At 41.3% G+C, this 72,089-nt stretch overlaps 1 protein-coding gene and 1 long non-coding RNA gene across 3 annotated transcripts; one reads left to right on the top strand and one right to left on the bottom strand.

Moving 5' to 3' along the window:
• The first annotated feature begins 30,303 nt into the window (after positions 1 to 30,303).
• LOC308627068 lies at positions 30,304 to 48,631 on the top strand. The gene is made up of 3 exons (XR_014017346.1): positions 30,304 to 30,430; positions 48,252 to 48,403; positions 48,527 to 48,631. It is a non-coding gene; the product is annotated as an uncharacterized lncRNA (long non-coding RNA).
• HRH4 (histamine receptor H4) lies at positions 44,318 to 59,194 on the bottom strand (the record flags this gene model as incomplete). 2 transcript variants are annotated; one of them, XM_081252771.1, is made up of 3 exons in its annotated part: positions 58,929 to 59,194; positions 49,773 to 49,936; positions 44,318 to 45,124 (listed from the first exon to the last, which is right to left on the bottom strand). In XM_081252771.1, exons 1-3 carry the CDS (start codon positions 59,119 to 59,121, stop codon positions 44,318 to 44,320), a joined length of 1,164 nt encoding a protein of 387 aa, XP_081108897.1. In that variant the 5' UTR covers positions 59,122 to 59,194. The 2 variants fall into 2 exon arrangements, with proteins under 2 accessions (XP_081108897.1, XP_081108898.1); XM_081252772.1 differs by lacking the exon at positions 49,773 to 49,936 and having other exon boundaries at positions 44,318 to 45,024.
• Between the last annotated feature and the right edge of the window lie 12,895 nt (positions 59,195 to 72,089).

The raw sequence follows: 72,089 nt of genomic DNA, 5'->3' as shown, positions 1-72,089 counted from the left end.
CTCTGTGTCTCCATTGGGATGCAAGAGATCCACCATGGAATGTTGCCGTGGGGATTAAATGAGATAATTCACATAGGACATAGGATGCCTACCTCACAGTGGCTGGCACACAGTCAATCCTTAAGAAATATTAGATATTTTGCACAAGAGAAATTTGCTTTTCAAGATTGTGACTTCAAAGCATGAAAATAAGCTCTCCTAGTAACACCCAAGTCTCTATTAGCTTATCTGCTTTGTTTCCCAACAGTCTGAGGTTCTGTCACGTGGCTTGAGGTTTTCTTTCCTACCCTCTCTGCATTAATTCCACATTGACTCTGCTGCGTTTAAATCCCACATCAGCAGGAAGCCTCAAAGACTATTAAGACTTTAGTGCTGATGCCCTAGGGCAACTGTCTGTCCTAGGAAAGAGGAAATGAGTTGGAGGAGGTGAAAGTCAGAGGGAGCCCATGACCAACAGGCCTCCAGAAAATCTTTATACACCCCTGAAATGCCAGAGTTATATGGTCAGAATTCTTCATGCAGAGCAAGAATTTAAGATTTCTCATTGTCCAGAGTAGATCGAGTTCATGGCTAAACTCGAAAGAAAGTTTGGAAACAAGATCTTGATTTCCAAGCACTATTCTCCACTGAAAAGGAACCAAGGGCTCCTTGAAGGAAAGTCTGTTTCCAGGACTGGGGCAGGAAAAGCAGAAGACGCTCCTAGAATATTCTGTTGTGCCAGAAACCAAGGAAGTACTCAAAGAACAATGTGGACATGTCAAAGGAACACAGAAGCCAACTTGAAGGGGCTCCCACTGGCCAGATACGGGACAATTCGAGCATCAAAATAAATAATGATAGGCTCCCCCAGGCAGCTGACTCGAACCTGGTCTTCTCAGAACCCGCTGGGGCTTTGGCTTCTGGAACACATGGGGCTGAGTCAATTATGACAGCGTGGGGGCTTCGGGACAACACAGGGTCGAGCCAAGTCTCCTCAGGAGCTGCTGAGGCTTCGGCTTTGGGACGTTGTGGAGTCCTGTTCACGCTGACAGGAGCCCCGTCTCCTTAGGACCGGCCGGGAGCGATGCAGCTGACGGAAAAGAAGGTTGCCGTTTCAGCATTTCAAGGTCCTTTAGCCTGTTGGTGTTGTGGGAAGAGGTGAAGGAGCTGTGCTGACGGCACTGAAGGCATATTTTCAAGATCCCAATGTGATTCCTCAACATCATATCGATAAGAAAACGACCCAGAGCAGGAGGAAGGAGAGGAGGAAATGGCAGCTTCTCAGCCTCCACAACAGCCAATGCTCATCCAGGCATCCAAGAGGAAATCTGTCCTGGAAATGGATCGCCCGATTAGCTCACTGATCGGGAATGATGACCTGAAATCCACCTGGTCCTCAGGGCGTCCTGTCAAGAGAAGTTTGGTCCAGGACTCCATAAGCAGCATCCAGGCACCAGGCAAGAGATCAGCTCAGATCTCCACCCTGGCTTGTCTGAACCCACCAAAGAAACCCAGACTGAGTCCCATCCAATTTCCCAAGAAGAGCACCCTGAGACCAGATCCGGGGGTTTTCCAGAATCTGCAGCCTCCACCCAGTACCACCAGACCTGGGCCAACCATGGCACCCCAAGTGACCAGGAAGACACCTGCCCAGGTGCAAAGCATTAACCTCCAGCCTCCACGCAACACATCTTACCTGAATACTCTCCAGGCCTACACCAGAGTCCAGCCTCCACCCATCAAACATGTTCCAGGCCAGCCTCTCAGGATGATATTCAGGAGAGTAGGCAAAGCCTGGTGGAGCTGCACATACATGACATCTCCCTCTTTGTCTCCTGCTGAGAAGCCAACCCCTCCTGCTCAGAGCCCACCCATGGGCAAGAAGTCTGAGCAGCACTGTGCCCCAGGCCCCTGGAGTGTCCTCTATGATGAGCTTCAGATTTCTTCTTCCTCTGAAGAGAGTGAGTGAGAGGGAGACACCAATGACCACTAAGACATGTCCTTCAGCCCCAGGTACCCTGGAGGTGACTGTGGAACAGTGGAGGGGAAGTCCCAAGGAGTGGCCTGTCCCTGGTGAATCAGTGATTCTTCACCTCTGGGGGGGTGGGGGGGTGAAACAATAGTGGAAACCCAGGTTTTGCTTAGGGACACACATGTGGAAAGCACTGCATTTTCTCCTGATGGAATCAGAGTCAACATGGAAATGGTGTTTATCAAACTGGAATGTCAATTCTTTTGCAAACTCAATCCTTTGTAGACAACTTTGAGACAATTCCACGAGAAAGTTTTAACTGTGGTATAAATAGAAAGCTGTGGTGAGAATCTGCAATTGGTGGCAAATGTCTGAAAGTATTGCAGCTGGCTAAAGGGGCTAACTCTGCTTTACAGAATGACAGCAGGGCCCTGAGTTAAGATGAGATTTGTGGATTCTGTGAACTTCTTTCCATGTAAATCATATAGGGGACTGCTCCTGTGGCTTTGTTTATTATTATTATTTTTTCTTAGTAAACATTATTCTAAAGCTTTGTTTAAAATTTTTCTTTCAACACCAATAAAATTCTAGGCAAAACAAACAAACAAAAATAATGATAATAATGAATGATAATCTATTAAATAAAATAAAATTCCAAAAATACATACTGATGGAAGGAAGGAAGGAAAGGAGGAAAAAGAAAAGGCTCTTCCTCATAGAAGAAGGCCAACTAATAAATACAGAAGGAAGAATAGAGTTAGAAAAGTATCAATGATGCAAAAAACAGCAGGTCATAGTTTGAGGTCATTTATATGATCTCAAAATATCTCCCAACAAATTTCTTATTAATACTAAAGAGAAAAGAGTGAATAAGCTTAGAGTGAAAAAACCTTAACCAAGTTATCAAGGCCATCACTACTGAGTCAGTATATACCAAGTTATCAAACTCATTATTAATCATGAGACATCCTGATATGATATGATGGTACTTCTGCCAAATATGCATAACCTGAATATAATCATGAGGAAACATAAACATCAAACAAACCCAAATTGAAGAACACTCTACAAAGTAACTGACCTGTAGTCTCCAAAAATATCAAAGTGAAGAAAGGATAAGGAAGTGATCCAAATTAGAGACAACTAAAGAGACATAATGATTAAATGTAATGTGTGATACTGGATTAGATCCTGGACCCGGAATAATAACGCCAATTTTGAGATACTTTATTGGAACAATTTACGAAATTTGAATATGAATAGTGAATTAGACAACAATAGTATATCAGTGTTAAAGTTCCTCATTTTGATAATTCTGCTAGTGTAAGAAAATGTCCTTGGCCACAAGAAGTACCCACTGAGGTATTTCAGAGTAAAGGGGCATGATGTCTCCAATTTACTCTCAAAGTTCAGAAAATTTTCTGCAAGTCAAAGTTTTATCAAAATAAAAAAGGTTAAAGTAAAGCAAACCTGGGAGAGTCATGGCACGTTAAAGACAAATGAGGTTTATTGAATGCTCTCTGCCTTTCCCAACTCCATGCAGCGTGGACACACACACACACACACACAGTAGCTAAATTCCTTCCAGCCTCTGCATGGAAAATTGTGCTGTCCATTTACTTCCCAGTCATTCCAGGACAGGGAAGAAATAAAACCTTATCAATGGAAGAACACTTTCACCTTGAGGTGCTTTGAGAAAAAAACTGATTACCTGGGGGCTTAAACACAAGTTAAGCGCTCACATCTCATCCCTTCCCTTAACAAAGGCAGAAAAAGAAACTTCGTTGAGAATTTTAAAATCCTCCCCCAAAAAAGGTAGCCATAGCGGCCAGAAGTGCAGTGCCCAGTTAGAGAGGACCCGACACAGTAGACTAGGGAGGGGGCAGGGCATGGGGGTGTTAGCAAGGGGTTAGGTGAAAATCCTGCCCAGAGAATTTCAGGAGGGGACTTCGGCCCATGGTGGGGAGAGCAGAGTGTAGCAACAGCAGCCCATCTCCCAGCCCCTGTGAGCACAGCCCGGAGATGAGGGGTAGCCAGCAAAAAAATAGGAGACCACACAGTCATCATCCTGAGCTGATGTGTTGTAACCCACATTGGATATGAGATTATTTTGCTCACTGGAAGATAATTCTGTATCAGGAGGATTGGTTTCTGGTACTAAGGAAACCAGAACCTTCCTGCACACTCTTTTTTTGTTTTAATTGTGGTAAAAAACATATATAAAATTCACCATTTTCGCCATTTTAAGGTATACAATTCAGTGGCATTAATTACAGTCATACTGGTGTGCAACCATCACCACCATCTATCTCCAGAACATTTTTCATCTTTCAAAACTTAAACTTTTTACCCATTAAATACTAACTCACAATTCCCCCTCCCCTAGCCCCTGGCAATCAAGAGTCTACTTTCTATCTTTATGAATTTGTCTACTCTAGGTAACAGATATAAGTGGAATCATACAGTACTTGTCTTTTGGGGACTGGCTTATTTCACTTAGCATAATGTTTTCAGGGTTAATCCATGTTGTGGCATATGTCAGGTGGAATAATATTCAACAGTACCATATTTTATTCATTCAAATGTTAATGGACATTTGTGTTGTTCCCACCTTCTGGCTATTGTGCATAATGCTGCTATCTCCATGAGTGTACAAATGTCCATTCAAGGCCTTGCTTTCAGTTCCTCTGGTTATATATACTCAGAAGTAGAACTGCTAAATTACGTGGTAGTTCTATTTTTAATTTTTTAAGGAACCTTCATACTGTTTTCCATCATGTCTGCACCATTTTACATTCCTAACAGCAGCGTATAAAGGTTCTATTTTCTCCACATCCTTACAGACACTGGCTATTTTCTGTGTCTTTTTTCTTTTGATAATAGTCAACCTAATGGGTGTGAGGTGGTATCTCATTATGGTTTTGATGTGCATTCCCCTAATGATCAGTGAAATTGAGTTATCTTTTTGTGTGCTTTCTGGCCATTTGTATATCTTCTTTGGGGACTATTCAAGTCTTTTGTTGTTTGATTTCTTTTTTTTTTTTTTTTTTTTTTTGGCTACCCCACACGGCTTGCAGGATCTTAGTTCCCTGACCAGGGATTGAACCCAGGCCCCCAGAAGTAGAAGCGCAGAGTCCTAACCACTGGACCTCCAGAGAATTCCCGGGGTTGTTTGTTTTCTTGTTGTTGAGTTGTAGGGGTTCTTTATACATTCTGGATATGAACCCCTTATCAGGTATATGATTTGCAAATATTTTCTCTCAGTCTGTGGGTTGTCTTTTCAATCTGTCGATAGAGTCTTTTGATGCACAAAAGTTTTTAATTTTGATGTAGTCTAATTTATTTTTTCTTTATTGCCTATGCTTTTCATGTCATATCCCATACACTCTTTTTTTTTTTTTTTTTTTTTTTTCTTTTTGCGGTATGCGGGCCTCTCACTGTTGTGGCCTCTCCCGTTGCGGAGCACAGGCTCCGGACGCGCAGGCCCAGAGGCCATGGCTCACGGGCCCAGCCACTCCGCGGCATATGGGATCCTCCCAGACCGGGGCACGAACCCGTATCCCCTGCATCGGCAGGCGGACTCTCAACCACTGCGCCACCAGGGAGGCCCTCCCATACACTCTTAACTTGTATCACAATTCAGAGTCAAATAATGGGCAGTTATTTGACTTAGTTGCTGACGTTCTTGCCCTGTCACTTACTCTTCAACTACAGGCAATGATATGGAACTCCTCAGCAAGGGCAGGATCTCCGCTAAATGGCGAAAAAGGGTGAGGAATGACCCCACAAATTACCAGTTTTTAAATACAAACGTATCTGGGAAAAACAGGCTAAAATTTTTTTAATCAATGATTCACATCCTCATGAGATCCTGTCATCAACCAATAACCAGCTAAGCTCAGGGACACTCATCCTTATCCTACATCGGTCTATGCTAGGGAAGGGAAACCCTAAATGCAGCCTGATAGCCTGGTCACATAGAACAGAAAAATAGTTTGAACTCTGTTTTTTAGGCAGCATAAAATACTGTGATGTGTTGATGAAAAATAAAAAGAAGCAAAGCACAGTCTTCTGAATGGCTGGCAGATAACTCTGAGCATCATAATGATATCAAGCTTCAGATAAACTAGACGCATATCTAGCAGTATTTACAGATAAAATGATGAGCCCTCGGGCTTCCCTGGTGGCACAGTGGTTGAGAGTCCACCTGCCGATGCAGGGGACACGGGTTCGTGCCCCGGTCCAGGAGGATCCCACATTCCGTGGAGCGGCTGGGGCCGTGAGCCATGGCTGCTGAGCCTGCGCATCTGGAGCCTGTGCTCCACAGCGGGAGAGGCCACAACAGTGAGAAGCCCACATACCGCAGAAAAAAAAAAAAAAATGATGAGCCCTCAACCTCCCCACCTAATGCGCATTTTCTAGCGCCTTCTCCCTGTGTCCAATAATAAAAGCCAAAGCATTATTTCATACATTAGTTACCTCCTCTATAACGCATAGATAATAATAAAAACAAGTGCTTATATACACTTACTATGTGCTAGATACTGTTTTAATGCACAAATTAACACATTTAACCCTCCCAAACAACTCTATGAGGCAGATACTGTTATTGTCATCCCTATTTCATAGAAGAGAAAACTAAGGCACAGAGAAGGTTTGGTAACTTATCCCAGGTCACAAGGCTCAGAGAGCAGAGCTAGCATTTGAATGTGAACTGTCCAGTTCCAGAACAGTGATCTTAATCGTGACAATCTACTCTCTGGATTTACAATTACCTGTATATTTTTAAATATCTTTATCTATAATCACCAAAAAAACCTCTCTTTCAAGACAATTTTAGTAGGTGAAACAGTAAAAAAATTGGCAGGTCACCTGCCATCCTTTATGGTTTGAGCGATATGTACCTATCCTTTTAAATTCCAGAACACAGATTCAAACAGTTGATGTCAGAATGGGCAACATCTCTTCCAGACTAGCTGGGATCTAAACCTTTGGTTCAATGAATAAAGTTTCTATTGTGGAATTTCAGGCAGACTCAAGTATGTAGTAAAATCTAAAGGTGGGGAAGCCTCCAGTCAAGGCAGCTTTGCTGGTTCCCCTGGCCAGGCAGCTATCTCTGCTCTGGATGCATTATGCTGACCTCACCTGAGATCTACCACCACGCAAAGCACCCCTTCCAGTTATTTTCATGGGTCTTTTGGTTCTCAATTCCACATGTGTCTCTTTATGCCTCGATTCCCTTACCTGTAAAATGGGCTAAAATACCTATATCATAGGATCTTTGTGAGAATTAAATAACACATGTAAAGCTCTCAGAAGGCTGGTATAGGGAAAGTGATAAGCTGTTACTGTATTATCAACCCTACTGAAGATGCATCTTCTCCCTTGTTTTGCATTTTATGTGATGGTCATTTCCTTCTTGTCGACTGTTCCACCCATCTCATGACACTGTCATAGACAACTTTGGTTACTGATTGTTGTGGATTGAATTGTGCCCCCCAAAAAGATATCAAGATATCTAACCCCTAGAACCTGTGGATGTGGACTTATTTGGAAATAGGGTCTTTACAGATGTAACCAAGTTAAGATGAGGTAACACTGGATGAAGATAGACCCTAATCCAATACAACTGATATCCTTATGAGAAACACACACACACACACACACACACACACTCAGACGATGGAGGCAGAGATTGGAGTGAAGCATCCACAAAGCAAAGAGTGCCAAGGATCGCCAGCAACCAGAAGCTAGGAAGAAGCAAGGAGGGATCCTCCCCTAGAGCCTTCAGAGAGAGTATGGCCCTGTAGACTCCTTGATTTCAGACGTCTAGCCTCCAGAACTATGAAAGAACAAATTTCTGATGTTTTAAGCCACTTAGTTTATGACAATTTGTCACATCAGCCCTAGTAAACTAATACATGGATCTGGACTTTTCACATTCACTCTCTGGGTTTTCCTTCTCTAATTTCCCACCCCAAACCATGCCTCTTGTAGAATTCCCATTCATGTTTTTGTGCATGAGCTTCCCCTCATCTATGCAATATCTGAGGAAATGTTTAGTCACAGTGGTATCAGAAACTGTTGTTTTAATTTGTTATACATTAATTCTTTCCCTACCACGAAATATGATCATGCAACAAGAGGATATGACACAGAACACTGAATTTCTTTTCTTTAACTCTGTCAGTGTCAGGGAGAAATCTGTTCTCATTGGAAGCAGACACCACTCTTGTCCTTTTGGGTTATCGTGAATCCTCATTTGGCTCCGGCCATTCATAACCTTGATGTCCTAATATTCTTTCAACCGGGAGATTACAAAGAAACCACTGTCATTTCACCAACTGATTATTCAATTCCATATTCCTAAATCTCATTTTTTCCAGCTTCTGAGTTAAACATTACATTGTATTTCAGCTAAATCACCCCTGTAATAGGCTGAATCTTATTCTGTTGGAGATTTTGATGACTTCTCCATAGATGGAACATAAAACAGTGTCTAGCATATATACATTTTTACAGTTTAATTCTAGGCTCCCAAAAGATAAATCGTGAACCAAATGGGGAAAGAGACATGAATAAATAATACCAGCTGAACAGACTAAAATATGTAGGAAAAGTTAAGCCCCTCTCAGTAAATGTCAAGTATGAAATTGTTTTATATAATTTTATTCATTGGACCTAACCTACTCCCACAAGATTTCACTTGATTTTCAGAGATTGATACCATTATGTTCTGCATTCCAAGTATAAGATCAAAACATTTCCAGGGCCAGACTACAGTTTCCTGCCCTGTGATGCAGAACTAGCTCTAACAATGGAAAAGAGTGAGGTCTACGGTTCAGCTAGACCCTACGCAACACTAGTCACTGTGGACCAGTATGTGTGGGTAATCACTGAGAGAGGACCAGGGCTGCAGAAGGAGTCTCCACTACAGCAGCAGATCAGAGCAAGGAAGTTTAGTGCAACAGCAGAGGAATCACTTCTAATTTTCAATGGCCACTGCCCCAACTGGGGCTGACTGGAGACAGCACAGCAGCCAAGCTAACCACACATGTAGGCAGATGTGGCAGAGATCATTCACCAAATCATTTGTCTTTTCCTCCTAGACACACAGCTAGACTACATATCCCAGCCTCGCTGTGATGAGATATGGCCAGGTGGCTGGGCTCTGGACATCGGTATGTGGATCAAAGCGGTATACTCCACCTTCAGGAAAAGGCTGCAGAACCACCCCATGCAATTCTTCCTATTCTCTCCTGTCCTTCATCTGCCAGCCAAACTTAGAGAATCCATGGGGAAACTCCAAGGCCCTGGGGCAGAAGCCAGCAAACTTTTCTATAAAAGGCCAGAGAGTAAAGAGTTTAGGCTTTTGGGGGTGTAGTCTCTGTCAGGACTACTCAACTCTGCCACTGTAGCAGGACAGCAGCCATTAACAATATGTGAAGGAATGAATGCCTGTGTTCCAATAATACTTTATTTATACAAACAGGTTGGATTTGGCCCATAGGCCATAGTTTTCCAAACCCTGCCCCAGGAGAACCACTAAGTGGGAAGACCTTGTGTTCCTGAATAACTGTGTGGACTGGACCATCCCATCCCATGTGTTGACCTCATTGGCTAGGACATGAATAATGGCTTGGCATGGGATTCTGCTCATGGTAGCCACTCAGGGATCCAGGCCAACAGAGGCATCATCTTAGCTGGCACTTTCACAACCGCCCTACTGCTGAAAGGGAGTACTTGAAATTGCCCCCTTCTTAAAGCTTCCTCCTATAAGTGATGTGTGTCATTCACATTCACATGTTATTAACCAAGTCAAGGCATATGACTACTTCTAACTTCCAAAGGAGGACAAAAAAGGAAAAGATGGAGAGATGACCCAACCACATGCCCAAGAGGAGGCAAGAATCCAATTATTTGTGAATGGCACTACTGATAGTACAGAATGCTAAACAAAGTTACCAGTCATTCACATCTTAAGGGCAAGAAAAGCTTAATCAGACTGCTAACCTCCTAAGAAGTGAAATGTGATGTTAGAACTCAGGCCTCTATGATGGAGCAGGCTTGGATCAGATGACTGAGTCAGGGTTGTCAGAAAGCAGCATTATGACACAGAGTAAATGCAAACTTGGAGGAGCTCTGGATAGAGAAAGGGAAGACTAGGGGATGTAAATTAGCATCCTACATACAGTGTTGCTTCCAATCCATCCTGTTCTCTTCCCTTACAGATATGACAGAATTAAACTAGCCCATTTACAAATGATTCTTGCTTAGGTTGAGCCATAAGAGATCACCAATACTTGACCATTTTTTTTACCTACAAAAACACCTTCGTATGATCAAACCTAATATATTTTAAATGTCACTAATATGCACTTTGAAAATAGAATAGCATAAAACAGTTACATTATGTTCATAGAGTGGGAGGTTCCTATCCAAAAATGTGCTCAGCATATATATGGAATCTAAAAAAAAAAAAAAAAAAGGGTCTGAAGAACCCAGGGGCAGAACAGGAATAAAGATGCAGATGTAGAGAATGGACTTGAGGACACGGCAAGTGGGAAGGGTAAGCTGGGACGAAGGGAGAGAGTAGCCTTGACATATGTACACTACCAAATGTAAAACAGATAGCTAGTGGGAAGCAGCCGCATAGCTCAGGGAGATCAGCTTGGTGCTCTGTGACCACCTAGAGGGGTGGGATAGGGAGGGTGGGAGGAAGATGCAAGAGGGAGGAGATATGGGGACATATGTATACGTATAGGTGATTCACTTTGTTATAAAAGCAGAGACGAACACACCATTGTAAAGCAATTATACCCCAATAAAGATGTTAAAAACAACAACAAAAATGTGCTCAGAAAATAAAATATTCCCTAGACTGTATACCCAGAACTAGTCCTCAAACATACTCATAGAAGGAGCAAGAATGACTATATTCTTGTCTTGACACCTCACTTCTAAACCTAAGGAAGAGAGAACTGATATATTTTGAGCTCCAACTATGTGAAGGGCCTAGAGCCAAGGTCATAGTTGAGCTGAAATGCTGATTAAGTGTCTGGCTAACCCCCAAGCAGCCCTAAGGATCTTTTTGTCTAGAGGAATGGAGCTTGTAGAGGTGGAGAGAAACTGAAATAGATATGGCAGTATAGGGTCAGCTCTGAGCCCAGCCTGCAGGACTAGGTCTGAGCCCTACACTAAGAGGCTATAGGCAGAAGCTGGAGGGGCTGTTTCCTTGAGGGCTTTTGTGAGATATAAGACTTAAGTGGTGAGTCTTCAGAGCTATCAGGATTTTGTGCCTTCTGGGTAGTGGGAACAGGCAAGAGCACCTGCAGTAGGGGGTCTGTGTGCCAGACAGCAACAAGTAGAGGGCTGTGAGAACCCAGGTGAGATAACCCCCTCAGGAAGCTCAGAAAAGAAAAAAAACAGAGGAAAACTGAGAAAAGAGGGGAGGGCTGATGTCCTAGAACTGTGCAGATGGGGGCACCTGGCCATAGAATGTGGGCATTTCTTACAAAGTGTGTTAGTTAGGGTTCTCCAGAGAAACAGAACCAGTGGGGTGTGTGTGAGTATGTGTGTATGTTTGTGTAAAGAGATTTTATTATAAGGAATTGCCTCATGCAGTTATGGAGGCAAGTTCCAAGATATGTTAGATGAGTCAGCAAGCTGGAGACCCAGGAAGGTCATGGTATAGTTCCAGTCTGAAGACAGGCAGGCTTGAGATGAGGAAGAGCCAACTTTCAGTTCAAGTCCAAAGGCAGCTAAAAACCAATGTCCCAGTTTGAAGGCCATCAGGCAGGAAGAGTTTTCTATCAAGGGAAGGTCAGCCTTTTTGTTCTATTTAGGCCTTCAACTGATTGGACATGGCCCACCCACATAAAGAAAGGCAATCTACTCTACTCAGACTACAGATTTTTTTTAAAACAGCTTTATTGGAGTAAATTACTTTACAATGGTGTGTTAGTTTCTGCTTTATAAAAAAGTGAATCAGCTATACATATACATATATCCCCATATCCCCTCCCTCTTGCGTCGCCCTCCCACCCCTCTAGGTGGTCACAAAGCACCGAGCTGATCTCCCTGTGCTATGTGGCTGCAGTCTACATATTTAAATGTTAATCTCATCCAGAAATACCCTCGCAGAAACACCCAGAATAATGTTTGACCAAATATCTGGGCACCCTGTGGCCTAATCAAGTTGATATAAAATAAGGTCATTTATTCACACAGTGATGACTTGCCACTTCACAGGATCTTCCCAATACCTTCTGAGTTAAATATACTGAGGCAAGTCAAGAAGTTAAGTGGATTATCTGAGGTCCCAGCTAGTGGAGGAGCCAGGACTTAAACCCATGACTTCATGCATCAGTTGTTTCTAACAGTTTCCAGCATAAAGGTTTCTATTTAATGGCAACAAACTACCATAATTTTGTTTATTATCTTGATTCAAGAAAGCAAACTATGAAGAAAAACATTTTAAACAACTGGGGAAGACTGAATATGATCTGGATTTTAGATGATATTAAGAAATTACTGTAAATACTTTTAGGAACAATATGACAAGGTTATGTAAGAATGTAAATCATAGACAGACCATTCATAATGGTATTTTTGTCTGAGATAATACATCATTAATAAAGCTTTCTTAAAAACTGTGAGTTCTCCCAGACAGAACTCCAGCACAGCATACCAAATGCTGTCCATGGCATACCCTTATCAAATATTCACTATTGACCCTGCCTCCATGCATTGACTTCACTCTGAGCCAGGCTCTCCCCACATGATGACAAGGTGGCTGCAGAAGCCCTAGCCCTCACATTCTCTCAGCTTTATGGTTAGCAGGGAAGAAAATGTTCAACTTCCTTACAGTATCTGCAAAGCCCTGGGCCTTGCTCTCACTGGACCTAACTAGGTTACTTGCCTTTATCTGAACCAATCAACTATAGCTAGAAGGTTTAACCTTGGAGCTAAAAAAATAGAGCCAACCCCATGCCACATGACATAGGCTAATATTGGGGAAGAGGTGTTTGCCCCAAACTTCTGTTAAGAAGTCAGAATAGGGCTTCCCAGGTGGCGCAGTGGTTGAGAGTCCGCCTGCTGATGCAGGGGACACGGGTTCGTGCCCCGGTCCGGGAAGATCCCACATGCTGCGGAGCAGCTGGGCCTGTGAGCCATGGCCGCTGAGCCTGTGCATCTGGAGCCTGTGCTCCACAATGGGAGAGGCCACAACAGTGAGAGGCCCGTGTACCACACACACACACAAAAAAGAAGTCAGAATAGATGATGAATAGCCAAAACCACCAATTTTACTGCCCACATCTTCCTAAATAGGATTGACTCTGGGTGTGCTATTCCTTAAGTTTTCAGGTAACAAGGAAATTTAGCCCTTCGAGGATGGAATGTTTTCTAAAGACATGAAAATCTTATAAGAAATTGGCTCAGGAGAGTAGTCCAATCTTATATTCCACTAGTCTCTTATTCTAGAGAAATTATTATTTTATAGGCCTGAGACTTTATGTCTTCACTTGCGTTAGGTCCCTCCACTTGAAATGCCCTCCCTCCCACCCTCTCTCATCTTGTAAAACTCCTGCTTATCTCTGATGTCCAGCTCAGGTGCCACTTTCTTCACATAGGTTCCTCTGAGCTCCTCCCCACCCAATCTGATCCAACCTCTTCTGAACCCCTATAACACAGCATACCTCTCTTAAGACACCTCTATTCTTCTCGTGAATTCATGTGATGCAAAGCTAATTGTGTTATCATCTTATTCTCCCTTCCAGATTATAAAACCTGTTTTAATTCATCTTTACATGCCCCAGTACCAACTCGTCAGCACTCAACATTTACTGAATTCCATTCCACTCAGCTTGCAGACATATGTCAATTCTCATAATGATTCCAACCACCATTAAAATAATTCAAAATGGGGACTTCCCTGGTGGTCCAGTGGTTAAGAATCCACCTTCCAATGCAGGGACTTGGGTTTGATCCCTGGTCAGGGAACTAAGATCCCACATACCGCAACTAAGACCCGATGCAGCCAAAAATATAAATAAATTAATTAAATTAAATTTAAAAATAAAATAAAATGTAACATGTATTTTAAAAAATAATAATAATTCAAAATGTTCTATCTCTTTACCTGGGTGGTAGGTTCAAGAGCATTATCATCATCATTATTACTTTTATTATTATTCACTCTTTAATATGTGGGATATATACAATTTTTTTAAAGCAAACAGGAAAAATAAAGCCTGCATTCTCATGGATTCTCCATCATCTACACATCACTTTCCTACATGATGAGCTGCTTAAATTGCAGAGGGCTCTAGGTGGACCAGGCCCCGGCTTTAATCCTGCTCTGGATCCCTCATATGCTTCTTAGAGTTCAATCACTGCTGCCTTAAGAAAAGCACTAGTTGAAACTTGATGCCTACAATTCTTAATTACAGTTGCATTGCTGGGTTTATGGGCATCTCCGCTCATTTAAACTCAATGCTGACTGACAAATTGTGCTCATCTGCCTATTCGACAGTAATTTAGTCAGGCAACCTGCAGCTTGCACCAGATTGATGAGCAGCTGTTTGATCTGTTTGGGAATGTATTGCTATTTTCTTGGTGTAGGCAGCTTTGTGCCGCTGCTGAATGGATGGATGGTTTCATCTCCTCTAGTGACACTGTGGACACTCTGGATGGCCTCACCTGTAACTCCGAATGCACATTTAAAAAAAAATCCATCAGCCTCCATCCCAGACATATTATCACACAGAACAGCAGGGCAACATGGCTCATGAGACTCAACTCAAACTCACGTTGCTGCTTTTCAGGCCAGTGACAGCTCAGGTTGACACCCAACAGGTGGCTACCCTTAAACGACAACCCAAAACCTACTAAATCCTGACTATGGTGACGTCTCTCTAAAGAAGTTCATGCTGGTAGCTTTCTCTCTAAAGCCTTTCAGTAGAATAACCCTACTCATAACAATACAAAATACAGTACAATACAAAATAGGATTCTGAGACACCCACTCTTCCTCTGTCATATCCCACGGCCTTCAGTCTCTTAAGCATGGCAAGTTTCTGAGTTAATTATCTGAATCTCTTCAAGCTGTGAAGAGATCTCCCTCCCCCATGACTCACACTTTATTATTTTTCCGTTCAGGTTTTTCATGGTCTCTGTGGCCTGAATGCAGAGTGAAGGAACAGTGTCCCTAAGGTATAAGCAACTACTTTATTGAGATATAATTCACATACCATGCAATTCACCCATTTTAAGTGTACAATTTAATGGTTTTGGGTACGATAAAATATTATGTTTTTAAGTTGTGGTGAAATATATATATATAATGTACAATTTGCCATTTTAACCATTTTCAAACATACCGTTCAGTAGCATTAAGTACATTTGCAATGTTATGCAACCATCATCACTATTTCCAAAACTTTTTCATCACCCCAACAGAAACTCTCTAACTTTTAAGCAATAACTCCCCATACCACTCCCTCCAGCTCCTGGTAACTACTATTCCACTTTTTGTCTCTATGAATTTGCCTATTCTAGGTACCTCGTATAAGTGGAATCATACAATATTTGTCCTTACATAAATGTCTTATTTCACTTAGCAATGTTTTCAAGGTTTATCCATGTTGTAGAATGTGTCAGAATTTCTAAAGCCGAGTAATATTCCATTGTATGTATATACCACATTTTATTTACCTATTAACCTGTTGGTGGACATTTGGGTTGTTTCCACTTTTTGGCTATTGTGAATAATGCTGCAATAAACATGAGTGCACAAGTACCTGTTTAAGTCCCTGCTTTTAATTCCTTTGTGTATATACCTAGGAGTGGAATTGCCAGGTCATATGGTAATTCTATGTTTAGCTTTTTGAGGAACTGAGCTGCCAAACTGTTTTCCGTAGCATCTGCACCATTTTTCATTCTCACTAGCAATGCATGAGGGTTCCAATTTTTCCACTTCCTCACCAACACTTGTTATTTTCCATTTTTTTATTTTATAGCCATCCTTGTAGGTGTGCCCAGCACCATTTTAACCCTTAGAGTCTGGGGTAGCAGTTTTCACAAGTAGTAGTAGAAAGAAAGAAGGAGATTCTCCAGCGTGGGTATGAAAATATACCACCACCCCATAAGGAACTTAATGTAGATCAGCATTAATTGCAGATATTTTCTGGTGGTCTCACTTTACGTCCTGTGACACTGAGGGAAGGCACTGCAGACCCTAAGGTCACACAGATCTGTACCACTTGCAAACATGCTAATTGCTTCCTATTAAGGGACAATATCAAGTGAACTGGCGAGTCACCCATGGGTGACAATAAAGCATAGGCACACAACAGTAATATATTTCGTATCCTGTGTGTGAGGAAGTCTCCAGAAGTTGAAGTCAAATATCAGGGGAAAAAAATCCAACCTCTGTAACTCAAGCTAGTAAAAATCAAATATATGCACTTTTTTCCAGACTCCCAAATTGCATACCAACTCGATATCATAACCAATAAGGTCAATTCCCCTTTCACTGAGAAAATAAAAGCAATTCATGTGAGCTCCTCAAATCTCTCCTCCCCATCAAAATGTGTCTTTATCTTCATCTACTATCTGTCTCCTTTCCTGTTGTCTCTTCTTCAAGACTATCTCCCCTCACTGCCTGCCTCTACCCCAACTCTGTTTTGCTTGAGTCTTTTCTTAAAATGCCCCATCAGCTTTGCTATCCTTTCTCTCTGCTCTTGTCCCTCTGAAGTCAGAAACATTTAAGTTTTCTTAACCTGCTTCTGTCCTCAACCTAGCATCCCGTATCCTCACCACACGAGCTCTTGACAAATTAGTTTAAATTCATCCATTCTAGTTGCTCATCTAATACGGACTCTGAAACTCTCACAGTCCTAGCTGCCCTCCTGAAGTGGTGAACATGGGTGAAAAGGGACTGCCCAGTGTTGCACACCCTCCAGACACCAAGGAAGATCAATGAAGCAGTAAATTCAGAGAGCACAGGCAGAGAGGTGATGGTGGAGTTGGAGGCAAAGATACAACAGAATGGAGAAGTAAATTTGGGCAGGTGTGTAGGAAACAGAACCCGGAGCCTTATTAACAATAGAACCAGGCCCCTTTTACGGGCCTCCTGTCATCTCACCCATATGTAAAAGAGGGGCTAAGAGAACTGAGCTCATTGGGACAAAGCAGCGAGTTCACTAATGACTTCCTTCTGTTCAAGCCGTTTTAGGGTTGTCAGAGTTAGCAAACAAAATTACAAGATGCCCAGTTCAATGTAATTCCAGATTAACAATTTTTATTTGTTATTCTATTTTGTAAGTATTTTATTCGTAAGTATGCCCAATGCAATACTTGGATATCCCCAACATAAGTATGTCCTAAACACTGCATGGGACATACTCATACTAAACATTTTTTCACTGTTTATCTGAAATTCAAATTTAACTGGGCACCCTGTATTTTACCTGGCAATCCTAGTCATACTTCCCTTCCGTGGAGGATTTTGACCAACCTCTTCCTAAATCTCGCTCCCCACTTGAGTACCAGAACACTGTTCCCTCCCAGTTTCTGGCAGTGGCTTCTCTTCCTCAACCTGATCCTTGAATTCAGAGATTCCTCAGGGTTTGAGCTGCCAGCCAGTTCCTGCCTCGCTCTGTGTCTCCCCACTAATTAATCTACTCCCCTTCTATTTCTTCCTCATACTGAATTTACGGCTGATGAGTCCCCAGTGTATGTGCCCAGCCCTCAGTCCTCAGAATTCTCTGATTTACTTCCATCTTTCTTTAAACATCCTCGCTTAGCATTTCCATCCCTTATCTCAAACCCAACACGTAAAACTGAACTGAAAAATCTACCTCCAAAACCTGTCCCCAGTTTCTCCATTTAATTAATGGTACCAAACAACCTCCTGATCATCCATTCAAGAAATGTCCGACCTAAATTCGATCCTTCCTGTTTTGTTGCTTACATCCAGTCACCGAATCCTTTCCATTCCATCTCCAAAGATGTCATCTCAGTCAATAGGGCCCCACCTTTTGTCATCTCTTGTTGAACAACTGTAACTCTTCTCCCAGATGCCCATCCCTCATCTTCTAGGTCTTTCTTCAAACCACTGCCACACAATATCCAGAAATACTTTCCAATCACATCACTCCCCTCCTCAAAGGTCTGAATGGTTTCTACTGCCTAAGACTAAACTTCATTTGGGCCTCACTTCTATTCCCAAAGGAGCGTCCTCTCCCGTTCTGAACCAATGTCAAGGGACAGTATGAGAGTCGGCCTTTGCCCAATTACAATATAGACATACCTTTCTTTTTTTTTTTTCCTGTGACTTGCAGACAATTCGAATATACAGAAGAGCATGAGAATAAAATTAAATCATATTTTTTAAAGAATTAAAAGGATGCTATTGAAAGTTTCAATGATCAGACCCAAATAATATCTGCAGGCCCATCTCACAGGGTATCCTTCCAAATACCTTCAAACTAAGCTTTGGGGTTTACTCTTTACTTCTCAAGGGCATCACCTTTCCCTCGAAAGTGCCTTCTTCCAGTTTAGAATTCCCTTTCCCCATCTAGTCCACCTTCAAAACTGCTCTTCTGTGAGGCCATCCCTCTTCTTTTCCCTTCCACCAATCAGAATTCATTTCTTCTAAATACAACGTTTTGCACCTTTATGTAGCACTGACTTTTCATCTTCCCACTAATTCCTAGCACACACGGGTGGATTGGGGCAGTGACTGTGAGGGGCACTGGGAGAGGCGGGGTCTGGTAAAGACAGCAAAGCAAAGGAAGCGTAGGGGGTTGCTGCTGGCTCAGAAAGCGAGCGGTGAAGTCAGGACACCTGGGCTCACGTGGGGCCCCCCACATGCTGACTGCCGGGTGCCCGACCCGCTCCCGTGTGGCCACCGTGTTGGCCCAGAGCCTGGAGGATGATGTCACCCACACCCACGGCCCCTCCCCCTTGGCCAGTGACCAATTCTGGGGCTCCTTGGCCCCAGTGGGACAACTTCTCCAGAGGACCTGTCCCCAGCCCTCCCCCCTCCGCAGGCCAGGACTGGGTTGACCTGAGACCACACTTTGCTCAACTCCTTCCCTCCCTCCCCTGCCGCCCTCTCTCCCCCCGGTTTTCCTAAAGAGCCCGCTATAAACCACACGCACCTGAAGCCCCGGCTCATCCCCTGGCCTTGCACCAGGTTTGTCGGCGCTGGGACGTATTCCCGTCATCCCTGAAGCGTTGATGGCGACGTCTCCCAGGGTTGTGAAGCAGGGGCGTGGCGGCGGGAACCGACAGGCACCCACTGAACGTGGCTGGAACCTGAACCTTAGCCCCCTAAAGAAGGCAGTCTCGGGGCAGAGAGCGAACTATGACCGTGGCGACTGCTCCGGTGGAGGTAAGGATGCGGCGCTTGGCCTGGAAGGATGCGGAGCGACTCAGACACCCGGGTCCACTCTGCCTGGCCTCAGCGACTCCACTTAAAACCACGGGTTAAATCCACTTCACCTGCCTTCACTAATCAAGGTCATTTAAGGCTTGCATGTCCTCCAAGTGGCAGGGAGCCTAAACAATAGGTTGTTTGCCCGAGTTGTTTTCTAGAAACTTGGGAGTCAGCTGCGCTTCGTTCAAGCTGAGCCGGTTGACTGGAGAGGACCACCGCCCCTCCAACTGGGCATGCGCGAGTGTCCGCTGGGTGACCTTTGGACCCTGAAGAAGCCTGCGGCCTCCTGAGCCTGCGCAGAAGGAAGGTTACCGCGCTTTTTTTCCAGTCGCTCCTCCGACACTCCTTGCGCTTCAGAACGCCCTGTTGCTTTACTGGTGACCTCATATAAACACTCCCGCCCCTTGCCTTGGGGGAGGAAGATTTGAGCTTCTTCTGCTTTCTTGCTTGGCTGCCTTGCGGATAAACCCTGTCTTTGCTGCACACCTCGGCACCTCAGTCAGTCGTGTGGGCTGCCTTTCGGGCGAGAGGAACCTCATTGGGTAACACATTATTATTCTATCCTTATTGTTGCCTGTGAACGTGTCTCTCTTGATGCGCTTGTAAATTATTTCTAGTTATTCCTATGTAACACCCGCCCCCCCAAAGAGACTAGGACTGCTTGGCACCCCATGGTTGGGCAATAAGCGCTGATTCAATAATGACTGAAATCATCTGGTGAGGGAAACAGTGGCTTAGTTTCCACGTGCATCCTCATGCAAGAGGAGGGTGGGGAACAGCCTGATAAAAGGGACACAGTGCAAAGGAGGTGGGTGCGATCCTGAGGGCCCGGAGGAGAGAGACGGGGGGTGGCTCACAGAAGGCTCCGGAATGTATTTTCCCACTTGTTTCGTGGTATAATATATTAACTGTTCTCTGGCCCTGTGTGTGCAGCTGTTGGCTGATGGGTCCACCCAGTCTTTGCCTGCTTTATATTTTGGTCCTCAAGCACGGAGGATTCAGCTCGCTTAGAATTCAAAGTCCTGTTTCAATATGCACGTAGATAAAAGGTCTTCTTACAGATCAACTAAGAGCATTTCCTCTTTCCTTCCCATGTCTTCCATCCCCAAGTATACAATACAACGCAAGAAACAGCCATATAGTCATAAAGTCAAACATTACCAGATGGTTTTCCAGTCCTGGCTATCTAAATACCATGTCATCTGTGTTACATAATTCTTCCAGAAAGCACGCTGCTTTAATTGTGAAACACAGATCATGACAGATTGCTCAGTTTTTTGACGTCATTTTCTTCGGTGTTTTCTCCACTCTGAGTGCAGGGAAACTAATTATGTCCAGGTGGGGTCCAGGTGTAAGTGTGCGTGCTAACTCCAGAGGGCCTACTTATATCTAAAACGGTTTCATTGGAGTGTTGGAGCTTTGAAAACTTGCTCCCTTGGCTCTTTTTAACAAGTGCTCACTTCTGTCTAAATATTCCCCCATCCCAGTGCTGACTAATGACTAATTGAAGTTCTGCAGGAATGGGACGGGCTCTGGGAAGAGGGTGCTCTCAGGTTCAATGGCAGATCCTGGGTTGCACCATTTCTTATAGTTTCTCCAGAAACCTATCTTTACAGCATATGGGCTCACTCGTTAAATTGTCATGGTCATAGACAGTGCTGAGATGATGTAGCTTCACTTCACATTTAGAATAGAATATTACACTTGTTAAGAAGATAGATTCTGGTATCAAAAGTAACTGGAATTCTGAAGATGGATGGTGGTGATGTTTGTGCAACAGTGTGAATGTACTTAATGTCATGAAACTGTAGACTGAACATAAAATGTACCATTTAAACTATTTTTATGTATATTTTACCATAATGAAGAAAAAGTGACAGGTTCTGTTTTAACCTCAGGAGGTGGAGTCAGTAGAAATTAGAGTAATATGCCAACTTCGGAGCAATCATATTTACAGAATCCTTCCATTCTATTAGTTAATTCAGAGACTATCACCTTACACTGGCATAGAATTTCTTTTTAGTTGGCAAAGCACTTTTATATACCCTATCCTAGTGGACCTTTTTGTGTGTACAAAACAAGTGGGTTTATCAGCATATTGCAAATGAGCATTATTGCAGTTGTCTTTGCTGAATACCAAACTACTCCAAAACCTAGTGGTTTTAAAAAGAACACTCACTTATTTTACTCGCCAGTCTGCAATTATGGACAGTGCTTGGCAGGGATGGCCATCTCTGCTCCATGCAGCATTAGTTGGGGTGACTCAGTAAGGACTTCCAAGGATCCACTCCCAAGAATGTTTGTCTCACATGGCTGGCAAGTTGAGGCTGGCATGTCAGCCAAGAGTTCTTGTCACGTGGGCCCCTCCACGTGGCTACTTGGGCTTTCTACAGCATGGTGGCTAGGTTTCAAAAGTGGGTGTTCTGGGGCTTCCCTGGTGGCACAGTGGTTGGGAGTCCACCTGCCAATGCAGGGGACACAGGTTCGTGCCCCGGTCCGGGAATATCCCACAAGCCACGGATCGGCTAGGCCCGTGAGCCATGGCTGCTGAGCCTGCGCGTCCGGAGCCTGTGCTCCGCAACGGGAGGGGCCACAACAGTGAGAGGCCTGCGTACCGCAAAAAAAAAAAAAAAAAAAAAAAAAAAGTGGGTGTTCCAAAAAGCAGGACTCTCCCGTCTCTCCAGGCTTGGGTCCACAAACTAACACATCATCACTTGAGCTGTATCTATCTGTCAAAGCCATCACAGAGCCCACCAGTATTCAAGGGAAGCAAACATGGAGCCAGACTCTTAAAGGGAAGGATATCAACCAATCTGTGGCCATCTTTAATCTGCCACAGGATGTCAAGGCTTAGAGTGGGTTGGCTACGGTTACTCAACTAGTAAGTGCGACCCTTGGCTTTCTCCACCAAACTATTCTGGGTTGATGTGATGATTAGTGCACCAAAATCCATCTAAGTCACTTGAAATTACTTCTTTCCCTTGAAGTCAGTGGATATTCATGCTTCAACCACTCTTTCATCAAGTTAGAGTACAGAAATGAGTTAATAGTAATTTTTTAAAACTACAAAATGCTTTGAAAAACATCACTTCTGAGTCTAAGATCTAGGTATATACATGAAATCCTTAATTTAGTTTCTGTCAATGACCTAAACACTACCTCCCAAAATATTAATCACCATCAAAATGCATATAAATGCCTTATAACATGTCCTAAATCTAAGCAATTTTAATAGCCAATATGGTATGTTTATCAAATTATCTCAAGTAGGAAGGGAATTCATTTGTTACCTAAAAATCTCAAAGATTAGAAACGTTCTATTACAGTTAAGACGTATTTTCCATGGTATGAAGCTCCCATTTTAAGGTGAAGCTCTATAGGTGAAATAACCATTTTGCTTTGAACAATTTTACCTTGCAGCCATGTTTGCAGGAAAGAAACTTTTCCACCAAGTGGGAGATACTGACCTGTGAGTGCTTCATGTTGACAAATGAGGTTGTTAAGCCATGGAGACTTGGGAAAACATCCTTTACAATGGAGAAACCTGGCTGTCACCACCTTAACTGAGTGGTTGCACTCTGCATCCACATCATTAATAGAGGAACAATCTGCCATTAAATGCCTCTCAGCATGATATAGTAGGAAGTACACACTTCCACCTGTAAAGTATTCTTGCCAAAAATGTTTAATTTGACTCTAATTTACCTTAAGACCTAACCTTCAGGAAGCCTTTTTCAACTGGGGTTCCTCAACTGAACCACAGATCACAGAAAATGAGTTGAGTGACGATTTACTCAATTCTCCCAAGAATCGCACATAATTAGTACTATTCTAGATGTATGGGATCGAACTTAATTTGCTATATAAAATGGGTGCCTTAGGACAATAGAGCTCAATCCTCTCATGGATCTTCAGTTGTGAAGGGTCAAGTTAAATGAGGAAAAGTCAGACAAATCCTGGACGGGAGGTATTCTACAAAACAACTCACCTAGTCTCTTAAAAAAAAAAAGTTGTGAAGAGAGACTTCCCTGGTCCAGTGGATAAGACTCTGTGCTCCCAGTGCAGGGGGTCTGGGTCCATCTCTGGTCAGGGAACTAGATCCCACATGCATGCTGCAACTAAGAGATCACATGCCACAGCTAAGAGTCCCCATGCCACAACTAAAAGATCCCATGTGCCACAACTAAGACCCAGCACAGCTGAAAGAAAGGAAGGAAGGAAGGAAGGAAGAAGGAAGGATACTTGAAAAAAAAGTTATGAAGAAAAAGTGCTGATTGTTAATTAAAGGAAACTAATGACTTCTCTCACAATAGATTTTTGCCCGTTTTTCACCTTCATCCACAAGGGTTCATATGGTATGTACTCTGTGTATCAAGCTTGATTTGCTCAAGGTAGTATCTGAGCTTACCCAAGCTTCTGCATGATTCAATATCTGTCTTTTTATGGCTATGTAGTATTCCTTTGTATAAATACACCACAACGTATTTATCCATTTTCTTGCTGATGGACATTTGGGACAGTTCCAGTTTGGAGAAAAGATGAATCAAGTTGCTATGAGCATTCTTGCACAGGTCTTATAGTGATATATGTAATCGTTTACCTTGAGTGTATACTGAAGAATAGAGTTGCTGGGTCATAGTCCATATGTGTCGAAATGTATTAGATAGTGGCAAACAATCTTCCTAAGTGGTTGAACAAATTTAGACTTCCAACCAAAAGATCTGAGAGTTGGGAATTCCCTGGAAGTCCAGTGGTTAGGGCTCCACACTTCCACTGCAGGGGGCACAGTTTCAGTCCTTGGTTGGGGAACTAAGATCCTGCATGCCGCGTGGGGTGGCCAAAAACAAAAAACAAAAAAAAGGATCTGAGAGTCCCAATTGTTTCATAACCTCACCCCTTCTGGGGGATGCTGAAGGGGAGATATTGATGGAGAAAGGGCATGAGGAAACCTTCCAGGGTGATGGAAATATTCTATTTGTCTATCTGTTTTATGTAGGGTATACCTACATAAAAAATTTACCAATGTCTAAAACTGCTATAAAAGCCTATTTTTAAAAATTCATCAAGGTATATATTTAAGATTTGTACACTTTGAATGTAGGTTCTATCTCAATGAGAGAAGAGAGAACAGGAGACTAAAAAGACCTAACAACCAAATTTATGGGCGGGTCTTGCTTGACTCCTGGTTCAAAACAAAAGTCAATTATAAAAGATAGTTTGGAGTCAATTAGAGTTTTAATATGCACTGAATATTAAATGTTATTAGGAAATTATTTTAAATTTTCTTAGGTGTAATGGTTATATTGTGATTATGTTGGAGAATGTCCTATTAGGAAATGCATGCTGGAGTATTTAAAGGTATTTAGAGTGGTGAAGTGTCATGATGTCCGTAACTTATTTTGAGTGATACAGCAAAAATGTGTGTGTATGTGTGAGAGAGAGAGAATGTATACAGATAGACATAGAGATAAAGATAAAACAATTACGGAAAAAACGTAAGCCATTGTTGAATCTAGGTTGTGGATATAAAGGTGTTATTTTTTCAACCTTTCTAAATATTTCAAGTCTTCTATAGTAAGTTGTTGGGTGGGCAGGGGACAATATAGAGACCTGAATGACCAGCTCAAAATGCAGAGTAACTAAGAGAAAACCCTAGAATGAAATCTAGAATCTTGACTCCTAACTCTCTGTGCCATCCCTGCGTTGTTGCTTTCTGTGTTACAAACTGATCGTTAGATCTGAATATGCCTTTTTAGATTAATTTACTTCTGAGAAGTACTCCCAATGGTCTAACTAGGCAGCACAAAGACACCCCCAGATTTCTCTTATAAATTGCATATGCATTCTGCCTGTGAACTCACACCTCCCTCTGCAGGTCTCTCTCTCTCCCCACACCTCCTCTCCCCCCCTCCTCATTCCTCCACCATCCCCTCGCTCCATCTCTCCCTCAACCACTTTCAAAATCTCTCTGCAACCACTCTATCCTTGCCCACATTCCCTTCTAATGGAAAAGCTAAATTGAAAGCTTAGTGGCCCTGGCTGCCCACAAAGCCCCATGATTCCTACCCCCCACGCACAACCCCAGCACTTCTGTTTGAGGCTTCCTGGCCCAGCTGAAGCGCTCAGCAGAGCTTCTTAGGTGCCTGGGCCGCTTTGAAGATTTACTTTCAATTAAAAAAATAAGAAAGAAGCCAAATCAGCAGCTGTCAGGGATGCAGGGAAGATTTATTCAGGGTGGTCAAAGGGGAGTTTGGCCGGCAGGAAAGGCCTGGAGGTAGACGGGAAGGAAATTCCAGCTGGAGAGAGAAATTCCTCCTGGCAAGGTCAGGCCTGCACCAGACTAGTCCTTCTGGGTAGGGCTGTGCTGAATCCTGTTGCTGGGCTGGGTCACGGGAAAAGAGCGTCCTGTCTGTAGACACTTGGAGGATGGGTTTGGGGAGGGGAGGTACCAAGGGAAGCAAACGGGTAGGGCCTTGAAAGCATAGCTTATTAATCAGATGAAACAAGGCCTGCGGGATCAAAACATGACTGATATTAAAATTGCTTCCCGATTCAAAAGCCGGTGTCGCCCACCTCAGAATGTGATGAGGGGTGAGGAGGCCAGGTCCCCGGGCAGTTCTGCAAGCACAGAGCTTCCATTGAAGTCGGCCTGTGTGGAGAAGCACTGCAGATGTGCAGAGAATAGCAGCAGCCAGGATCCATAGTTTTATCACCTTTCATTTCCTGGCTCTGTTCTTCATGGCTTTGGACGTTTGACGGGCTATTGTGAAAACTGACCTGTCCTTTTCAGAAGAAATGAGCCAAGTCCTGGGTTAACCCTGATCAATGGCCAAGTATCTTCTAGAAGTAAACAGTTAAGCTGCAGGCATGAGTTTGAAAAAATTCTCAGCCCCGCTCCCCATGTTTACATCCCTTCTCCATCCCACACGATCTTGGATGGAATTGGAATAGAGACGCTAGGGTGCATCCCATGCTCTATCCCTTTCGTGCAGAAGTGCCAACTGTTCAAATTACACCTGTTCCCGTGGTACAGTGCACTACTGTTGAAGCTGCTGGTTACACTAGATGTTGCCTAAATATCCCAGACCTCATTAGCCCATGACTATTATCAACATATGTACATATCACACTTCTATTATTATATACAGAGAGATTTATTTAATTTTTTTAGAAACAAATTGTGATTAAGCCCACCTTTGTCTGATGTCCAGACTTTGGCCTTGTACCTGTCCTGACATTCCCGTCAGTCCCTAAAGAGATGCCATTGTACATGCCCGCAGACCAGTCTGTCGGCTGCGGTCAGCATGGGGTGACCTCTGTCTTTTCCATCTCTAGCTCTCCTTTGTCCACTACACATAAAGCCCCCCTAGGTGGGGAAGGCCCAGTGCTCCCACTGCCCCTCAGGAGGCTCCAGTGGTCGCCCTGGACTCCAGTGCTGCCTGCAGGGAACCCAGCCTGCCAGACCGGCTGTCGGACAGCGCTGGGCTCCCCGCAGGGTGGAGGGGAGTGGCTTCCTTCCTAGCTCCGCCTCATATTTTGGTGTCTGGTCCCCAAGGCAGCTCTGTTATGCACAGAGAATCACAAAGTCTCTCTCGATGTTTTATCAACTTCTGGGATCACCTCTTGCCTGGAAGGTAGTCCTCAAGTAAAATAATTCTGTCAACTTCTGGTCCTGATCCTCTCTCCAGAGGAGCTCAAATATGAGCCAGGAAGATAAATATACATTATTTTCCACTCCTTCCTTTTTTGTTCTCTTTCTTCCCAGCTTTACTTTCCCAAAATAAACTTCTTTTAAGCTGCAGAACAAAACCTCATAGGATTTTAAGAAATGAAACATTGATGATAGAGGTGGAATGAACGTATTATCTTCATCAACAATATCTTTGACTCTCTCAAAATTTTGTATAATTCTAAGTATCCTATCGTTGCTGCCAACACTTAGCTTTTTTAAAGTAACAGCTCAGATTTTCAAAACAGGTTTATCTTATGAATCATAAATAATGCCCACATTATGAAATAGATTTATTCCTGAGAAGTTGATCATAGGGCAGTTTTTTTCCAAAATGTACATTATCCTCCCCATTAACATCCATTATAATATCAAAGACATAGTCTCATAAGAGCAAAATTTTAGGACTCAGGGATGCCCCAATTAAATGACAGGGAAAGTTTTGGTAAGATAAAGATTTTAAATGTGGCTAGATTCACAGCATCCAGTGTAATATGAAATTAGAAATTACTCTGTAATAAAAATAATTTCCCTTTTTACCTCCTGATCATATAGTTACAAAAGAAGCTCTATTGCTTTTTTGAGGCTGAGCATTAACTAGATCTGAGCTGCAATACCAAATTTAGCCAGGAAGGGGTGCTTTCTGAAACAGGGAAAATGCTTGAAGTTGAAAGTTCTGTTTTTACGGAGATACTTGAAGGTAGAGGATCATGACTATACAGCTACCTGTGACCGTTAAATTTTTGGATACTTTGGAATATGGCTCTTACAGTGAGAAATAGTCAGCTACTTTAAGGGATTACTGAGGAGTGTAAAGAGTAGATGTAAGAGAAACACCAATAAAGTAATAGTTTTGGGAAAATGGGCATAGGTTAATGTATGTGAAAGCTAAGAAAAGAATTATTCTTTTTCAGTGAATTTCAGGGAAGGAAAATTTTTTATAAGCTTTGGAGGTCCTGAAATGCAGTGATTTTTATTTTTTAAACCAATAACTTGTAATGTTCTTACAAAGGAAAGATCAGCAGGTAATCTAATGAAACAGGCACAGAAAAACTCCTACTTAGAGCCTGAAGGATTTTAAGGGATTCCTTGAGAAAGGATTCCTCCTTGGAGTGTGTGTGTGTATGTGTGTGTCCACTTGTGGATGTGAGGGGGAATAGTAAATATGTGTGTACATTAGTAAATGTACATAGTAATGTACGTGTACATAGCACATGTACATAGTAAATATGTACGCGTCCACATGCGTACCCTTCTGTGAGTGCTTTGGGGCAGCCTTACCTTGGGGGGCAGGGGGGAGGAGAAGTCACTATTTTGGTTTTTTATAGAGCTTGTGTAGCCTTAACTGCTTTTCTGAGTTTAATTCAATATAGAATATTGGCAAGTGAGGAGGCTGTTATCAGATTCCTCTAAACTGTAACACAAAACGATATTACCCATTTATTCAGTGGCTGCTCAAACAGAATTAAAAGGGAGAGAAACTATGTGGAATTACTGCCATCTGGTGGAGAAAATGGTGACTGCTGTTGTAGACGGGGGTTGGGGGGAAAGACCTTTAGATTTGAACTTTGTTGATTTGGTTTTGTTTATTTGGGATTTGGTTCAGGTTTTTGTTTCGTTCACTTACATTCACCTCCTAAAAGCTCTGACTCACTAACTACCCTGTTGGAAGAAGGAGTGAGCAGAGATCTCATAAGGCCAAGAGGCAGTGTAGGATGGAGCTTAAGCATTCGGACTCAAGTTTCAGACTCCCTGAGTTCAAGTTCCGGCTTCATTATCTGCCGATTGTACCACCTGGGGCCAGTCATTTACTCTTTAGTTTCGTCCTCTCTTTAGTTTCGTCCTCTGTGAAGTAAGAATAACAACGGTATCTGTTTTCCACAAGTGTTCTAAGGAATCCTATCGGGCAAAAAGAAAGCACCATGTTTAGTGTCTGCATTATTCATACAAATCCTATTCTGATTTATCCATGTAAATTCTCTTCTAACCTTCTCCAGGCAAAGCCTTGTCTATACTAGTCTAGGAGCACAGCTACACAGCCTAGCAACGGAAGGACTGGGTTGCTTGGAAAGATGTAGGGCCAAGCAGGGCAGTTCCGCAGCAGTCCAGCTGTAGGGGCGCTGCCCTCTCTTGCATCCCTACAAGCATCACTATAAGAGAAACAGTTAATCATGCTTTGTCATTTCACTGCAGAGCATATTTGTGTGCGTGTCCCTGTTGATTTCAAGCCAGATGATACATAACTCCTTAAAGGCACGGACTCTGCCTAACTTGTCCCCCATTAGCTGCTACATGGTACAAACCCTGAGGGGACTGTGTTCTCAAAGCAACAGACTTTTCCTCACTCCCGAGACTAGTGTAGAGAGTACAGCTTTCAGACTCCAGACCCTCCTTTTCTCGGTCCTCATGAATGCCTAAGAGTGAAGAACGCTGAGGAGTAGACCATGGAACCCAACTCCATACCAGGGGGACTGCAGCCCCTTGAGAGCTATTCCTAACTCAGTAATAATGAGGACCTCGGACTTCCCTGGTGGCACAGTGGTTAAGAAGCCACCTGCCAATGCAGGGGACACAGGTTCGAGCCCTAGTCCGGGAAGATCCCACATGCCATGGAGCAGCTAAGCCCGTGCACCACAAATACTGAGCCTACGCTCTAGAGCCCGCATGCCACAACTACTGAGCCCGTGTGCCACAACTACTGGAGCCCGTGCGCCTAGAGCCTGTGCTCCGCAACAAGAGAAGGCACTGCAATGAGAAGCCCACGCACTGCAACAAAGAGTAGCCTCTGCTCACCACAACTAGAGAAAGCCCGCATGCAGCAACGAAGACCCAACACAGCCAAAAATAAATAAAATTAAATCTTTAAAATAAAAAATAAAATAAAATAAATAATGAGGACCTTTAGCCCAGCTTGAGCCATGTGAAGCCAGAGGGACAAAACCCAAAAATAAGGATTAAACTCAAAACTCAGAAATTGAGGTTCCAGAAATGGGAAGCCAAGAAGGGCAGAAACATCCAACCAATTGCCACACTGCCACCTCAGCCATGACCCAGATGCCCTAGAATGGGGTGAGGACACAGGAAGAATGGAGTAATAATTTAAAAACAAGTTGTCTTCCGGTTTCTTTTGCACAGGCTCCGGACGCACAGGCTCAGCGGCCATGGCTCACGGGCCGAGCTGCTCCGCAGCACGTGGGATCTTCCCAGACAGGGGCACGAACCCGTGTCCCCTGCATCGGCAGGCGGACTCTCAACCACTGCGCCACCAGGGAAGCCCTGTCTTCCGGTTTCTAAGAAGGAACTGGTAAGTGCCTTTCTGTGAAGGAAAAAGCATATCTTTTACATCTTTATCTTGACTATTGGAAATTTTAAGTTAGGGTGAGTGTCAGAAGAATGTTTTAAGTTACCTAAACATTTCTTAGAATTTCTGTCTCTCTGCTTACATTGCCCATCTGTCCTTGCAGGCTGACTACCTCATCCACTAGAGACCTCAGCATATTCATCAGAGTGGGTTTAAATTCCCAATCTGATAATTCCGACATCCCTACTATGTCTAGTTCTGATGCTTCCTCTGTCTCTTCAAATTGTGGGTTTTGCCTTTTGGTATGCTTTGTAATTTTTTCCTTAGTAGCTGAATGTGATATACTTCGTAAAAGGAACTACCATAAATAGACTTTTAGCAACGTGGTGGTGAGGTGTCAGGAAGGGGAAGCGTTCTGTTGTTCTATGATTAGGTCTCCATCTTTCAATGAGCCTGTGCCTGTTCACTGTGAAATTCACACTTATTTCTGGGGGTTTTTTCCTCCCCCCTTAGGTGGGTCGGGATGGCTAGAGCCAGCTGGAGTTGGGTATTTCCCTTCCCCCAGGTCAGTTAGGCTCTGATATTATCCCAGCAGGTTAGACTCTGGTTAACTAACCTAAACTTTTCCTGCGGGATTTTTTTTTTTTATGGTCAACTCCTTATGATCTGTAGTAAGAGAGCAGAGAAAGGCAGTATAAAAATCTGAAAGGAGAGATAAATTCGACTTCTTCCACTGATCCTTCACAGAACTACTCGTCATTAACCAAACTGGCTTCTTCTACTGGAAGTCCTCCTTCTTCTCTTATTCCCTAGTAGATGTTTAATCTCATAATGAAATGACTACAGGCATGAGCAAGAAGAAGAGGGTCCAAAAGAGAGAATACTTAATACAAAATGCATAACCAGTCCGTAGGTTGCAGTATCTGACTTAAGATGGAACGTGAAGAGACTGAACAAGGTGATTAAGAGAGGGAGGCACATAGCTAAGAACAGCTTGTTTTAACCTGTGGTGCCCTTTCTCTTCCATCCCCATGGTACAGCTTTATCCTCATGTGTGCATCTATCCTACTATTGTTATGTTGTGTAGTTTATGATATTTCAAAATCAGTTATCTTGCTACTAATCATTTTGCAATGACTGTATTGTTGCAGAGAAGTAGCTGTGGCCTTTAAAAAAAAAAAAAGTCCGTCCTATTACATAATAATGTTTGTCTTTTGTCTCAGTTACCACAAAAGAACAAGTGATGTAAATATCTGTATCTCTCCTGCTCAACTTTCAGAGGCTACATTTAATACACTGGAAGGCAGACACTTGTCATGTCAGGTAGCTGTTAGTGAATATCGGACCATTCCCAAAATGCAGCGACTTATCATTGCTTAGGAGTCTCTGGGTCAGCTCAGTGGTTCTTCTGGTCTGAGCCATGCTAGGCTGCAGTCACCTGGCCTCATTTAGCTAGTGTTTGCCCGGGCATCGCCAATCAACTGCTGAGTCAGCTGGCGGCTGACTGCTCTAAGATGGCTCAGCTACGACGACAGCTTGATTCTGTCACATATGGTCACTCTTCCTCCAGTAGGCTAGCCTGGGTGTGTCCACCTGGTAGCTGAGCAAGGTTCTCAGAGGTAGAACAGATAAACTCAGGCCTCTTGAGGCCTAGGCTTGACATTGACATGGTGTCACTTTCACTGACTATTTGGCCAAGCAAGTCCCTCTTGATGGGAAGAGGTGCAAAGTTACATGGCAAAGGGTGGGGATACAGGAAGGGGTAGAGAATTGAGGCCATTTGGGCAGTCTTATACAATGTATGAGGAAGACAATCAGATGTTCATTACATCCCCAATTTTTGAATACCCCTTGGAGTAGACATTTATTTTCTCTTCCTCCTTCTTCTGGTAACCATACCTCTCTTCATTTGAGGAAACTGTTCCTCCCCCTTCTGAATGGGGCTGACCCTACCTCTCTATCACAGAGATTGGTCTGAAGGGGGAACTGACCCAAGTGGACAGTACTAGTATCCATCCTCCCCTGTATTGGTCTGAAGATATCCACACAAGGTACCCACTGGGCACTCAGTTTAGCTTTTCCAGGATTTTTTTTCTCACTGTTACTAGGAGAGGCCCTTTTCCTATCTGATCAAGAAGGATGTGAGCATCCATCATCCCAGCCTCATGGAGAAGCCACAATATAAAATAAAGTCACAGAGTGTCTGGTTTCCATCATCCCTGGGGTGGCTCCCACCATTGTCTTTACGCACTTTGATAATGGGAACCAATACCTTCACTTTTGCCCAGGTGCTTCAATTTGTGTTTCTGTCACTTGTAACCAAAGGAATCCTAACTGAAGGAGCCCCAGAACATCACATTTCCAACAGAAAAGGCAATGTTGGGACTTCCCTGGTGGCGCAGTGGTAAAAAAATCCACCTGCCAATGCAGGGGACATGGGTTCGATCCCTGGTCTGGGAAGATCCCACATGCTGCGGAGTAACTAAGCCCATGTGCCACAACTACTGAGCCTGTGCTCTAGAGCCCACGAGCCACAGCTACTGAAGCCCTTGCACCTAGAGCCTGTGCTCCACAACAAGAGAAGCCACCACAACGAGAAGCCCACGAACCACAAGGAAGAGTAGCTCCCGCTCACTGCAACTAGAGAAAGCCCATGTGCAGCAATGAAGACCCAACGCAGCCAAAAAATAAAAATTAAAAAAAATAAAGAAAAGGCAATGTTTGTAGTTTCTAGGGTACTCTCTAGTTTCATGAATCACTTTTTCTTTTTACATATAGAGCAGGGCCTGCAATTCAGATACATAAAGGGAACAGACAGGCAAATGAAAGTGACTAAATGAAGGAAAATGGAACTGTGGAGCCCTGCAGGGTATCTCCCTGCCTACAAGGGGCAGCCACTACTCAGAACTTAGATTCGGCAAATTGTTTTCTTGAGGGAATGTGAGCCCAATGTTGCTGGATCTTTCAATTTCTTAAAAAAAAAAAAAAAAAAACCTGAAAATCTCAATTTTAATGTTGAATTCCCCAATTTTTAAATAATAAAATCCACTCATCTTATATACCAGACACCTCCATGAACTGTCAGCTTGGAATCTCTGTAGGGAACCCACCAATGATACCCACTGCTGAGTCCCATGCTATCCTGGACTTCATTCCTCTTTCACTTGCATCACCAACACAAAAATGTTGAACACTTCTTAAGTACTAAAGTCCATGTGACAAGAAGAGAGGTCAAGAAAACTTTGTGGGAATGAGGATGCTGGACTTAATGTTGCCAGAACGGCTCCAGGTCTTTGCTCAAAACCCATCAACCCCCTGTTAGCAGGAGTGTCCTTGCTCAGAACCTGCCAACTACCCCCACCTTTAGCAGGAGTGAACGTAAATCTTTAAGTTAAATGGTCCAGAGATAAGAAAGGAAGCCACACACAAAAAAAGAAAAAAAACAGATGGAACCAGCTGGGACCAAGGTGGCAACAAATCTTACCTCCAACAGACCCTGAGTCTCATTATACATTGATTTTACTACATTAGCACACACCTATCAACAGCCAGGACCAGACATTAAGGACCAAAAAAGGATAAAAAGGGGGTGACACCCTACTCCCTTGAAAAAGCCCTGCCCCTTCCCCCCAGTAAACTAATGCCTATGCCTCACTTCCCTTTAGCTTTTTTTTTTCCCCCCTTTAGCTTTATTCTTTAAAATTAAATCACTCTCGCCAGCTGGGTGAGAAGTTGATCTGTGAACTTAGTTCCAGCTTGTGCATTCTTTGGCCACTGAATAAAGCTTGTGCTGTGTTGGAAGCTTGGTTTCATTATTCAACTACTCAAACCTGAAGGGAAAAAGAATCCTCCCCCGCCAAGGCAGGCCCTAGCAGGGTCCATACACTTATTTCGATAACATTAGCAGCCGAATCACTCAGCATACCAGTGAATTTGTGCCTTAAGAAAATTACAATGTTATGGACCAGCCAGCTGCTTATATACAGTTGAAACTGTGAATGCTAAATCCCTGAAGACCAAAGTTCTACTTTATTCTTTAATATAGGATGCTTTTTCCAGTTATCTGGTGTCTGTTAGCTCCAAGTCTACCTTTTTATACACCACACTGTAGGCTGGAGCTAGGAATCATGTTTCCCAGACTTCCTTGCCAACTGGCTTTCAGTTAGGTTCCATGAATGGAAGGCACTGGCAAGAGATTGGAAGGCAGGATGTACAGAGAAGAAAACTCACTTGACTTGGCATCCCTCTAGCAGCAGTGCACAGCAATGTTCCTGCCTTGCTGGGCCCCATCAGAGGTACTAGCCGCAGCCTTGGCTGCGCTGCCTCATCTACCCTCAAGGCAGTCTGAGCACCCACCTCTTTGGCTGTCCAAGCTCTACCATTGGGCATTGGGAATTAATCAGGCCTCCAAGCATTAGCCCTCTAAGGATGTCTCCAAGATCCTAGATTCTGATAATACCACTTCTTCTCTTTTACTGTCTCTAACCTTAAAGATGGTAGTCATTTTCTTAAATTATTAATCTCTGGGTTACATAAACATCCACTTCTTGCTCTTTCAGCCTTCTGATATCCTGCACTATTTAAATTCCTTCTGTTTGAAATAACTTTACTCAACCCTGACAACAATTATTAGAACAAAAAGTTTATTTTGTATACAGGAATTCCTTTTTCTGAAATCACAGTGTGAAGAATAGTTTCTTCAAATCTCAAGATCCTTGCTACAAGAAAGTAGTTACCAAAAAGCCACAAAAAGCAGTTCTGTAAAATAGTTATTATGATTGTTCAGTTATTTTTATTTAAAGCCCTCATGACCCATAAAAAGACTATACCTAAAGTGACATTCATAACTGACATAGCCCTAAATCTGCCTTCACTCTTCTTGAATCTCTATCTATACAGACCAACTGAAGCCAACACCTAGGAAACAACATTCTTAGGAATGTTCTGCCAATTATGCCAGTGGAGTTGGGTGTAGATTTAAGATGAGCTAGTAAGTATTTAAAAAATTTTAAATATGTATTTTAAAATAATTTAAAATTAAATATCTTTAAAATTTAGTATTTTTTTAATTTTTTATTTTGTTTTCTTTATTTTTTTGGCTGCGTCGGGTCTTAGTTGTGGCACACAGCATCTTCACTGAGGCATGCAGGATCCTTCATTGCGTCATGTGGGCTTTTAGTTGTGATGCACGGGCTCCAGGGCGCATGGGCCCTGTAGTTTGCAGCACATGGGCTCTCTCGTTGAGGTGCTCTCTTGATCGAACACACATCCCCTGCATTGGAAGGCTGATTTTTTATCACTGGACCACCAGGGAAGTCCCTAAAATTTAGTGTTTATAAACCAGCTATACTGGGGACGGGAGGATGGTAATTACTCATACTAGAATAGGAGCCTTTGTTTTATGAATAGCCCCACCTGAGGATATCTTGAGATGTTTAGATATATAAACACGTGTTTCTAGAAAATGGGATTATATCATTCTTTTCTCTAGAAACACCTATACCAAACTAATAGTTGTGGCTGCTTCTTGGGTAAAGGAATTCTTTAACTGTTGTCTTTTTATAATAAGTTCATATTATTTTTATTATAATGAAAAACATTTTAAAGTTCCTTCAGTGCACATTTAAAAGACTTGCATTTAAAAGACTGGGATTGGGACTTGCCTGGTGGTTTCAGGTTCGATCACTGGTCAGGGAACTAAGATCCCACGTGCCGCGGGGCAACTAAGCCTGCACGTCACAACTACTGAACTTGCGAGCCTCAACTAGAGCCCGCACGTCACAAACCACAGAGTCCACGCGCTCTGGAACCTGCATGCCACAAGGACAGAGCCCACACGCCCTAGAGCCTGCGCACCACAAGTAGAGAAGAGAAAACCCATACACCACAACTAGAGAGAAGCCTGCGTGCTGCAACAAAGAGCACGCACACTGCAACAAATGATCCCACATGCCTCAACGAAGATCCCGAGTGCCACAACTAAGACCTGACACAGCCAAAAATAGTTGAAATAAATAAGTAAATAACTAAATCTTTTTAAAAAATTCATCAAGTGTTTAAAAAAATAAAAGACTGGCATCAACATTCCCGTTTTAAGGAAAATGCCTGATGTGTGCCTTTTCAATAAATAGCTATGAGGTGCATTGTACTAAAAGAAAAGTAATATTCCTGCCCCAGGGAATATAAATCTTATTGGCTAGGTTCACAGACATCTTTACAATAAGTAGTTAATACATGATAGACTCCTAATACACATTTGTATAATGAATACATGAATGTACCATCAAAAATATTTTATTCAAACTCTCATTTCATAGAGGATTAGCCCTGTTCTGTCATTTCTCATACCTAGATCATATTTCATCACTTCTAAAACACACATTTCTCACTTTTCAACAATCCTGAAATCAGAATAGGACTTATTATAATTGTGATTTTTAAAGTATTGTTTCATAGACAGTCTAAAGCATTTTCTCTTTTATAGTAAGATGGTAAGTCTTACATTGACAGCATCTTGGATTGAATGAAATACAATATATATTACATTTTCTGTATTTTAGAAAATGCATATGACAATTTAGGCATGTTTCCCCCAAGGTTCAACTAGGAAAGTTCTCCTGTGGCCACTCCATTCAATGAATATTCAAGCCTCCAGTGATCAGATGAAATCCAAAACTACTAATTTATAAATGTTAAAACCAACAGCTGACAAGTAACAGCTTTATAAAATCTTGTCTGTTCATGAGGGTTTATTTCTCAAATTTTTCAAATTATGATTGAATGTTAAACATGTATTTCCTGTTTTCAAATTAATGTTAAGGCATAAGTGTATATAAAAATCATGTGCCTTTCAGGGTTTTCCCTGGTGGCACAGTGGTTGAGAGGCCGCCTGCTGACGCAGGGGACACGGGTTCGTGCCCCGGTCCAGGAGGATCCCACATTCCGTGGAGCGGCTGGGGCCGTGAGCCATGGCTGCTGAGCCTGCGCGTCTGGAGCCTGTGCTCCACAGCGGGAGAGGCCACAACAGTGAGAGGCCCATGTACCGCAAAAAAAAAAAAAAAAAAAAAAAAAGCATTTCTAAGCATTTATGATATACTTAAAATATTTTCATATTTTAGTCTTTGAAATTAATCAAAGGTCCAAAGGTCTAAGAAATATGAAAATGACTAATCTGTATAAGAACTCTGAGAAGACCAGAGGGCAGACAGTAGAAGCAAGAAGAACTACAATCCTGCAGCCTGTGGAACAAAAACCACATTCACAGAAAGATAGACAAGATAAAAAGGCAGAGGGCTATGTACCAGATGAAGGAACAAAATAAAACCCCAGAAAAACAACTAAATGAAGTGGAGATAGGCAACCTTCCAGAAAAAAAATTCAGAATTATGATAGTGAAGATGATCCAGGATCTCGGAAAAAGAAAGGAGGCAAAGATCGAGAAGATGCAAGAAATGTTTAACCAAGACCTAGAAGAATTAAAGAACAAACACCTAGAAGAATTAAAGAACAAACAAACAGAAGTGAACAATACAATAACTGAAATGAAAAATACACTAGAAGGAATCAATAGCAGAATAACTGAGGCAGAAGAACGGATAAGTGACCTGGAAGACAGAATGGTGGAATTCACTGCCGCAGAACAGAGTAAAGAAAAAAGAATGAAAAGAAGTGAAGACAGCGTAAGAGACCTCTGGGACAACATTAAACACAACAACATTTGCACTATAGGGGTCCCAGAGGGAGAAGAGAGAGAGAGAAAGGACCCGAGAAAATATTTGAAGAGATTATAGTTGAAAACTTCCCTAACATGGGAAAGGAAATAGCCACCCAAGTCCAGGAAGTGCAGAGAGTCCCAGGCAGGATATACCCAAGGAGAAACATGCTGAGACACATAGTAATCAAATTGACAAAAAATAATGACAAACGAAAATTATTAAAAGCAACAGGGGAAAAATGACAAATAACATACAACGGAACTCCCATAAGGTTTACAGCTGATTTCTCAGCAGAAACTCTACAAGCCAAAAGGGAGTGGCAGGACATATTTAAAGTGATGAAAGGGAAGGACCTACAACCAAGATTACTCTACCCAGCAAGGATCTCATTCACCTTCGACGGAGAAATCAAAAGCTCTACAGATGAGCAAAAGCTAAGAGAATTCAGCACCACCAAACCAGCTCTACCACAAATGCTAAAGGAACGTCTCTAAGTGGGAAACACAAGAGAAGAAAAGGACCTACAAAAACAAACCCATAACAATTAAGAAAATGGTCACAGGAACATGCATGTCAATAATTACCTTAAACGTGAATGGATAAAATGCTCCAACCAAAAGACACAGGCTCGCTGAATGGATACAAAATCAAGACCCATACATATGCCGTCTACAAGAGACCCACTTCAGACCTAGGGACACATACAGACTGAAAGTGAGTGGATGGAAAAAGATATTCCATGCAAATGGAAATCAAAAGAAAGCTGGAGTAGCAATATTCATATCAGATAAAATAGACTTTAAAATAAAGAATGTTACAAGAGACAAGGAAGGACACTACATAATAATCAAGGGATCAATCCAAGAAGAAGATACAACAATTATAAATATATATGCACCCAACATAGCACCTCAGTACATAAGGCAACTGCTAACAGCTATAAAAGAGGAAATCAACAGTAACACAATAATAGTGGGGGACTTTAACACCTCATTTACACCAATGGACAGATCATCCAAACAGAAAATTAATAAGGAAACACAAGCTTTAAATGACACAGTAGACCAGATATATTTAATTGATAGTCATAGGACATTCCATCCAAAAAGAGCAGATTACAGTTTCTTCTCAAGTGGGCACAGAACATTCCCCAGGAAAGATCACATCTTGGGCCACAAATCAAGCCTTGGTAAATTTAAGAAAATTGAAATCATATCAAACATCTTTTCTGACTACAGTGCTTTGAGATTACAAATGAATTACACGGAAAAAAACATAGAAAAACACAAACACTTGGAAGCTAAACAATATGTTACTAAATAACCAAGAGATCACTGAAGAAATCAAAGATGAAATCAAACAATACCTAGAGACAAATGACAATGAAAACACGACGATCCAAAACCTATGGGATGCAGCAAAAGCAGTTCTAAAAGGGAATTTTATAGCAATACAAGCCTACCTCAAGAAACAAAAAAAACCCTCAAACAATCTAACCTTACACCTAAAGGAACTAGAGAAGAACAAACAAAACCCAAAGTTAGCAGAAGGAAAGAAATCATAAAGATCAGAGCAGAAATAAATGGAATAGAAACAAAGAAAACAATAGCAAAGATCAATAAAACTAAAACCTGGTTCTTTGAGAAGATAAACAAAATTGATAAACCATTAGCCAGACTCATCAAGAAAGAGGGAGAGGACTCAAATCAATAAAATTAGAAATGAAAAAGGAGAAGTTACAGCAGACACCGCAGAAATACAAAGCATACTAAGAGACTACTATAAGCACCTCTATGCCAATAAAATGGATAACCTGGAAGAAATGGACAAACTCTTAGAAAGGTATAAACTTCCAAAACTGAACCAGGAAGAAATAGAAAATATGAACAGACCAATCACAAGTAATGAAATTGAAACTGTGATTGAAAATCTTCCAATAGACAAAAGTCCAGGGCCAGATGGCTTCACAGTTGAATTCTATCAAACATTTAGAGAAGAGCTAACACCCATCCTTCTCAAACTCTCCAAAAAATTGCAGAGGAGGGAACACTCCCAAACTCATTCTGTGAGGCCACCATCATCCTGATAGCAAAACCAGACAAAGATACTACAAACAGAAAATTACAGACTAATATCACTGATGAATATAGATGCAAAAATCCTCAACAAAATACTAGCAAACAGATTCCAACAAAACATTAAAAGAAGCATACACCATGATCAAGTGGGATTTATCCCAGGGATGCAAGGGTTCTTCAGTATACACAAATCAATCAATGTGATACACCATATTAATGAATTGAAGAATAAAAACCATATGATCATCTCAATAGATGCAGAAAAAGCTTTTGACAAAATTCAACACCCATTTATGATAAAAACTCTCCAGAAAGTGGGCATAGAGGGAACCTACCTCAACATAATAAAGGCCATATATGAGAAACCCACAGCAAACATCATTCTCAATGGTGAAAAACTGAAAGTGTTTCCTCTAAGATCAGGAACAAGACAAGGATGTCCACTCTCACCACTATTTTTCAGCATAGTTCTGGAAGTCTTAGCCACGGCAATCAGAGAAGAAAAAGAGATAAAAGGAATAAAAATTGGAAAAGAAGAAGTAAAACTGTCACTGTTTGCAGATGACATGATACTATACATAGAGAATCCTAAAGATGCCACCAGAAAACTACTAGAGCTAATCAATGAATTTGGTAAAGTTGCAGTATACAAAATTAATGCACAGAAATCTCTTGCATTCCTATACACTAATGATGAAACATCTGAAAGAGAAATTAAGGAAACACTCCCATTTAGCATTGCAACACAAAGAATAAAATACCTAGGGATAAACGTACCTAGGGAGACAAAAGACCTGTATGCAGAAAACTATAAAACACTGATGAAAGAAATTAAAGATGATTCAAACAGATGGAGAATCAATATTGTGAAAATGACTATACTACCCAAAGCAATCTACAGATTCAATACAATCCCTATCAAATTACCAATGGCATTTTTTGCAGAACTAGAACAAAAAAATTTAAAATTTGTATGGAGACACAAAAGACCCCAAATAGCCAAAGCAGTCTTGAGGGAAAAAGACGGAGCTGGAGGAATCAGACTCCCTGACTTCAGACTATACTACAAAGCTACAGTAATCAAGACAGTATGGTACTGGCAGAAAAACAGAAATAAAGATCAATGGAACAGGATAGAAAGCCCATAGATAAACCCACGCACCTATGGTCAACTAATCTATGACAAAGGAGGCAAGGATATACATGGAGAAAAGATAGTCTCTTCAATAAGTGGTGCTGGGGGCTTCCCTGGTGGCGCAGTGGTTGAGAGTCCGCCTGCCGATGCAGGGGACACGGGTTCGTGCCCCTATCCCGGAAGATCCCACATGCCGCGCAGCGGCTGGGCCCACGAGCCATGGCCGCGGAGCCTGTGTGTCCGGAGCCTGTGCTCCGCAACGGGAGAGGCCACAGCAGTGAGAGGCCCGCGTACAGCAAAAAAAATAAAAAAATAACATAATAATAAAAATAAGTGGTGCTGGGAAAACTGGACAGCTACATGTAAAAGAATGAAATTAGAACACTCCCTAACACCATACACAAAAATAAACTCAAAATGGATTAGAGGCCTAAATGTAAGACTGGGCACTATAAAACTGTTAGAGGAAAACATAGGAAAAACATGTTTGAGGGGCTTCCCTGGTGGCGCAGTGGTTGAGTCCGCCTGCTGATGCAGGGGATATGGGTTCGTGCCCCAGTCCGGGAAGATCCCACATGCCGCGGAGTGGCGGGGCCTGTGAGCCATGGCTGATGAGCCTGCGCGTCTGGAGCCTGTGCTCTGCAGCGGGAGAGGCCACAACAGTGAGAGGCCCGTGTACCGCAAAAAAAAAAAAAAAAAAAAAAAAACAGTTTGACATAAATCACAGCAAGATCTTTTTTGATCCACCTCCTAGAGTAATGGAAATAAAAACAAAAATAAACAAATGGGACCTAATGAAACTTAAAAGCTTTTGCAAAGCAAAGGAAACTACAAACAAGATGAAAAGACAACCCTCAGAATGGGAGAAAATATTTGCAAACGAATCAACGGACACAGAATTAATCTCCAAAATATATTAACAGTTCATGCAGCTCAATATTAAAAAAACAAACAACCCAATGCAAAAATGGGCGTAAGACTTAAATAGACATTTCTCCAAAGAAGGCATACAGATGGCCAAGAAGCACATGAAAAGCTGCTCAGCATCACTAATTATTAGAGAAATGCAAATCAAAACTACAGTGAGGTATCATCTCACACCAGTTAGAATGGGCGTCATTAGAAAATCTACAAACAACAAATGATGGAGAGGGTGTGGAGAAAAGGGAACCCTCTTGCACTGTTGGTGCAATTGATACAGCCACTATGGAGAACAGTATGAAGGTTCCTTAAAAAACTGAAAATAGAATTACCGTATGACCCAGTAATACCACTACAGAACATATAACCAGAGAAAACCATAATTCAAAAAGAGTCATGTACCACAATGTTCATTGCAGCACTATTTACAATAGCCAGGTCATGGAAGCAACCTAAATGCCCATCGCCAGACGAATGGATAAAGAAGATGTGGTACATATATACAATGGAATATTATTCAGCCATAAAAGGGAACGAAACTGGGTCATTTATAGAGACGTGGATGCATCTAGAGACTGTCATACAGAGTGAAGTTAAGTCAGAAAGAGAAAAACAAATATCGTATATTAACGCATAGATGTGGAACCTAGAAAAATGGTACAGATGAACCGGTTTGCAGGGCAGAAATTGAGACACAGATGTAGAGAACAAACGTATGGACACCAGGGGGGAAAGCGGTGGGGTGGTGGTAGTGGTGGTGGGATGAACTGGGAGATTGGGATTGACATGTATACACTAATATGTATAAAATGGATAACTAATAAGAACCTGCTGTATAAAAAATTTTTTTTAAATAAAAAATAAAGGTAATGCTCCCCCCCAAAAAAAGAACTCTGAGAAGTTATAGAAGAAACACTGATAAAACCTTACAGAATAGATTAAATTAACTGTGAAATCAAAATGAAATGTTATGACAAAGACAGGCAAAGAACACTATAAAAAAATTAATAATGACAAAAAGAACAAAATGTCACCAGTCTAATAAAATGCAACTCATCAGTAAGGTATAATCTATATTAACTGCATAATAAAGGAATCACTCTGAGCACTTCAGTGTAAAATATTGAGCACAAGAGTTAAAAACATCAAACACAGAAATATATTTTATTCATAATTATTGACACGTACTAGTTCTGTCGATGTTACACCAGGTACATCAGGTTTAATCATACAGTCCTTTTGCATCTCTTAGCCTTTCTCTTTCTTCCATATTTTCTCACAGAGAAGTTTGAGCTGATGTGGAAGTTGGGAGAAGGGGGCAGGAAGGAACAGGGAAAGCCATCCTTTCAACCCATTGCCTGTCCCTCACCCTGACATCTTCTGATTGCCGGGGCCTCTGAGATAACTTCATTGAGGACCTTTGAGAGCTGCAGTGACCTCCTTTTTCCTCCCTCATCTCACACTTCCTTCTTTTCTGGGATCAGGAATATAGAGTCTGGAAGTACACATGCCCTCTGCTCTTCTCTCTGGGGACCCTCAACCCCTGTCCTGCCAACTCAAACCCTAATTTGCCTGCCCAGTGACCATAACAGTTACCCACCCCAAGCAAAGAGGGCACAAGAGCTCTTTTTTTCTACTGTGTACTTTAGGGAATGATCTTAAAACGTGACGAGTTTTCATCACTGTAAAATAAAAAAGGGAAATTCACTTAAGACTGTAACAAACACTGAACATAGAAAACCAAAATTCTTGAATTTCACAATCAACGTTATTTAAGATCTAAAAGTCAAAGAAGAGGTGATGACTAAGAAAAATATAGTGCTTTTGTGATTATGAGTTTACAAAAATATTACTGTCTATTTCTAATTATGCTGTTGTTATTCACCGGAATAATTTTCCACTGACTTCTAGGTTCCAGGTTTTTTTTTTAAGTTTTCAAGTGTTACGATTTTCTGGATTTTTTCAGTAGAGTGGAAAGGGCAAGATGAAAGCCAGATTCATTTAGGTGAGAGCAAGACTGAAATTTACATAGGCACAAAGATTAAGAGGACGTTGACCGATTGTGTGATGGTATGGACTGCTTTTTCACACAAAATATTTTCAAGAAAGCCTTCTGAAAACGCTTGTGACACAGCGAATACAAAAAAGGATTGTCAAAGGAATTGAACCTCTGAAGCCAAAATGTGAACTCATACACAGCTGTTGCTGACAGACTGAGATCTGTGGGGGATATTGAATGAATAATTGTGAACAGAGAGTAGGGAGCCCAGCAAGTGGCAAAAACACCTAAGAGAATGGCCAGTGACTTGGCTAATTTCCTGCCTCTGCACAGCTCAAGATGTTCCCTTTGTTGAAGAACCCAGGAATCTGAATGGGAGAGGGAGCCCATTTTGGAAGCAGTTACACTATTTGGTTGGGCTATTAAGGAAAACAAGACCCTGCTCTTTCTTCTTGGTTTCTTGGAACGAAGGGATGCTGCTGGTTCCTCTGGGTTAGAAAAAGATGTCCTTGAAAACAGTCCACTCCTGAATGAGCATCCATAGCTACTGGAAGAGACAGAAGTGAATCTAGAGTGCCAACTACTGAGATTACCACACTTCCATAGGCTCCAGTAAATATACATGTTGAAATAAGCCATTAACAAGACTGGGATCATGAATTCCAAGAGTACCATGAGGGCAAGGATATACCATTCTGTAAAGAATCCAGGTTCACAATCCCCCTTCCCATTCTTCCAGGCCTCTGAAACTAGAATTATTGGCCCATGCACTAAGAAGGCCACTACCCAGACAGCCACAATCAGAACCACAATCTGCAAGATCCCAGTGTGTTGAGCTCTGTAAGATACCTAAAAGAAACCAAATAAGTTATTTTCAATACAATGAGCATATGTTGATTGCACAAAGCATACCATCAGCCCTCAGGAGTTTCAGGGATGTGCAAAGCGGGGATATTCACTGAATTTGGGTAACATGATCTGGGCCAGAGCAGAGGGTTCGATTTCGGTGGACCCTGGGCCGAGATGTAGACTTTCTTAGCAGTTCAAGGTTAAACCTCTGACACTATAGAAAATGTCAAGGTCAATATCTAAAATAAGAATGCAGTTTTCCTAGTCCACAGACACTAACCTGAACTGTTAACTGAAACTAAATGCCCATTTTCACGGTGTTATTTGGCGGCGGGGGGGGCGGGGTGGTACGCGGGCCTCTCACTGTTGTGGCCTCTCCCGTTGCGGAGCACAGGCTCTGGAGGCGCAGGCCCAGCGGCCATGGCTCACGGGCCCAGCCGCTCCGCGGCATGTGGGATCCTCCCGGACCGGGGCACGAACCCACATCCCCTGCATCGGCAGGCGGACTCTCAACCACTGTGCCACCAGGGAAGCCTTTTCACGGTGTTTTTAACTTGCCAGCTGGATCATGAGCAGCAATTTTTTTTAATGAACTGGAATAATCAGGGGCAGAATGCGTCACACATCATAAAGATATGTATTGTTTGATGAAACTTTTGCTTTGGGAATATAGATGTACATAGAGAAAGAGAAATGTGTGCACTGAATCATAGTGTAAAATGCATTTATCACTGAAGTCACAGTCAGAGAAGTTTAAAAGACACTGGCTTTTCTAAATCCAGTATTTAGGGAGAATCTACTCTGCAGTTTATGCTGAGCCTTCAAGGTGGGGTCAAAAAGAGAACTCTTATGTTACTCCCACAAGATGACGCACAAAAAGAAAGTTTAAACCAGCTGTGGGGAGATACTACAGTGTTACTGAGCGTGACCAAATCATTTCTTTCTACTAACGTATCTACCCAACAAAAATGGTGCCAAAGCAGTGGTGGTCAGCCACTGGAGAGACATGGCTGTGGTGAGTGCCACGGTCTTTTTATAGGGGTGAAGAATGTTCTAAGTCCACTTGGTCACAAGGACAGGCTTCTGTAAGGGAAAATGAGATTCTATGAGGGAGGATTGCTCTTGGATCACAAGACCCATGACTTTTGATTGATTCTGAAATCTTCTATAAGAAATCTAAAATGCCAACCACCCTGTATGAGGGATAAACGTATGACCCAAGACTTTCTTAAGGGGACCTAGAGCACACAACCTCTCTGGACACCTTTTAGATCAGTAAGATTCCTTCCAGCCCAAATATTCCATGTTTTTCTGCCTTTTGCACTCAAGGGAAAGGAAATGATTTACCAGTGAAGTTCCCTTTCACCATCTCTCAAGTGCTATTTTCTCTGTGAGTTTTCAAGTCTTGTTCTAAAGTGGTTTCTCATTTTTATTAAAGGGGTGTAACAATGCCCAGCACTGTCTTTCTCTGATGGATTGTACATGCTAGGAAGGGCTCACCAATTGACTAGAGGTAAAAGGAGGCTGGTTTAAAAAAAAAAAAGTTATTTTTAAAAACTGCAGGGAAGTGGGGTTTTCTTTTTCTTTTTTTTTTCTTTTTCCAAATTACTGGTATTTCTGAGGCTAAGCTAAAATGCATATGGTGCTGACCACAAGCTCCCATGTACAATACATTTTTTTGCCTTCTGCTTCTCATACCACTAATTAATACTTGCACTAAATCTAATGATTATGAAGATGGTAACAATACCCAGATAGTCATAAAACTGCATTTAGTTTTTTAATTGCTCTGTTCAGCTTTTGTAATCATATGATACAATATGCTGGAAAGTAATCTCTTTTCTATTATGCACAAGGTCAAATGGGATCATGGACATCCAAGGGAATCGAGAAGATGATGCCAATCTCTTCATCTCTGGGTAGCATTTTTAACAGATAACAGTTCAAGCATTGCTTAACTCCAGGCCCATGCCTCCCTGAAATTCATGAGTGGCCCACTTCTCACCCACTACAGACTATGTCCATTGTTCAGGATGCTGTCTCTTACCCTGCTTCATTCCCCTCCCCAGTAAGATATCCAAACATTCTGTCAGTCTGGTTCTTTTGTGAGGCAGAGCAACCCCTGGCACTTGCTGGTGTTACTAATGGGATGGGATCGCAGAGCCGTTCTAAGTGCCTGTCATGCACTGCCAGCTGCATCGAGCCTTCCTTCCCCAAACTGTTGTCAGATTTCTATTTCCCAAGCCCAGCCTGCCGCCTTTCCCTATGACACTGTCTCCTCTACTTTTAGCTACAGTAAGAGCTCAATTCCGCATGATTGCTTCCTATGAGCTCCTGTGGTCTTTAAAGGCTTCCTTCTGGCTTCATACAGCTGTGTTGGAACTCAGCCAACAGAGGTGCGAGTGCTGCCTGAGCACCCCCGTGAGCATTCATACACTCATGCATGGAGCACTTTTTACACTTGACTCTGTGCTGGGTACCAGGGACCCGGATCCAGCTGACCTGGCCCTCACCAAGTTTACAGCCTCCATTGCCAGGGGAATTTCTCAGGGCAAGACCAAGAAACAAGCCCACCCATTTTCTCTCTGGACATCACCCCTCAACTCTCTGTAACTTCTAAGCCCTTTTTCTAACTGGGCAAGCCATCCCTTACCCTAACACAAAGCTGAGGTTGACTCAAGAGCTTGGAAGTTCAGTGAAGAAATGTCCCAGTGAACACTAACTAGGAACACTCAGTGAAGATTAAAAAGAAAACCCAGAAAGAAAGGAAAATTTTAAAGTACAAATTAAAGATTTAGTTAAAGAAAGATCATTAATTAGAGCACTGCTTTTCAAACATTTTGACTGTGACCTAAAGTAAGAAATTCATTTTATACCCTAATGAAGTATACAAAAGTATTCATAAAACAATACTTACCTTTATTATGTACAAGGTACTCTGATATTTTATACTCTAACTTGTTAAGTTCTATTGTACTTCTTTCCATATTTTTTCATTCTATGAAAAAGTGACATAATAACCCACTGAACTGATTTCATGACTCAATAATGGATTACTATCAGTTTGAAAAATCTGAGATTATAGGCTTCTGGATTGCTAATCCAAACTGATCTGTACTCTCTCCAGAGTTCGTCCAGTACAAACTGCAGTGGACTCTGGTGCCAATAAAGTACTCAATCTCAAGTGTCTGGCTGTCCCACCACATCCATTCTCTACTTCTTCCTGGCCATATGGCAGCTCAGCTAGAGGCCACACTTCCCAGCTTCCCTTGCAGTAAGGTAAGACCACATGACAAAATTTCACCAGTGAAAGGTGAGTGGAAATGATTGTGTGATTCTGCACTACTTGGTTAAAAGAAAATCCCTTACCGTGGACTTCTGCCTTTTGCCCTTCCTTTCTAGAATCTGGAGTGACAACAACATGACTTGGAGTGTGCAGAGGAGGTTAATGACTTAGGGTGGGTGGGGGTCAGCAAACCACTATCCATGGAGCAAGTGTGGCCCACCACCTGTTTGGATAATAAAGTTTTATTTGAGCAGTAGCAATAGACACCATAGGTCCCTGCTCTAGAGGGTACAGAGCCTGGGTCCCTGGGTGAGTTCCTGGAGCAGAGCCTTCCCATCTTCCTGAACTGTTCTATGAGAGAAAAGTTACCTTCTGTCTTGTTTGGTCTCAGCATTTTGGAGTCTCTTTGTTACAGCAGTTTATCCTTGCCTTGTCCAGTGCGCCCTCCCGATCTTGTCTGCCTCCAAGCTGCACACCTCTCCCAGGACAGAACTGTCACTGTCCTCTCAATGCCTCCAGCACCACACTTAGTCCCTTTGTTTATGGATCTGTCTCCACATTAGACTGTTATGCTTCTGAAAAAGAAAGAATCTGGAGATTCAGTTTTGTGTCCTTAGCAAAATCCCTGTCACACTGTCGTTTCCCACACATTTGGGTCCCTGGGACTCAGGAGTGAAGGAAGTTTCCCATCTAGGTCTCAAAGACTTCAGATCACCGTCCATGTTTCTGTGGCCTCTTCCCATCCCTCATCCTTATTAACATCAACCTTATTCTCTCCTTTATTCTACTGCTGATAAATTTAGCTTAAGAACTGTCATGAACTAGTTGGTGAGACTGTTCTAAATATTGGGTAAGTTCAGACTTTCTTGGCATGGGTCCTAAACTGGCACTGGTTAGTTTCTGGTTAGTGCCACTGTATAACCTATAGCTTCCCTGTATACTGTCTTTTCCTTTGGTCATTCAAAATTAATTTTCTCATGACATTCAGAAGTCTGGGACTCTTTCTAATAACTCACCAAATTCCATCCTGAAGAAAACATTCAGGTCTCAAGTTGTCTAAGGAGTTGAACAGATAAACCTACTGTGAGACTCATGCATATCCAATCTACTATTTACCACTTCTCACAACTTGCCTTGTATTTTGGTGGACACCTTCCCATTTTAGTGGTACATAAGGGAGTGACCTAACCAAATCACACAAAAAATGTTCACTAAACACCAATGAAAACTTAGTGCTAGATAACAAAAGGATAACAGGCTTCTCTAAGTTTTGCCAATTAAACAAAAAATTTTTTTGCTTGGGGACCCAAAATTTACAAGTATATAATCTTCTAAGGAGGATAAATTAATATTTTGACTTACAACATTTGAGACTGACTGGTATTGATCAAAGCTGATGAGTACAATGTTATACACAGATGTTGTGCACAAAAGGTAGTCAATAGTGAGCCAAAATGCACAGATGTTATCTTCAAACTTCCAGTCGAACAGCCTGTGAAGGATGTACAAAGGAATGGAGATCACACCTGTACGGGGAAAAAATGAGGGTAAAGAAAAATAGCACATATCAATGAATACGAAGAGACATAGGAACACAACACAATGAACTATCTGAACTGGCCAAAAAGAGCTTGATTATAATTTAGAAATTCATGGTATTTCATCAACAAACTCAGGACTGATCTCATATACATTCTTTAAATACCATTTTTAAAATAGCTGTCACAAACATCGTACCTTCAATGGCTTCTTATTACTTTCCAAATTAAGTTCAGGTCCCAGCAGGTATTTCCAGCCATATACAGCACACATCATCTTTGTGTTCATGATCCAACCCAAACAGGATGGGCCACCCTTCCCCCAAACACATCTCATATTGTCACATCTCTTTGCCTTTGCCAACAACATTCTTTCTTCCTAGAATATCCTCCTCTCTTCTATGGAGAAGTCTATTTAATTCCTTCTAATTCTTCACTTAGTTTAAAAAGTGACATCCTCCTTATCATCTTTCCTGGAACTTCCTGGGTAGAAGTGACCCCTCTGTCACCTGCCCTCTCCTGGCACTTCACTCATCTCTCCCCCTCTCATGTACAAATATATCCTACTTTATATTGTTGTCATATGTTAACTTGTTTCTCCTGAGGACTGGGACTGTGTGGGAAGTCAATCTTTGTATTTTTCACAACATCCAGGGTTGACCAATGGCTCGCACATTTAACTCAAGGAAATTAATAACAGCTAATAGGTATTGTGCAATTACCAGATGCCGGACATTGTGCTATGTATATTACATATATCATCTCATTTAACTTTCATAGAAACTTTGTGAGGTAGGCACCATGCTGAGTTAGCAGATAAGGAATCTGAAATTCAAAAAGGAGACATAATTAGCCCAAGTAAGGGAAAAATTAGATTTGAAACCAAGCAATGTGATTTCATAACCCCTGACTTTAACTGCTACCCTTCAGCAAATGAACAAATACCTGAGTGATTCAACTCAGCACAGAAACTGCTTCATTGTGGAAAATGACTGAACTGGGTTCCTTTTCCTTTAGCCTTATAGGGGTTTTCAGTTGTATTGACATTTCAGACAGGTGGTCTACTCACTAAGAAAATAACCTATTAAGTGGAAGCTCGGCTGAAATCTTATTTTGTTGGATATCTTCATATTTTATGAAGGCACTTGGCAGGAATTCCCATTTTCCATATGAGAACCAAGTTAGCCTATCATGAAGAACAATAGTAAAGATAAAAGAAAAGGAAAGGGAAGATTGAAGGAAACCCTGCATTCTCCCAAAACAAGATGACATGAGCACCCCAATGTTCATTGCAGCACTATTTACAATAGCCAGGTCATGGAAGCAACCTAAATGCCCATCAACAGACGAATGGATAAAGAAGATGTGGTACATATATACAATGGAATATTACTCAGCCATAAAAAGGAATGAAATTGGGTCATTTGTAGAGATGTGGATGCACCTAGACTGTCATACAAAGTGAAGTAAATCAGAAAGAGAAAAACAAATATCATATATTAATGCATATATGTGGAATCTAGAAAAATGGTACAGATGAACTGGTTTGCAAGGCAGAAATAGAGACACAGATGTAGAGAACAAACGTATGGACACCAGTGGGGGAAAGCAGGGCGGGGGCGCTGGTGGCGGGATGGATTGGGAGATTGGGATTGACATATATACACTAAATATGTATAAAATAGATAACCAATAAGAACTTGCTGTATAAAAAATAAATAAATAAAATAAAAAATTTAAGTATATATTTTAAAGATAATTATTGTAAAAAAAAAAAGAGACATGACACCATGAAACTCTTAGAAGAAAACACAGGCAAAACATTCTCTGACATAAATCATACCAATCGTTTTTCTTAGGTCAGTCTCCCAAGGCAATAGAAATAAAAACAAAAATAAACAAATGGAACCTAATCAAACTTATGAGCTGCTGTACAGCAATGAAACCATACACAAAATGAAAAGACAACCTACAGACTGGGAGAAGATATTTGCAAATGATGTGACCGACATGGGCTCAATTTCCAAAATATACAAACAGCTCATATAACTCAATAACAAAAAAACACAACCCAATCAAAAATGGACAGAAGACCTAAATAGACATTTCTCCAAAGAAGACATAGAGATGGCCAACAGGTACATGAAAGGATGCTCACTCAACATTGCTAATTATTAGAGAAATGCAAATCAAAACAACAATGAGGTACTACCTCACACCAGTCAGAATGACCATCATTAAAAAGTCTACAAATAACAAATACTGAAGAGGGTGTGGAGAAAAGAGAACCCTCTTACACTGTTGGTGGGAATGTAAATTGGTACAGCCACTATGGAAAACAGTATGGAGGTTCCTCAAAAAACTTAAAATAGAGTTGCCATATGATCCTGCAATCCCAATCCTGGGCATATATCCAGACAAAACTATAATTCGAAAAGATACATGCACCCAATACTCATTGAAGCACTATTTACAATAGGCAAGCGAGGGAAACAACCTAAAAAAAAAAAAATGACATGAGGATATAAAGGTGTTTTATTTATTTATTTTTGTGGTACGTGGGCCTTTCACTGTTGTGGCCTCTCCGTTGCGGAGCACAGGCTCCGGATGCGCAGGCTCAGCGGCCATGGCTCACGGGCCCAGCCGCTCCGCGGCATGTGGGACCCTCCCAGACCGGGGTACGAACCCACGTCCCCTGCATCGGCAGGCGGACTCCCAACCACTGCGCCACCAGGGAAGCCCAAAGGTGTTGTTTTAGAACCAGTGTAAGGAAATGCAGAACTTAGTGTCCTGTACCTAGATTTACATACAAATATGACAGACAAGACACCATCGAGAAGAAGAGTTGTGTGGTCAGTTCTTACCTATAGTTCAAATTGCCTGCTTGTTTTACATTTTAACTGTATGTGTATGTATGTATATGTGTGTGTGTGTGTGTGTGTGTATATATATATATCTTGTAGGATTCTAAACATTTCTGGCATATTTTATTTTTTTAATTGAAGTATAGTTGATTTACAGTATTGTGTTAGTTTCAGGTGTACACCATAGTGATTCAGTGTTTTCGAAGATTATACTCCATTATAGGTTATTACAAGATAATGGGTGTAATTCTGTAAGCTTCCTTATGGTGCCTTCCATCTCAAAGGGGTGTGTGTGTATGTGTGTGTGTGTGTGTGCATCCGTGGTATCTCAGGATCACCTGAGATAAATCAAAGTATCTTCAAAACAGAGAAATTTATTATATTTTGGCCCAGAGTTGTGGCTTCCAATGTTCCCTACAGGAGCATTTTCCACATACACACTCATTTCCTCTCCTGGATGAGAAAGAAGAGTGGGATGCCACCAATCATTTGCATTACAGTTGCCATTGTCTATTTGTTGATAATGTTTTTCACAACCTTTCTGAATTAGATAAAAGAGAAAGGTATGTTCAAAACCTCTGGAGCTGCTTGAAGTAACAGTTAATTGAAAACAGGCTCAAGTCTATTCCTTTTGTTTTAATGAAACCCTGCTGTCACCTTGAGTTCTTTGGGATGGTTTAATACAAACCTCACGCTCAGTTCCTCTGTCTTGTTGAGTGGTTTTGCGGCTCCTTCCAAAGGAGTTTCAGAACCTGAAACCATGAACCTGAAATACATCTGTGATATACCCACTCCTAGGTGTTTCCATAACTTCCACTCTGGAGTCATGCTTCTGGGTCAAATAGACTTGATAAGAAAAACTAATAGCCAGGTCCTTGAAAAGAGCCATAAGTCTTTGGCATGACCAATTGTGGCGGCAGGAAGGTAGGGGAGTGAGGGAAAACAAACTATATTAAAAGAAGATGGTGAAGCAAATAAAAAGGAAGTGAAGGAACCAGGGGGAGGAGAGAAGAAACCCTCTGCTACTCCCTCCACCCCTAGCTCACTCTGCTCCACCCTATCTGGCGTCAAATACACCGTACACACACCCTCAGATTCTTGCATGGGTTTCCTGGGCATGAACCACTCTTCCCTCAGAGGCTCCTTTTGTTTACTCCAATGCGTCTTCCTCAGTGAGCCCTACCCCTGAGGTTTACATTGCAACCTCTACCTCTAACACATTTCCTCCCTGCTATTATGTTTTTCTCAGTAGCAATGATCAACCTCTAATGCTATGTAGTTTTATTTACTTATTTATACTGTTTACTTTCCTCTCCCCGCCCCTGCTCCCAGGAAAAATACAAGCACCACGAGGGTAAGGATTTTTGTCTGTTTTTTCACTGATATATCCCCAACACCTAAATGGGTACCTGGTTCAAAATAAATCAGTATAGGATGAATGAATAGACGAGGATGGGAAAGCCCAGTCTGCGTAAAAATTGTCACCAGTCCAGTATCGCCCCTTCTTTCTGAAGCCAGTTAAGAAGCTGCATCTTCCATGAGAAAATGATAATCTAAAGGTCAGGGGAGGGACTTCCCTTGTGGTCCAGTGGTTAAGACTCCATGCTTCCACTGCAGGGGGCGAGGGTTTGATCCCTGGTGGGGGAACTAAAATCCCACATGCCATGCCAAGTGGCACAGTCAAAAAAAAAAAAAAAAAAAAAAAAAAAAGGTTGGGGGAGCTAAAAGCCCCAATGAATTCTTTGGGCCAACAGAGGAGTGTGTAGATAACAGTGATTGTATAGAGGGTATTATGGACTAAATGTTTGTGTCCCCCCCACCAAAAGTCATATGTTGAAACCCAAACCCCAGGGTGATAGGACCTATAAGGAGGTAATTAAAGTTAAATTAGGTCGTAAGGGTAGAGCCCTAATCCAACAGGATTAGTGTCCTTATAAGAAGAAACACCAGAGAGCTCACTTGCTAGCTCTGTCTCCAGGCCATATGAGGGTGAAGCAAGAAGGCAGCCATCTACAACCCAGGGAGAGAGCCCTCACCAGGAACCAAATCAGCTGGCACCTAAATCTGGGATTTCCCAGGCTCCAGAGCTGTGAGAAAGTAAATTGCTGTTAAGTCACCCAGACTGTGATTATTTTGTTGGGGCAGCCCAAGCTGACTAACACAGAGGGAAAGAGAAGAGTCCTGAAACAAGGCATGAAGGTACAGGCATACTTCATTGTATTGTGCTTCACTTTACTGCACTTCATGGATGTTGCATATTTTACAAATTGAAGATTCGTGGCAACCCTGCATCGAGCAAAGTCTATCGGCAGTATTTTTTCCAACAGCATTTCCTTACTTTGTGTCTCTGTGTCACATTTGGTAATTCTCACAATATTTTTAATTTTTTTATTATTATATTTGTTATGGTGATCTTTGATGTTACTATTTTAATTGTTTTGGAGCTCCACGAACTGTGCCCATGTAAGATGGTGAACTTAATAAGTGTCATGTATGTTCTGACTGCTCCACCACCCTGCCATTTCCCAGTCTCTGTCCTCTCCTCAGGTTTCACTATTCCCTGAGACACAACAATATTGAAATTAAGCCAATTAATAACCCTAAAATGACCTCTAAGTATTCAAGTGAAAGGAAGAGTCAATGGATGCGGCAATTGTCACTGTTGTCTTATTTTAAGAAATTGCCACCAGGCACCCCAGCTTTCAGCAGCCACCACCCTGATCAGTCAGCATACATCACCATCGAGGCAAGACCTTCCATGAGCAAAAAGATTATGATCCAATGAAGGCTCAGATGCTCGTTAGCATTTTCTAGCAATAGAGTATTTTTTAATTAAGGTATGTACATTGTTTTTTTAGACATAATGCTTTTGCACACTTAGTAGACTATACCTATACTTTTTATATGCACTGGGAAACCAACAAATTCATGTGACTCTACTTTGATACTTGTTTTATTGCAGTGGTCTGGAACAGGACCCACAGTACCTCTGAGTTATGCCTGTACTAAAGATAAACTTTGCCATCCTGAAAATGTGGTTTAGACTCTGTCATCAGCAACCACCTTTTGCCCTTGAAGATCCTGGCTGGATCATCCATCACATGCTTATGTAGGCCATACATGCCCACACAAATGTAGATGTGAAAAAGGTACCCACAGATGGAAACATCAGTTATGTGATACCAATTTTATAGATATCAATAAAGATATAAGTAGTATTTTTTTCTGGAATAGTGTATAGATGACATATATCAGTGTAGCTAGTACTGGAATTTTCCCTCAATAAGTCTTTGCTTTTCAACTACATTCAGCCTGGGAAGCTTCTCAGGTGCCACAAATTTAAATTCTCAACAGGAGGGCAGTTCAGAAACCTGTGAAAAGAGGACATTCAGCCAGAAAGCCCACCATACCGAGCCCATGTTATGCTCTCATCTGCACTGGCATCGCCACATGGTTCTGGAGCTCTGGGTCTCATGACGCCTAATATTAAGAATTGCTATCTTCTAGCTACAGAAAATCTCTCACAAGTTCTGCCCTGGTCCACTGCTACCACCATGAGGTCTGACAGGCTCAGAGCTGAAAGATACACTTTTGACCATGGCAAAGGAGAAAGAAGAGCGTTGACACAAAACTCAAATCTTGTTACAAAATGCTCTCAGAGACTGCTAAGTCTTATGCTGTCATGGTGAATATTGTGTTAGAAAGTGGACCTCTGGATGAAGCTGGCAGGGGTCAGGGGAAACATGAAGGATGAGACCGGCAGATTAAGAGAGATTCTGGCCTGTGTCCAGTCACTCTCATCTGGAGCAAAGCCATTTCTCTTCCCATCCACCTGCAGATGGAGGGAGGCCACCAGGACTGCTGAATCATCAAATCTGCAGGGACATTTCTCAAAGACAAACCACATCTTTATGTTGTGGTGCTCAAGCCCACGATGGTGGGGCTGCCATGATGCTGACATTGGGCCTTACACAGAGGCACTCTGTTCTTGTCTAGAACCATCTTCATTCGAAAGTTTCAGGCCTCAGGCTCTCTCGGTTGGATATAGTTTTACCCCATCCCTCCTGACCACCAGGTATTCAGGGCCTCACTCCCTTTGGGGTAGTCAAAATACATTTTCCACTTTAAGCGCTGAGTGTCACCTAAAAGTTGTATAGTTCTGTGAAGAAGGAGGAGAGGGATACATATATTTATAATAGAATATTCTCTGTTCACATAAATACACTCGTGTATTTATCTGTGTTTATGTGAGCATAGAGAATGATGTGGAGGGACCTACATCAAGTTGTTAATGTTGGTTACCTGGAGGGGCAGAACTGAGGAGAGAAATGGGGAGATTGTTGCATTTTTTAATACTTCTATATACCCACTTTTTTCTGTGACCCTATAATTTCTATACTAGAATTCCTAAGTCAATCTCTCCAACTAGAAGTTTCCTCCAAAACTTTTATCATTGCAATATCAGAAGCAGAAGCTGCTTTCACAAATGCTCCCTAATTCTGTGAATAGTGTCATACTCTTGCCCCCAGAACTCAGTCTTCAACACATCTTCCTCTTTCTCCTGCCTGACCCCGCCTTGCAGCTCTGCTTCCCAAACTTCTTTTCCACCCTCACCCTCACTCAGAGCCTCACTGCTGATTTCTGCCAAGGTCACTGCAGGATTCTCTCTGAAATGAAGCTGCCCTCTGCTCCAGCTTCTCCCACCGGCTACGTCTCTTCTGATGCCTCTGAGGTAAAGCTTCAACCCATTCAATCATTCACTTAAATCTCACATTGCCTGCTGAATAAACTCCAATCCAGACTCACACTAGTAGTCAAGGGCCTTCACTATATAGATTCCAACTACTTCAACCTCACCCTCAGCTGTTCTCATACAGCCCATTTGCACACTAGCCAGCCTGGAGCTCACACTTAGGAAGGTATACACGATGATTTTCAACCAGCATATCGTTGCTGATTCTTGGAATACTCCCTCCTCTCCATCTCTGCCTATGGAAATTCTACCCATCCTTTAAAGTTCATTTCAGAGACCACTACCCACTAACCAAATGTGCTTTCTCCCTCCTCTGAGTGCCCGCAGCACTGGGTGGGTCTTCATGGGTTCTCACATCAACATGTCCTGTTATAGTCATTTCTGAACTTCTCTTATCTACTCTACTCTATTGAAACCTTATTAAAGAAAGAGATTAACCTAGTCTTCTCAATACCTCCTCATTATCTAACTGTACTTGGTACCTAACAGTACTTACATGGTAGGTACTCTACTAACATTTGTGTACTTGGTTTGAGTTGACATTTATCTTCAGAGAGATCAAGAGTGAAAAGACTAACATTTATTGAGCAGTCACTGTGTTCCAGGCAATAAACTAAGTATTCTATGAGTTTTGTTTCATTTTAATATAAATGCAAGCGTTTATATAGCTGTACACAATAACAGATTAAATTATACTAGAAGCTCCTATAAAACCATATCATCAGTTGACACTTCTGCATATTCACTCATTATGATAAGCATTGTTAAAAAATGATCATCAGGCAGTAAGAAATTATATAGTGCATGTTTTCAAAGAAAGATTACTTTGATTTCAGTGATCTCTTAAAATTATTAACACTGTGGTTCCATATTATATGCAAGGGAGTTTAGTGTTGGGTGTACTTTACAACATCCTATGCCATATTATAAAATAATATTATTAACTATATTATGTAATTGACCTGAACATCCTATTTTCTGATTGTGCCGATTACCAGCATATACATTATTTCCTATTACTCCAACACTGTGATATTAAAGAAACTATGCTTACTTAAAAAGGAATACTTATAAACCTAAACATACAAGGAAAATAGGTCCAAAAACAAATAACTCTTAGACTAAAGCAATACCGAACTTATTTTTATTCCATTAAAAGAAACAGTTTTCAGATGAAAATTCCCCTGCAAACCTGATTTACATATATATAACATGCCCATACAGTGCCGTATAGCCTCCCCTGAGTTTCAATCCTTAAACTTTTTGTTTTTAATAATCCCTTGAAATAAAAAAGCTTATTTTAAGGTTTCAGAAATGAATTATAATTGAAAAAGATTATCTTAAATAAAGATACATAACTTACCAACAAAGTCAGAAATGGCCAAGTTAAGGAAAAAGTAATTACTCCGATGTCTAAGGTTTTTGTCCACCACAAAAGCTAAAATTACCACAGCATTTCCTACCATTATAGCAAAAGCTAGTAAGCTCATTAAAAATGCTAAAGCAATGCTAGTTTCTGATGGTAACTCAGTTGTGTCATTAGTAGCTGGCATCATATCAAATGATGAAGAAACGTAATACAGCAAACTAAGCTGGAAAGACAATTCTGACAAGTGTGTTTTCCAATCGAATACCTAAAATATATAGTCTCCTACTCATAACAACAGTTTTTAGAATCTAATGCTGATTTCATAGTACTTCCTGATTCTTGATAAAGCAAACTTGTGTTAACAGTTTCCCTTTAACTGACACTGAGAAAGTATTTCCAAAAGACAGTGAAATGTTTTATCTTAAACATTTTGATGTGACTCATCCATCTCCTATTAATAGAGCAATATTATATAATATATATAAAATATAATTGATACACTATACAGGTAAGGAATTGGGATCAAATGAGAAGATACAGATCCAGTTAAATATTCCCGTCTGACCAAGATAGAATATCAGGGGCTGAATTCACCATCCCATCTGAAACAACGAAAAAACTGTACAAAATATATGCAACCATGGTTTTTGAGGCATGGACGTCAGGCAATGAAGGACAGTGATCCCTGAGAAGGGGAGAAAATGAGGTGAGCCCTGCAGTTGCCCCAGCTCACTGTCTTGAGAGAGTTTCCAGGACACAGAGCAGAGAGGGGCATCCAGGGGGAGCCCAGGAAATTCCCTGAGATGAGGAGGTAGAGCTGAGAGTCGGGCAGTACCAGACAGAACTCTGTGCTTCAGAGCTGCAAAGGGCCCTTCTCAAGTATTTACCAGGGTACTGACCAGCACAGTATGTGGGGAAATGTTCTCAGACAGGAAGAAGAACCACTCAAAAAGATTAGAAGGAACAATACGCAGGGGTCACAGGGGGCCAGTTACAGACTTTGTTCCCACCAGCCAGACTGACAAAACTCAATTCACGGGGCATTGGGTAATATATTCAGAAAGGTCTTGCCTCAGTAGTCAGAAATAGGTAGCCCTATACCAAATACTGCTTGGATCCTGCCTCACAAATCTTAAAAGCAAGATCTGAAAGGACCAAACCAGTTCCAAGTAACTTAATGGCAGCTCTGAACACAGCTCAAGAATATTTATAGAACATAAAAATATCCAGTCCCCAGCAAGGTAAAATGTATAATGTCTGGAATCCAATTAAGAATTATCAAAAAAAAGACACCAATTTTCTGGGCTTCCCTGGTAGCGCAGTGGTTGAGAGTCTGCCTGCCGATGCAGGGGACACAGGTTCGTGCCCTGGTCCGGGAAGATCCCACATGCCGCGGAGCGGCTGGGCCCGTGAGCCATGGCCACTGAGCCTGCGTGTCCAGAGCCTGTGCTCCGCAATGGGAGAGGCCACAACAGTGAGAGGCCTGCGTACCACAAAAAAAAAAAAAAAAGAATTATCAGGCATGCCAAGAAGCAGGCAAATAAGACCCATAATGCAGAGAAAAATCAATCAGTTGAAACCACCCATAACTGATATAGATATTAGAATTAATAGATAAGGACATTAAAGCAGTTATTATAGCTGTATTCCATATTTTTAAACTGATATATAAAGAAATAAAATTATTTTTAAAAGACCCAAATCAAACTTCTAGAAATGAAAACTGAAATGTCTGAACTAAAAATACATTACAAAGGATTAATGACAAATCAGAAATTGCAGAAGAAAAGATTAGTGAATTTGAACATATAGCAAAGTAAACTACCCAAAATCAAAAACAGGGATAAAGGAGAATTTTTTTTTCAATTTAACAGAGCTTCAGGGGAGGGATAAATTGGAAGATTGGGATTGACATACACACTACTATATATAAAACAGATAACTAATAAGGACCTACTGTATAGCACAGGGAACTCTACTCAGTACTCTGTAATGGCCTATATGGGAAAAGAATCTAAAAAAGAGTAGATATATGTATATGTATAATTGATTCACTTTGCTGTACACCTGAAACTAACACAACATTGTAAATCAACTCTACTCCAATAAAAATTAAAAAATAGGGCTTCCCTGGTGGCACAGTGGTTGAGAGTCTGCCTGCTGATGCAGGGGACGTGGGTCCGAGCCCTGGTCTGGGAGGATCCCACATGCCGCGGAGCAGCTGGGCCCGTGAGCCACGGCTACTGAGCCTGCACGTCTGGAGCCTGTGCTCCACAACAAGAGAGGCTGCGATAGTGAGAGGCCCGCGCATCGCAATGAAGAGTGGCCCCCGCTTGCCACAACTAGAGAAAGCCCTCGCACAGAAACGAAGACCCAACACAGCAAAAATAAATAAAAAATAAATAAACTCCTACCCCCAACATCTTCTTTAAAATAATTAATTAATTAATTAAAAAATAAATAAAGGAGATGCTGCACCCGTCAAAAATTTAACAGAGCTTCACTAAGCTGTAAGACAACTTCAAGGGACCTAATATATGCCTACAGAAGTCCCTGCAGGAAAGTAGAGAGCAGGGAACCGAAGAAAAAAACTGCAGAAATAATGGGCAAAAGCTTTCAAAATTTGATGAAAACTATAAACCAAGAAGTTCAATGAACCTCAAACACAAGAAACATGATGAAAACTGCACAAAGCACATCAAATCAAACTGTTCAAAACCAGTGTTTAAAAAAAAAATCTTAAGAGCAGCCAGAGGAGGGAAAATTACATACAAAATAAAAAAGATATGGATGACAGCAGATTTCTCATCAGAAACAATGTAAGCAAGAAGATACGAGTCCAACATCTTTCAAGGGCTGAAAGAAAAAAGATGTCAACCTAGAATTCTGTACCTAATAAAAATAACTTTCAAAAACAAAGGTGAAATAAGGGATTTTTCAGATGTATAAGAGCTGAAAGGCTTCATCGTCAACAAACTAGCACTACAAGAAATGTGAAAGGAAGTTCTTCAGGCAGAAGGAAAATGAATCCAAATGGGCATAGGAATCTATACAAAGGAATGAAGAACAACAGAAATGGAGGTTTTCTTGCTTGTCTCTCCTAGTAGAAATAAGTCGCTAAGGGCTAAGGCTGCATTTTGTTTCATTCTGTTTTATTACTTTTTGTTTAAGTATGATATACACAACAAAAGTATATAAACCGGGACTTCCCCGGTGGTCCAGTGGCTGAGACTCCACCTTCCAATGCTGGGGGTGCAGGTTCGATCTCTGGCTGGGGAACTAAGATCCCACATGCTGTTCAGTGTGGCCAAAATTTAAAAAACAAACAAAAGTACATAAATCATAAGTGTATAAAGTACACAAGTCATAGATGTATAACTAATTTTTACAAATTGAACATACCCATGTAACTACCACCCAAATCAAGAAACACTCAACCCTCATGGGTAAGACTATCCTGACATCTATAATCATAAATTAACTGTGCCTATTTTTGTATTTTATAAATGAAATTATACATTCAAAATTTACATTAGAATTGGGAGATTGGGATTGACATATATACCCTAATATGTATAAAATGGATAACTAATAAGAACCTGCTGTATAAAAAAAATAAAATAAAATTCAAAAAAAATTTTACATTAAAATACTTCACATATATTCTATATGACATGATTAAATTATAAAGAATTTATATATTCTACTCCACTATAATTTATTAATTTCAATTGCAATGCTTTTAAATTTATTAAAGTGAAGAATAAAAGGAATTGGTTACATTTTCCCTTTCTTTACAATTGTACTGGAAGGGAAAAAACTTTTCTTTCTCACTTGGTAACCATAACCTGAGCCTGGAGCTTCCTTATTGGACAATTCTACTTCATATGTACTCTTTAGGTATCCACTTCAAAAACCAAGAATAGGATCTGGGTAATAAAAAGGTAAATACCTCTGAGTTCAGAACTTACATGTCTTTCATATATACATAGTTTCCCAAAGGAGAAAGACTCTGATGAAGCAAGAGGCAAGCTATCTCTCCCCACTCCATCCCATTCTCCTTATATCAGACTTGATAGAAACAGAGTAAATTTAGCCTTCCTAGCTACATCTCTTCAGACCAAGGTCCTCAGTTCACTGCCCATGCAGGCAACAGTAAGTAAAATAGTATCACATTCAGTTGACTTATTTTATTTATCACTTTCAAAGTAGAAGGTTAACAGAAAATTGGAATGGTTAACTAACACACCTGCTTAAGAAGATGGGCATGACAAAGAAGCAAAGCGCTGGTTTACAAACCTCCAACAGTGTGTTTTGCAATGTAAGGTGAGGGGAACTAAAAATAGGTTTCTGTTAGATAGATGATTACACTTTTGTGGTGGAATTAAGGAGAAAGTGTTTATGCTTTACAGGAATTTACATATGTCTTCCTTACTTCACCAAAATTTTCTTTCTCAGTAGTGGTTAGTCCCTAAAACTAGAGCTACCAGTAAGAATCCCAAAGTCTGGTAATATTCCAAAAAAAAAAAAAAAGGCAGTATGTATATTAATTTGAACCTAAATACAAAAATTCCCAAAGGATCGTGGGATGAATTATCTATTCCCTGCACCTTGCCAAGCTGGGACTAATTATGCAAATGTTTGTTGCCTCTTGAAAGGGATAATCCCATTTCTCTGTATTGGACCAAAGGGAAAATCGTGGACTATCTCATCTTTTTTTACAATTTATTTTATTGAAATATAGTTGATTTACAGTGTTGTGTTAGTTTCTTCTGTACAGCAAAGTGACTCAATTATATATATATATTATATATATTTTATATATATTCTTTTTCATATCCTTTTCCAATATGGTTTGTCATAGGGTACTGAATATTGTTCCCTATGCCATACAGTAGGACCTTGTTGTTTAGGAGTATCTCATCTTGTACCAACCATATAGACCAGCCCAGTGACTTAACCAGAGGGACCTACATTAAGGAGAAATGTTTGGATTAAAGTAGTGATAAATGGAAGAAAGTTGAAATTGTTGCTGAGGGGAGGGTAGCTAATAAATGGGTGTTAAAAAGGGAACATCTAATAAATTCTGGTGCCTTAAGAGAAGCGTAGAGCATGAGAATATTATTCTCTCTTAGCTTTGACTCAGATGCCCTTTAGGTGAAGGACTCCTTTATCAAAATCTCCTCTTTTGCAAGAAGTAGAATAGCCAACCCAGTGAACATATATATACTTCTGAGAGTGGTCTGTGTCCTCATAATGGATGAACAGGTGGAAGGTCTGACTGTAATCACATGGAACAATACTAAGGTGGCTATGTCTTTTGGTTCCCATTTCATAGGATAGAGCTATTACTGAAGACCTAAGTTAGGAAGAAAACCATGAGAATATATATCCAGTTGAATCTGAACAACACTGATTAATAATAATCTAGGTGAACAGTTGCATGGCCATTAATTTTGATGGTGAAGGTTTAAGGAAGATACTGGAGTGTGACAGTAAAAGTTCATCTTCTACATGTTCCATCTGTCAAAACATTGTGTGTAAAAATAGCTCCTTCGCCCAAAATTGTGGGTGGAAAGCCATAAAGATGTAGAGGGAAAATTGGGACACTTGGATCACTGAAAAATGAAAAGAATTTAGTATAAATTGTTGGGCCCACATTCCTGAGAGTGAAAAGCCAGAAAGTCTATGTGGATGGCTGTGGGAAGCTCTATGGCATATCCAAACCAAAGTCGGTTTAGTGGTAACAACTACTCAAGGGACCTTAGCCTAATGCGGTCAGTGTGATCAGGTCCCAGGTTTATTTCCTAAATGTAAGAAGCTAATACTCAGTGTCAACAGAGGGTCTGGTGGATCAAACAGCTTTTGCCTCCTAAAAAAAGAGAGCCATAGGAGAATTAGGAGCTGGGCTAGGAGTAATTGATGAAGAGGAATTCACTTTTAATGAGGAAAGATATTTTGAAGAAAACAAATGCTTCTGGAGCAAATGGGGAACCTCCAAGGCATTTTCCTCCAGGAGGAAAGTTAAGGATGACAACTGGATGGCAACACAGCACTGGGAAAATGGGCTTTGCAATCAGAGCAGACACCAAGATAACCTGCCCAAACTCAGCAATGGGAATGAGCTTGTGTATCAGCACAGCTGGGCTCTTTGTTATCTTAACTCAAAGGAGTCTGAGCTATCTGAGGCCCAAGAGCCAGAGATTCTCACGCATGGGAGATGTGTGGGCTACATAGTCTGCGGAAATTTGTAATTGGAGAACGCAACCTCTCGAGGCGCTCTTTAACAATTTTAGTGCCGCAACTGAGGGCGAACCGTTCCTTTCCTCTAACATTATTCACGGGCATTGGACAAACTTTAAACAGGATTAGAGGGCTCCCCAAGGAGAAGAGGTAAACCCAGCTGTGGGACACGTCTCACTGGGAACCACTATCTCTCAAGCCATGTATCAGAGAAAAGGAATTTGACTGTGTTTTCAAGAGGTTTGGAGTCCTAAAATAACAGAGACATGGTCTCTAACCTAAATTCCTATGAGAAAAGGTAGATTTTATTGAGATGGACAAAATAATGATATGTAACTATGTCTGATTTATTTGTACCGTGTATCCATGACACTGCTGTATGGTGTAATATACAAATCATAGGTAAATTTAATATTGTAGAAGCTAATCAAATTTATGATATTACTGAGGTGGTTGATCAAATGTTGTGAGATTAGATTAAAACTCCCTCATGATGTTATCCCTATGGAGGAGAAGTGGCCTGAAGAAAATTTACACTTGATGATTGACAATTAGTAATCTCTCTCACCCAATAGATGTGTACATTAAAGTACAGATTACTATAAGTCAGGGAAACAAAAGTATTATGAAGTTAGTCCAAAATATGAGAAAGTTTGTGCCACTCTGTGCTAATATTATTGGATTGTTCATCTGTTTAAATCCATACCAACCTCTTGTTAGTTATTATAGATGTTTGCAATTTGGTGAATTTTGCTTGTCTCTGTGATTATATGATGCTTTAAGGCAAGTAATTACTGTCAAACCAAGAGTTATCATTAGGTCTAAAAAGGCCTTGCTCATAGGTCAGGGAGCTAGACTGTGTTGTGAGGGGTAATTCCAGAAGACCTGGAGTTGGCCAGATCATGACATGAAATGTGCTGATTAATAGTGTTGCTTTGTAACCATGAGTCTGAGGAGTTTCTGGCCAGTCTGTTCCAGCTTTCAACATTGTTTATTGGTAACAGTGAGACTGATGATTTGTACCTGGTCTTCATGAGACCTCAGAGAGCTGTTGGGGCCAATTATGTAGCAAGAATATGCCTATGTGACCTGCAAGGTATAAGAAACCCTGGCTGAGACTCCGATTCTGGCTCCCTAGTTTCAAGGTGTTCCCTGTCAGTTTGTCCTGGTCCTAGAGAGGAAGCACATATGTATGGCCTTTACAAAAAGAGGACATCTGGAGCTCAGGCCTGACTTCTCCAAACCCCTCACTGTAAAGCAGGCTTGCGCTGTGATGCCTATCTTTCCTCTATGCTGATGCTGTATCAGATCCCCTTCCTGCAATAAGCCACAGATTTGTAAGCATTTTCAGTTTGGTTCCTGTGAGTCTTTCTTAGTGATCGAACCCTGTCTGTCGCTGTTAGTGCATTTAAATTCCAGATACTTTAGGAAAAAAAGCAGTTACAGCCATAATTTCTCACCCTCATCTCCTCCTCACCTCCCCACCCCCATGCTACACACAGACACAGACACACACACACACATGCATACACACACTCTCCTGGGACAACAGCTCACATCTCTTGCCCAGCAGAAAGCAGACAGCCTAAATGATATACAGTGGAAACTTGAGTCTGTCAAAAATTGCAAGATACAAGAAAATACTGGGACTTGATCTTTTCTCTGGGGTTGGAGGTGGGGTAGGGAATCCCAGGAAATAGAGGGGAAAGGGCTTTGGTAAGAAATGGGGGTGATTAAAGAAGAAAGACAAGAGGATGAGGAAGAAGAAAAATGAAAAGTAAGCCTGAGAGAGCCTTCACTTGGAGCACTGCTAAAGGCTTATGTCCTCACTCCTTGTGAGCCCAAGAAAGCTGAGTCACAAGACCAATGGCATAATACCCAAGCCACTCTCCATCCACAGCACTGGCCAGACTCTACTGAAAGTTTACAATGAAGAGCTACCTAAACTTGCCTCAAGGATCAGTGTGTATTCAGAACCAACAAAAGAGAAGAAGGTCCCAGAGCAGAAAAGGAGCAGCGAAGTTGACAGGTGTCATAATTTATGTTATGCCACAAGCAGATCCTGAGACAAAGATCTGTACAAGTAGTTTACTTGAGATATGATTCCAAGAGTAGGGGAAAAGTAGTAGTGGGAGAAGAGTGGGGAAAGGAAGCAAGCCAAAAAGGGTGCTTTGAAGTTATACTTTGACTAATGAAGCCTTAATCCTACTGAGACACTCTGGAAGCCAGTGTAGAACATCCTCCTCAGTTATTCCCGTAGTTGTGAGGGAGCCATAAATCATTGGCTAAAGATTGCTAGGGTTTGAGGGTGGCATTAATTCTCCAGTATTTCCAGCCTGAGGTGCGTATGCAGAGCAGTCTCAGGCCACCAGAGAAAGCCGTCAGCAAAGAAATGCAGATGCTGGCAGGTGGGAGGTCAGCAGGTATGAGCTACAGCAACGAGGCCAAAGGAGATAATAGGCTGGGCACCGACAACATAGTTATAATCCCAAGGGCTTTTCTCCAGCAAAGAGTAATAGCCACCATGTTCCCAACTTTAACCTTTCTTAGATGGCAGCTAAGGCTCATTTTGTAGACAAGAAGGGGAGTGGTCTGCTTCATTGGTTACGCTGGGGGCTCCCATGTGGGGTTTTTGAACTTGGGTGCTAGGTCCAGCTGTATCATGCTTTAGATTCATATCCTGGAACTGAGCCACCTGGGAGGGTACATGCCACCTCTTACCCAGTACTACCGTGGACACAAACCTATTAGCGGATAGACACCAAGGGGCAAAATTGGCCTAACTAAAGATGTAAGTGTGCTCAGAATAGCCTCACAGAGTGAGCAGGATATGATAGAGGTTACTGTGACTTTGGTGCTAGAGTTGATGATGCTGTTGATGATGCTGGTGAATGAGTGGCTGTTCCAAAGGGTAGATCCAACTTTATTGAGAAAATATGCTATGTGGGTTTTCACCCTGTTGCAAGAGACCAAATGACCTGCAAAGCCTGAAATACTTCCTATCTGATCCTTTTACAGTGCTAACCTGCTATCATAAGCAACAAATGAGTGCCCAGACCCTAGTCAGGCTCTCACTACCTCCCACAGTAGAGGAGATCTCAAGGAGGAACCAGAGAGGCTGACTTATCAGCCTTACTGTTGTTGGGAGTCATCAAGACCACCTTCAGGTCCAACGATTTACTAGAAGGGCTCGCAGAATGCAACAAATCTGTTATACTCACAGTTATGGTTTATTACAGCAATGGGATACAGATTAATATCAGCAAAGGAAAAAAGGCACAGAGTCCAGGAGAAACCAGGCACAAACTTCCAGTTGTCCTGTTGTCCTCTCCCAGTGAAGTCGTATGGACAGCGCTTAATTCTAGCAATGATGTATAACAACATGCATAAAATATTGCCAACCAGTGAAGCTCACCTGGGCCTTGGTGTCGAAGGGTCTTATTGGAGATTGATCATATAGGCATTTAGCATCCACATGGCTGACCTTAATTACTTAGTCTCCAGCTCGCCCAGAGGTCAAACTGATATCACGTGGCCCAAGATCCCCACCATGAATCACACTGTTAGCTAGACTATCTGGCTTGATCAAGGCCCCAAGTAAACAAAAACACTGTAACGGGCACGATATTCCAGGAGCTTAGGGGTTATTTCCTAGGAGCTGGTCAATGGCCAAACTCTTCGTTAAAATATGAAGGGTTTGGACAGCCCAGGCCTGCTGAGTTAATCCTTACTGTACCCTTACGTTTAATGTTTCCCCAGAGCTGGATGAATGATGGAGATAAAGTTCCTCCATCGATCCCTGATGGAGGAACTAAGATCCCGCATGCCTCATAGTGCGGCCAAAAGTAAAAAAAAAAAATATATATATATATATATATATATATATATTTTTTTTTTTTTTTTTTTTTTTTTTTTAAGAAGTAGCTCAGGAAAACATACCAAGAAGCTGGATGGAGAACACACTGGAGAGTCCTCAGCCCTGGAGAATGAAGAGCTATGCTTCCTACACATCACAGTGGGCTCCTTCCTGGATACCCATGGATGATAAATGTTTTCAGCTGTTTTGTTCTCTATGCGATCTTCCAAAAGCTCTACACCAAGTTGAGGGCCATGAGACAGAGGCAACTTGACAGAACTGTGGCAGCTATAAAACTTAATGTCATTAAATAATAAGAAAGCTTTAGCAGCTACTCCTTTAGAAATGCAAAAGGACTTAAATGCATAAACTGAAAAGCATACAGAAAATCTAAGGCAGCTTAACTTAAGAAAAAAAGACAAAAGATCAATATGTGAAAAAGAATAAAAGAAGGAAAAAGCTATAAAGAAAATACAAAATAGTTTCAGGAAGAAAAGAGCTTGGTCTTTTTAGTGTTTCTTCATCCTAAATGTAAACCTGCTAGAAAGTCCCTGCATGTTGATGGTTTTAGTCCCTTGTTTGCTGAAGGAAATGGAACACATTGGAGACTGAAACCGAGCTGGACCCTGTGAGACTCCATCATCTGCTGGATGAGATTAAGGCTCTTGCTCTGTCCCTCTATTTCTTTTTCTTTTTAAAAAATTAATTTTTATTGGAGTATAGTTAATTTACAATGTTGTGTTAGTTTCTGCTGTATAGCAAAGTGAATCAGGTATACATATACATATGTCCACTCTTTTTTAGATTCTATTCCCATATAGATCATTACAGAGTGTTGAGTAGAGTTCCCTGTGCTGTACAGTAGGTTCTTATTAGTTATCTATTTTATATATAGTAGTGTGCATATGTCAATCCCAATCTCCCAGTTTATCCCTCCCCCCCCTTCCCCCTTGGTAACCATAAGTTTGTTTTCTACATCTGTGACTGTATTTCTGTTTTGTAAATAGGTGCATTTGTACCATTTTTTTTAGATTCCACATATAAGCAATTCATATGATATTTGTCTTTCTCTGTCTGACTTACTTCATTCAGTATGACAATCTCTATGTCCATACATGTCGCTGAAAATGGCATTGTTTTGTTCTTTTTTATGGCTGAGTAATATTCCATTGCATATATGTACCACATCTTTTTTATCCATTCCTCCATTAATGGACTTTTAGGTTGCTTCCATGTCCTGGCTATTATAAATAGTGCTTCGATGAATATTGGGGTACATTTGTCTTTTCGAATTATGGTTTTCTCCAAATATATGCCCAGGAGTAGGATTGCTGAATCATATGGAGCTCTATTTTTAGTTTTTTAAGGAACCTCCATATTGTTCTCCATAGTGGCCATACTAATTTACCTTCCCACCAACAGTATAGGAGGGTTCCCTTTTCTCCACACCCTCTCCTTGCTATGTCCCTCTTGACATGAGCAAGATGAATCTTTAACCCTGTGTTCAATTGCCTTCCATCCACTTTTTTTCCACAGTGACCAGATGAGGCAAGGTATTGATTATTTCTGTTCTTAGTTAAACAAGCAAAGTTAATGAATTAAGTTAAAGGATGTAAACAACGTCAAAAGGTCTTGGATCACTAGTCACAGTCCACTAAAAGAAAATTATTTCAATTCATTACTTAATAGCAAATTGCTAGTTGTTGGTGGGATTTGTTTATGTACTTTTATTTACAAAACTTGAACTTTTAAAGTATCATAAATATGTAAAAAGAATAGTTAGGTATACATCAGGAGTGATAGAAAAGGAAGGAAATGGTACACAAGTTACAAAGAGACTTGACACTTCAATAAATTCAAATAGAATACCAAGAAAAAATTCTGAGCTTTGCTCCTAACCCATTCTATGTTCACACAAGGTAAGAGAATGAAATGTAGCCAACATGATTCATCGTTATTCTTTTTCCTGAATTTGATCTACTTGGCAGCCCATAGGCATGATCTTGCCACAACCTAAGGCTACCAGGCAAGATCCCCAAGGCTGTTGAATTGCTTTCCCTTCTCACATAGAATTACAAAAAACAGTGCGGTTATCATGCACAGTCCATAAAATAAATCCATGTTTACTTTCTGGGCCAACCCACTCAATGCCCCTTCACCATCTTATCTACAGCGGTTACAGTCATCCTGTTTATTTTTGCACCTTATCTTATACTACAGACAACATCAGCAATGTATTTATCAGCCTTTCTTTCCTTTCCCTTTCAAACTGAATGCTCTCTAGTGTCTCCAGTTTAGAGACTGGAATTAAGAAATTGCATAAAACAAGTGCTTCATTGCTTTTTTAATAGCAAGGCCTTGAAAGTTAACTAAGCAAAAATACTGGCTGTTTTTGAAAGGGACTTTATTAATTGTGGAAGAATGAAAAACTCCTAGTGTCTCTTGAGAGAGAAGTAATAATGAATAAATGCAAAGAAGAGTAAAGGTTACAAATGTAAAGAGTAAAGATTGACAAACGGGGAAAATCACTTAGACTTTTAAAAAAGATCATTAGCATTAATTTGCATTCCATGAATGGAAAAAGAATCAAATCAACCTATTTTAAGTCATATCTCTCTATGTAATGTGTATTTTGTCTTTATCAGAAACATTTTCAAAACTCACAAGACTTTCAGCTGTATGCAGTTTAAAAATTCATAATGTTTCTAATATCAGATATCTTTATGCTGTTCAATATGTTTTGGTGATTGATTTATATTAATTGAAAATGTATTTTACAGAATGTGCTCTACTACACCAGAAGTTTCATATCTATATTTTATAAAGCCATTGCCCAAGATGGTGACAATCACATATATCAATCTTTATTTTTAATTTTTTATAGATATATAATTCAAATACCATAAAATTCATCCTTTTAAAGATACAATTAAATGATCTTTTGTATATTCACAAAGTTATGCACTTGAATTCCAGAACATTTTCATCACCCTAAAAGGAAATCCCATACCCATTAGCAGACACTTCCTATTCGTTCACCACCAACCCCCTCCCTC

The sequence above is a fragment of the Mesoplodon bidens genome, assembly GCF_964165515.1.
Source record: "Mesoplodon bidens genome assembly, chromosome: 13".
NCBI classification, from domain to species: Eukaryota; Metazoa; Chordata; class Mammalia; order Artiodactyla; family Ziphiidae; genus Mesoplodon; species Mesoplodon bidens.
Note: the sequence above shows the minus strand (reverse complement) of the source record. Positions and strands in the feature narration are given on the sequence as shown.